The sequence below is a fragment of the Pinus tabuliformis genome, chromosome Q (assembly GCF_031772625.1).
Source record: "Pinus tabuliformis cultivar Carrire ecotype Pingquan chromosome Q, CPIR1, whole genome shotgun sequence".
NCBI classification, from domain to species: Eukaryota; Viridiplantae; Streptophyta; class Pinopsida; order Pinales; family Pinaceae; genus Pinus; species Pinus tabuliformis.
The window spans coordinates 701,141,572-701,213,660 of NC_142296.1; the positions used below are offsets into that span (position 1 = coordinate 701,141,572).

The 72,089-nt window shown below is 38.8% G+C and overlaps 1 non-coding gene across 1 annotated transcript; it reads right to left on the reverse strand.

The window, feature by feature from the left end:
* Window positions 1-21,352: 21,352 nt before the first annotated feature.
* On the reverse strand, window positions 21,353-21,495 carry LOC149221479 (small nucleolar RNA snoR2/U65). The gene has a single exon (XR_016249994.1). It is a non-coding gene; the product is annotated as a small nucleolar RNA snoR2/U65 (small nucleolar RNA).
* Between the last annotated feature and the right edge of the window lie 50,594 nt (window positions 21,496-72,089).

Consider the following 72,089-nt stretch of genomic DNA (forward strand, 5'->3'; position numbering starts at 1 on the left):
AGGTCAAAAAATTGACACGTGGCACTTCATACAAGTTCGCTCTTCTGGAAAGGTCTATAATTAGGTCATCTTGGGAGATTGTGCATAACTCTTTCTTGGAGAATCCAATTTGGATCAGACTGGTGGCATTGGAAAGAGGATTTAGAGGGCTACTATAGGTAGTAGTTTCAGAACTTAAATATCTGAAAGTATAGAGTTATAATCGTTTCAAGTTTGAGGTCCTAAAATCAAGAAAAAGCAAGATGAGGAAGTTTGATGGCAAGGATCTGGTAAATTGGATACTTCAAATGGAGTAATATTTTGATCTACATGGTGTACCACTGTTACAAAAGGTATGTATTGCATCTTCATATTTAGAACCGGATCAGTTTTTATGGTATAAAGGGCTTTGTTCTCGTAAACAACTTGTTATGTGGTCAATTCTCACGGAGGAAATGATAGCACATTATGAGGATACAAAGAGCAACACCTTCTTTAGAGAAACACCACAACAATTGGAAAGAGTAAAAAGGCTTTGTGACATATTGGAAGGAAAAATTATGGCAACAAGGAAGTCTACCCCTCACAACTATAAAGATGGAAGTGTTGTTTCTCCTAGCCTTCCACAACCTACAAGGGTTACACCACAACAATTGGAAGAAAAAAGAGAAAAAGGGCTTTATTACAATTGTGATAGAAAATGCACTAAAGGTCATAAATGTGCTGAGAAGAAATTATTTTACGTAGAGTATGAATAGGTGGAAGAAAATGATCAAGAAACATCAAAAGAAGAGGATATACACCAGGACCCAACCCCAAAGAAAGAAGAAATGAATCAGACCATATCTTGTAAAGCAATAGCAAGAATTACCACTCCTCAAACTCTCAAGATAGAAGGACATATCAAGAAGAAAAAGGTGCAAGAAGTTAAGGATCACATCAAGAAAAAAGAAATGAAGCCAACCATACCTTGTAATTCATTGGTCGGAATTACCACCCCTCAAACTATCAAGATAAAAGGACATATAAAGAAGAAAAATGTTCAAGAAGTGAAAGATCACATCGAGCATCACGAAATTAATCCGACCATATCTTGTAAAGGATTGGAAGAAACTACCACTCCTGAAGCTCTAAAGATAGAAGGACATATCAAGGAGAAAAAGGTTCAAGCAGTGAAAGATCACATCGAGCGTCAACAACAAGTTCTCCAACTTTTAAAGGATAACGCCATTTTGGTGCAAAATCAAACGAAACAATAGGTAGATCAACATCGTAGTGAAAAATGTTTTGATGTAGGTGATTGGGTATTTTTACTACTACATCTCAAGCAAGCTATTTATGAGAAGGAAATGTTGGCAACACTACATGCACTTAAAAAATGGCGACCTTACCGAATGGGAAGACTCTTCAAGGATGAGGATGTGGAAGCATTGTTTTGTGCTATTTCTATTATCCAACTAGATTGGATAAATGAAGCAAGGAATGAATGGAAGAAGGACGAAGAAGTATGGCCACTTATTCAAAAGTTGCAAAAGATCCCAATTCAAACAATATTGCTAGAAATTGAAGAGGAAGGAAAAATCATATTGGAACCTGGAGCAGTCACAAAAACAAGAACCCGACAGCTACGAAATCGACCAATTTCAGAGTATCTCATCAAGTGGAAGAACTTACCCACTGAAGATTCCACATGGGAGGACAAGAATTTTATATAGAAGCATCAAGAACTACTCAAGCGTTGAGGACAACGCTTTTTGAAGGAGAGGGGCATGTTAGGCCCCTATACTACTAGTGTAACCCCTTATTGTTATTAGTACAACCCACTTATTATATCATTGTACCCATGTAGTGCCCATATTGTTACTATTGTGCCCCATAGAAGCCCACTATTGTTATTATTGTGCCCTTACATTATTATTGTTATGTCGGCTTTGATTATGTTATGACCCCTTAGACTCCTATATATAGAAAGGAGGTCTTTTCATTTGTATCATCCAAGAATTGTTCATTTATGTAATGTAAAGGAGGTTGCCCCCTCGAAGAGGCTGAATTCTAAGGCGTTGATCTATCTTTTCTATCTTTTCTTGAGCTGGTTTCATAACAATGTTATTAGTATAATGTATTATTATTCTACCTATGTGTTTGTATTTGTACTATATTTGGGTGATCTATGTTTTTTTTTATTCACCTGAATGATGTTAGTTATAGTGGTTTAAATGCATGCTAATAATATCATAACGAATGTGATCCCCACTAAAATGTTTAACATGTTGCGGCTTATTAATAGGAATTATTGTATGTCTCAAGTGAGACCTTCTTGCCCCTATAAGATGGAATGCATTAGGACATTAGACAACAATAGGCCATATTTAGAAACATTTAATTAAGCTTGAGCCTATCATAGAGCCAACATACAATAATGGGAAATAATTGTCTAAAATATTTGAAATATAGTAGATGAGTTAAATTAGGGTTTAATGACTGAGGGGGTAGGGTTTAACTTACAAAATGCCTTCAAGTGACTTGAATTCTTTTAACCCTCACCCTAAATTTTCCCTAAGCTTGTTTAGGGATGTTAATTATTCTTGGAAATGGGTTGGGAAAGGTAGAAGGTGACATTAGGAAGAGGTGCTTGAGGAAAAAAAGTTATTTTATTGGCTCTTGGGAAAAATGGAAAAGAAATGTTACTTTTAGGAATTTGTTTGGCTATGTTAATGTACAATTTCTACCTCAGGAGAGATGAATTTGTGAGTAAGTCATGATGGTAATTTAAGTAGTTAAAGACTACTCAAATAATGTCTAAGTGGGGTACTAAGCTCCCAATACTAATCTTGACATTTTATTTTGGGATGGAGGTGGTGTTGCAAGCCAAAGACCTTACAATTACAGAAGTACTAGACCAATTTTGATATTAGAACAATTAATGACATTGTTGGGTAGAGTATATTTCTTGAGTGCATCTTCAAGGAGTTAAAAACATATGTTCTAATTGAGATAAATCCTTGCTTGGAGGGCAATGCATATTTAAAGGAGAGAGAAAAATGGTTATAATTTTTTACGGTCAAACTATAGAAAACCATGAAGTCAGCGTTCGTCAAACTACCCATATACCCTCAATTTTTGTGCCCAAAAGTAAGGCCTAAAGAGATAGAAAAGATCCTCCAAAAATCGCAATCAAATCTGGTCAATAACTCCTTGGTCAACATTGGTCAAACTTGGTCTACTTCCTAAACTTTCAGTCCTGCAATTCAGCCCAGAAAACTCATCCTTCTTGCCACACGTGTGAGAAAGACAAGTTGCCCAATAGTTGTATCAACCATTGAGAGAAGTAAAGAGAAGAATGTGTGAGTGATGATGATTTTAAATGAGGTGTGAGGTCACTTGTATTTACACAATTCACTGTGGGTGAAGATACACATCCACTGGGCTTCTTGAGCCTACATGTTGATGTAGTTGACCTGAACAATTTTTACATGTGTGGGCATAAATTCAAAATCACACTTCCACTTGTCTAAATGAGATGATATTTATATCAATTTTGGTCATCTCAAAAAGAGGAATTTAATGAAATTATAAGCTCCATCAAGTGAGCTATCCCAAGGTGGAATTTTGCCCTAGTTGCCAATTTTAACACAATCAAAATTTTGAAATATCCTCTAAAAGGCCAAATAGAAAATGGGGTAACATATCCCATGACATCCAACTTGTGATCTATGGTGGGAAATCCTCAAAATATCTCTGAAGAAAGATGTATCATTAAGGCCTAAGTCAGTAAGAGGTATGATGCCTCACTAATTTGGTATTTGAATAAATTTGAATCTTGGTTTGTCAATTTGGCCCTAAGTAGGAAAGGCAACATCGAAGGAGGTGAACCCCTTGGAAGAGTTTTATAGGGGAACACCACACAAGGCCTTATATAAAGATCTAAATCAAAGGACCTCCCTCATAAAACATCCTAGACGTGTATTTAAAGAATGTAGATAACAACCCATCCAAATGTTAATAAAGACAATAGAACATCCCTTGAATCTCATAATAAATTGGGGCATCTACAGATGAGGTGATCCTTTAATTCTATCTCGTGTATATGGAACAGCTAGCAGATGTTATTAAGAAGAGGAAGGTCATTATGAATAGTTTCAACTCGACGTGAATGTAAACCCACTTTGAATGTACCAAGGGGGATCTGAAGCAAAACATCTAGTGCTCTTGTGCGTATGTGGTCAAACAAAAAGGCCCCCTTTCATTTGCATGAATTATTCCTAGTACAAATCCATGTTAGAGTCGAGGCCCTAAGAAGCTGAATTGTTTGTGGAACTAGTAGAGGATTAGTAGTGAGTTGGTGCATTGGTGTATCCTCAGGTGCTACTCTATCTAACTGAAGATTCCCTCATTAGAACCTCATGCATGTCAGCTCAGAGAAAGACCCAGTTGAGACTAGAGTGCAGGGATAGTGTACTATCAATTGTATTATGATCCGAGTTGTACAAATCATGCATGTAATCAGGAAAAAGACCTAATTTGAATGTTTTGGGGAAGAATTTCCCACATTAAATATGGCCTGTTGATCCTCAAAGGAATTGCGCAAGGAAATAGGGGTTTGGTAGGTAGTAGAATTGGCTAAGTATTAGCTTGAGCAGACTTGTGAGGCAAATAGTTGATAATACTTGTGCAAGAACTGTTATTCTGAGAACAAGCTTTGTAGTATCACTCAGATTTGTGATTAATGCAATAGATAGTCAGGGTTTTGAGAAGTTTCTTTCCCTAGAGAAATTATTGTGTTATGTGCCATCGATTATCTTCCTCTTTTTCATATTGTTTTCATTTATTTTTTGGTTTCTGCAATTTAAAGAGTAGAGTAGATTCTTGTCTTGTGTTTTGGCACATTACATGAGTTGTGAATCTATAGGAAAATCTACATGGTATCAGAGCTGAAGAAAATATGCTAGAGGAGATCTCAAATTTTTTGAGTTCAGGGTTACGGGTGAAAGTCCAATTTGCATTACATACTTCAGGATTGGCAGATGGCCTTCCACAGTTTGCGACTCGAGTATGCCTTGGAAGGTAGCTCTAATTATATAGCTGGGAATGATAGGATGGAGGTTGTGTTGGAGGATAATGGCTTGAAGGAATTCATTGATCAAGACATTCCTAAGCCACCAACATCGGATGCAAAAGATTTGGCCGAATGGAGGAAGTGTGTGGCGAAGGTGAGGCGGATAATCCTTGAGGGAGTTCGTGAACACATTGTCTTGAGTCTCCATGGTAAGGATACACCATATGTTATGTGGAAAGAATTGACAGACCTTTTCCAAAATAATAGTAACCGTAGGAAGTTGGCACTGGAAGATAGACTTAAAAAAATCAAGATGGAGAAAGGCAAGACCATTCCAAAATACTTGACCAAGTTCACAACCTACAAATATGAACTTGGAAGTGTTGGAATAATTTTTTCCGAAGATAATATGGTGAGCCTCGCTCTCCTAGGCCTTCCTAAGAGTTGGAATAACTATCAGGACTCTATGAAGGGAAGGGAAACGCTGCCAGATTGGCAACGACTGTGGTCAGATTTGATGCAGGAGGAGATCAGAAGGAACACCAGATATGGTTCCTCATCTAAGACTAAAGATGAGGAAAATTGTGCCTTAGCAGGTAATGCAAGGAAAGGGAAAGGGAAGGCTTCCCATTCCAAATTGGATTCTTTCCATGTAGGTAAGAGGAAAGACATGCAAAAAGTTAAGTGCTTTCATAGTCATGAGTTGGGACATTTTTCTACAACTTGTTCGCTCAAGAAGTCCAAGAAGAAGTCCTTAGGAGGAGCAATGGGTGAGGCTTTGGCTTTTCAATTTGAATTTGACTTTACTCTCATTGCATGCATGGTGTCATCAATGATGGGTAGTGTATGGTACCTTGATAGTAGAGCTTCATTCCACATAAAGGGTGACAAGGATTTGTTTAGTGACCTTGAGGAGAAGGATCTCGAGATGGATATCGAGATGGGTGACGACGAGAGGTATAGTGCTATAGGATTGGACACGGTTACTTTTCAAAGGGAGCATGGTGCTACTCTCACCTTGAGGGATGTTATGTATGTGCCCAGATTTAAGAAGAACTTAGTATCGGTCGCCATGTTGGAGGATAGAGGCTATGATATGGTTTTTAGAAAAGGAAAGACGTTCCTTAGACACATAGCCATGTGTCAAGTAAATAAGATATGGATTCGAGTTAAGAATCTCTATAAGTTGGAAGTAGAGGATTGTGCTGATTTGAGCACAAAAGTAGAGATGGTACAAATCCAAGACGTTGGTGAGTTGTGGCATAGGTGATTGGACCACTTGCATCATGGGGCTTTGAAGATCATGCAACAAATCTCTATTGAGCTTCCCAAAGGTACACTAGAATGAGTTGATACATGAAAGGGGTGTACATTGGGAAAATGCACCAAGGTTTCCTTTCACGATAGTGGCAGTCGAGCAGCAGCTATTCTAGAGTGATTCCATTCAGATGTGTGTGGATCATTATCGACAACATCCACGACCAAATAGATGTATTATGTTATATTTTTTGTTGACTTTTCTCGTAAATGATGGAAATTTTTTATGCAGAAGAAGGATCAAACTTTCACAAAGTTTTGTGAAGTTAAAGCATTGGTTAAGAAAGAGTCAGGCAGGAAGTTTAAAGCTCTAAGGAGTGATAACGATGGTGAGTATGTCTCAAATGAGTTTAAGAACTTCTGTGTCCCAGAAGGGATTAAACAGGAGTTGAGGACACCCCATAACCCACAACAGAATGAGGTGGATAAGAGGAAGAACATAAGCATTATATGGGCATCACGGGTGATGTTGCATGATCAAGGCCTACCACTACACTTATGGGTTGAGGCATGCAACACATAATTTATTTGCAGAATAGAATCCCACATAAGATACTTGGGATGAAGACACCAGAGGAGGCTTTCTCCGGTAAGAGGCTAGATGTCAATCACTTCAGGATTTTTGGGTCATCAGTATATTTCCATGTGACCAAATATGCATGAAAGAAGATTGAGCTAAAAATAGAGTTGGGGATATTTGTACGGTACACTCATACACCTCACAACTATCGAGTGTACTTGTCGACCAACAGGATGACAGTGGTTCACACAGATGTCAAGTCTGATGAGCAGAAGGCCATGTGAGTTTCCCTTGAGAGGGAGCTATGGCTACATGCGGTTGAGGAACTTTTGGTTCCCAATATTGAGGATCCTGATATTGATGTGGAGCACCCACATGCAGAGGATCTGGGAGTGGAAACATCCACTCAGGCAGAGTTTTCCAGAGATGGGAGAAAGCGGACCAGAGAGGCTGATAGATTTTTGCATGATGTATGGGAGAATGTGGGAGCACCCACATCTCAACGTAGGTAGAGGAGCTCACTTGAGAGGTACACTAGATACATGGCTCTTATGAGCGAATGTGTTGTGACAGATCCATCTTCCTTTGAGGAAGCAGTGCAACAAATGGTTTGGGTTGATGCCATGGTGGAGGAGTATGAATCCATAGTTCGTAACAATGTTTGGGATGTGGTTTCAAGACTGGAAGACAAGTCATTTGTGAGCTTCCAATGGCTTTACAAGGTAAATAAAGCTGCATATGGTAGTGTGGAGAAGCATAAGGCCATATTTGTGGCCCATGGATTTTCATAAGTAGAGGGGATTGACTATGATGAGACCTTTGCTCCTGTTGAAAGGTATTCATTGATTAGATCTATATTGGAACTATCAGCACAAATGGGTTGGAAGATACATTAGATGGATGTAAAGATAGTCTTTCTTAATGGAATGATTGAGGAAGAGGTGTACATAGAGCAGCCTAAGGGTTTTGAGACCTTCGACCATGAGTCGCATATGTGTCAGCTCAAGAGAGCGTTGTATGGGCTGAAGAAATCACCCCTTGCTTGGTACACCAAGATTGATAGCTACTTCACTGGGTTGGGCTTCACTAAGAGTGAAGAAGATGTGAACCTATACCACATATTGGTGGAAGGTAAATTGTTGATCATAGTTTTGTATTTTGACGATTTGATTCTGACAGGTGATGATCAGTTAATCAAGTCTTCAAGGAGGATCTTGCAAGATAGTTTGAGATGAGGGACATGGGGCTCATGCATTACTTTCTGGGCATGGAAGTATGGAAGGGTGATGGGGATTTGCTTGTGTCTTAGCGAAAGTATGCCAATGAGATACTCAGGTGATTCTACATGGAGAGAAGCAAACCCTTGGAGACTCCTTTAGCAGGTAACTAGTGGAAGGAGGATGTTACTTTGGGAGAAGTAGTGGAAGCTACTGTTTACAGGCACCTTTTGGGTTCACTCATGTACTTGGTGAACACACGACCAGATATGTGCTATGGAGTTAACCAACTTAGTCAAGCAATGGTTAGGCCTACCAAGATGTATTGGAAGGCGGCAAAGCATGTGTTGAGGTACCTCAGGGCCACTTCTCAGTATGAATTGTGGTGCAGACAAACAAAGGGAGTGACGATTCAAGGATTCGGCGATGCAGATTGGGTAGGGAGTCCATCCAATAGGAAGATAACATCAGGAGGGATCTTCAGTATTGGGTTAGTGGCATTTTCTTGGTACAACAGGAAACAAAGATCAGTGTACTTAGTTTGCAGAGGCAGAGTATGTGGATGAAAGTCAAGCAGCATGTGAGGCCATATGGATGAGGAAGATCTTGGTTGGTTTGTTTGGTCAGTAGATGGATCCAACTATGATTTATTACGATAATGAGAGTTGTATCAAACACTCTGAAAATCCTGTTTTTCATGATCGATCCAAGCATATTGATATATGATATCATCATCTCATAGATTGTGTATTGACATAGATTATGTTGTTAGAGTACATTCCCACGGAGGAGAAATATGCTGACATTTTGAAAAAGGCATTGTCAAGATGTAAATTCGAGTTTCACAGAGATAGGTTCGGGGTAGCTAATAATCCCTTTCTTGTTGAGAGGGAGTGTTGAGAAATGGCAACAAAGAATTCCAATTTAATTTGTCCTTGAATTAAACTAAGAATTAAAATTGAATTATATTCTCATCGCAACTTGTAAATAGTTAATTAAGTTTAATTAATTTATTTAGCTTAGGATTTTCGAGTTTGAAGTGTTTCTGTAGTCATGTATATGTTCTCCCTAAATTTTAGGGGTCCGAGATGAGTTTATTTGAGTTGTAGTTAGATAAATTAGTTTGACTCAGTTACAGATAGTTAAACTAGTTACAATTGTTTATGGAACTAGTAGAGGATTAGTGGTGAGTTGGTGCACTCGTGCATCCTTAGGTGCTACTCCAGCTAACAGAATATTCCCTCATGAGAAACTCATGCATGTCAGTTTAGAGAAATACCTAGTTGAGACTAGAGTGCAGGGACAATGTACTATCAATTGTATTATGATATGCATTGTAGATATCATGCATACAACTAGGAAAATGAACTAATTTGGATTGTACAGTTTTGAGGAGGGATTTCCCACATTAAATATGGGTTGATCCTAAAATGAATTGTGCAAGGAAATAATGGCTTGTCAGACAGAAAAATTGGCTAAGTATTGGCTTGACTGGGCTTGTGAGGCAAAGAGTTGATCACACTTGTGCATGAATTGTTCCTATGAGAACAAGCTTTTTATTATCACTCAAATTTATGATTAATGCAATAGATAGTTGGGATTTTGAGTAGTGGATTTATCCAGATAAATTATTGTGTTATGTTCCACTAATTATCTTCCTCATGTTCATTATTTTTTTCATCGATCTATTGGTTTTTGGATTTTAAAGAGTAGAGTAGATTCTTGTCTTGTGTTTTAGTACATTACATCAATTGTGAATCTACAAAAAAATCTACATGTGATAGCTGGGAGTGTCAGTGAGTTTCAGGTGTGTTAAGGATGGAGTGACAAGGTTATATGCTCGACAGTGCTAATGCATGCTAGATTTCCAAGGCATGTCACGTAGTGCTAGGGAATGCCAAAGCATGCCAAGAAATGTAGGGGTTGCTAAGACATGCTACATAGTGCCAATGGATTGTTATATGTGTCAGGCATTATGGCATGTCAAGATGTAAACTACGTTGCTCAATTGTTTTATGGCCATGGTTGGGCATGAGCCTTGACATGGTAACTTGTAACTTTTTAAGTTCGATAATTGAAATTATACATGAGTAGCATAAGATGAGTTATAGTCAGTTCTTAGGTGAACAAGGCATAGTCTAGTTGTAATAACTGTAATTTGGTCAAGTTGTTGTAGTTGAGGCAAGACTTGGTTGGGTTTCAAGTTGCAAAAAAAGTAAGGGTAGCTGTGAGGGAGTTATAGCGAAGGAGTGTCAGGGTGTGCAAAGGAATGAAAATGCATGCTAACAATACATGTTGAAAATTGCCAATGCATGTTGAGGAATGTTAGAGAGTGTTAGGGCATCACAAGGGAGAAGTAGGTCAAAATACATGGAAATGAACAAAAAAGTGTGTGTGTCAAGGAGTGTCAATGAATTCTAGGTGTCTCAAGGACAAATAATGTTAGGAGAAGGTCATAACAGGACTTGTAGGAGGAAAGCTGATGGTTACAATTATAAGGGGTTGGTCAAAGCAATTTCAGACAAAGGGAGACTTTGGTTTGGGCACAACACTATTTTTCCAATGACTTGGTTGGGTTACCAGGTTGAAAAATAATAAAGCTCTCTATGAGGGCATGACAATTAGGGAGTGCCAAGGTGTGATAGAGAATGACAGGAAGTACTATCACATGCTAGACAATTCCAAGGCATGTTAGGCATGCTACGTCAAGCCAATTGCTAAGGCATTTTGAGATGTGTAAGGTGCCAAGGTGTGGCATGAACTCATACTAAGGAGTGTTAGGGCCAAGTGCCAAGGAAACAAAAGGGAACACAAGTTTCAAATGCATGGAAATGAAGTGTTAGCGAGTTCCAGGTGTGTTAAGGAGGGAGTGACAAGGTATTCTATGCAGTGCCACAACATGCTAGAGTGCTACGGAAGCATAACAAGATGTGCCAAGTGCCAAGGTGTGGTAATGCATGCTAAGGAGTGTTAGGGAGTGCCAGGAAAAAATAAGGGAGCACTAGGTAAAAATGCATGGAAATGAAAGAATAAGAGTGTGCGACAAGGAGTGTCAGCAAGTTCCAAGTGTGCTAAGGAGAGAGTGACATGGTATGCTAGGTTGCGCTAAGTCATGCTAGAGTGCTAGGGTGACATGCAGCCAAGATGTGACAGGTGCCAGGGTGTGTCAACATGTGCTAGATAGTGTCAAGGAGTTCCTTGAAAACACAAGAGAGCAATAGGTCAAATTAATGCATGCAAATGAAAAAATAACAGTTTTTGATAGGAAGTGTTAGTGAGTTACAGGTGTGCTGAGGGAGTAACAAGGTATGGTAGCCAATGCTAAGGCATGCTAGAGGTAAGGGAGACATGTCAAGATGTACCCGGCTCTAGGGTGTGACAATGCATGCCAGGGAGTGTTATGGAGTGCCAAGGAAAGAAAAGCGATCACTAGTTTCAAATACATGGAAATGAATGAATAAGAGTGTGTTACAGAGAGTGTTAGTGATTTCTAGGTGTGATAAGGAGGGAGTGACAAGATATGCTAGGTAGTTCCAAGGAATGCTAGGGTGCTAGGAAAACATGCCAGGATGTGTCAGGTCGCAGGGTGTGCCAATGCATGCTAGTGAATGCTAGGGAGTGCCATAGAAACTCAAGGGAGAACTAGTTCATAATGCATGGAAATGAATAGATAATAGTGTGTGATGGGGAGTGTCAGTGAGTTCCAAGTGTTTTAAGGAGGTAGTGACAAGGTTATATGCTAGCAAGTGCCAAGGCATGATAGAGTGCCAGGGAATGTTAGGGAGTTCTAGGTTGTGCTAGGGAGTGCAAAGCATGCCAATAAATGTAGGGGATGCTAACACACACCACATAGTGCTAAGCGATTATTAGACATGCCAAGTGTTATGGCATGTCAATATGTAAATTGTGTTGCTTACTTGTTGTATCACCATGGTTGGACATGAGCCTTGACTTCGTAATTTGTTAAGTGGGATGAGTTGACATTGGACATGAGTAGCCTAATATGTGTTATAGGCAGTTCTTAGGTAAACAAGGCATAGTCTAGTTATAGTAACTATAACTTGGTTAACTTGTTGTAGTCGAGGTGGGACTTGGTTGGGTTTCCAAGTTTCAAAAAACGTAAGGGTAGTTGTGAGGGCATGATATCTAAGGAGTGTCAGGGCATGACAAGGAATGAAAAAGGTGTGCTATCACATGGCAGACATTGTCAATGGATTCTGAGGAGTGTTAGGGAGTGTCATGGAACACAAGGGAGAACTAGGTAAAAATTCTTGGAAATGAACGAATAAGAGTGTGTGCCAAGGAGTGTCAGTGAATTCAAGGTGTCCCAAGGATGAAGTGTTTTAGGAGAAGTTCAGAATAGGACTTGCAAGAGGAAATCCTATGGTTGTGATAAGGCATGGACAAAGAAATTTTAGAGAAGACGAGACTTTGAGTTGGGCACAATATTGTTTTTCTAATGAATTGGTTGGGTTCCCAAGTCACAAAAAAAGTAAGGTTATCTATGAGGGCATGACAACTAGGGAGTTCCAAGGCGTTATACAAAATGTAAGGGTCCCATGTCGTGGAAAAATGTAATTCTAGTTGTGATGGCATGACTTCCAAGGTGTTTTAGGTAATTCTATGGCATGCTAACATGTGCCAGATAGTGCAAATGCATGTCAAATGAGCTAAGATGCGCCAAGTGCTAAGGCATGCCAAGTTGTGCAAGGGTGTCACAATGCATGCCAAGGACCGTTAAGGCAACAAAAGGGAGAAACAAGTTAAACTACAAGGAAATGAAAACATAATAGGGTTAATAAGTCATCAATTTACCTTTTCCATGAGGGGCATGCTAGGCACACCAACACTAGGTACCAATAGGTGCCAAGTGCCAAGTGTTAGTGCATTCTAAGTGCCAAATATTCCTTTGTTACTTTTGATCTACTTTCCAATAATTGATCTCAAATAACTTTAATATTAAACCATGCCAAGTCATACCAAGTCATCTCAATGCATGCCAAACATGCTAAGACTTTCCAAGTGCCAACATGTGCTAAGTGCCAATGTGTCTCAGGGAGTGTGATGCCTGCTATGAAGTGGAAAGTCATGTCGAAGAGTGCTAAGGTGTGCTAGAGAGTTCCAATGCATTTTGAGGGCTATTAGGGAGCAATATGACAACACAAGGGAACACTAGGTGAAAATGCATGGAAGCGAATGAATATGAGAGTGTGTTAGGGAGTGTCAATGAGTGTTAAGCACTAGTAAGACATGATAGGGAATATCAGGGCATGTCAAGAAGTGCTAGAGTGTGATAGGTTGTCCTAGGGTGTGCTAACATATGCCAAATAGTGCCAAGGCATGCCAAAACATACCAGGTGCTAATACATGCTAGGATGTGCAGGGTGCTAGAGTATGCCAATATGTGTGAAGGCGTTTCAAGGAAAAAAAAGGAATAACCAAGTTAAAATGCAAGGAAATGAAAAGATAAGAGGGTTAATAAGTCGAGAATTTATTTTTTTCAAAAGGGGCATGCAAGGCACACTAATAATAGGTTCCAGTACATGCCAAGTACCAATGTGTGTTAAGTGCTAATGTATGTCAATGCAATATTAAGCCAAGGTGTTCCAGGGCATGTTAGGGACTATAGGGCATGCCAACACATGCTAGGGGAGTGATATGCTATGCTAGGGCATGCCAACATGTGCTTGTGTGTCCTACTCATGGCAAGATGTTCTAGGTATAAATATGTTCCAGGTACAAAGATGTTCCAAGACATGTGAGGTGCCAAGGAATGTTAGTATTTTCCAAGGCATGTTAAGGTGTACCATAAGTGTTGATGAGTGCTAGGTCTCTATCATTAATAGAATTGATAGAGCTTGATTATCTATTAAATAATATAGTTCCTACACACACTAGTGGAACTTTATCGAAATGGAATTTGCTAGATAATAAACCTAATAGAGATTAATCATGTGTTGACTCATAGGAAAACTATATTCTTCTTGAGGTAAATGATACGCACTAATTACTTCTTAACAAATTGACTCACTCTAACCATTATGGGCTTGGAAATATAGTGAAAAGGACTCCACAACAATGGTCTTAAATCATTATCTTTTGAATAAAAATATAGTAACAGGTACATAACGTCATCAAAAACTCATTGGAATGATCAATGATGATAAACATTTTTTTACCATCACCAAAAGTAACCAAAAGGAGCATTGGTGAGAGTTAATAAAATATCGTCACTAGAAGTGTCACCAAAGATAGAATTAGTGATGGGCCTTTAACAACCCTCATCAAAAGTGTCAGCGAAGAGAGAATTAGTGACGAGCCTTTCACGGCTCTCACCAAATGTGTCATTGAAAATGTCTTTGGTGAAAAACCTTTAAGGACCATCACTATATACACTTACAACAATGCTTTTTTAAGGACTGTCACCATATGCGACATTGGTGATGGACCTTAAAGGTCCATCATAGGCATGACCCTCACCAATGACCTTTTTTTTTTGTAGTGGTGGTCCATTTAAGATTTGCCTTAAATAAATGGTTATTATGAATGGCCTATTAGGAGCTTGAATAAATGGATGCCATTAACGTGAGCTACAGTGGAGTCATCAAACTATACCAGCCAAACTTGATTTAACATCCATCATCAGCGTACACTACTTCCCAGAAAATATGGTCGTCTTCGGCACTTTTGACAGTATCATCCATGCATATTTGATGGAGCATAGGTCACCACCGGGAAATCATTGCCTTAGTGGTTGGTTGTTAAGATTTTCCTTTCGACACTGTCTTTACCCACACAATGATTACTCAAATGCATCAGTCACATCATAGGTTGATACCCACGGGCACAGATTTGTGGTTAAGAGGAAATGCGATGGGAAATGAAAGTACCTTGTGAATCATGTTCTATACGACTCCCTGTGTGCAAGGAGATCTGATGAGGGATCTTGTGTGCCGATAATATTTTCGTCTACCAAATTTCATGTGGATCAGATTCACCAGGCCCATGTGTTCCTACGGTGGTTCGATATGGATTAGTCTATAATGCGATCTTTTGGAGATGTATCAATATGGAGAAGTCTATAATGGGACCTTTTGGAGATGGATGAGACATTTCCATGGATGATGGGTCATGGCAAAGATGATGGGGTATCAATATTTTCCTAAACGTACATTTTCATCTCTGGGAGGTCTGACAATGAACAAAAGCCATCGCCATCGTCTTGTCGGAATGATACTTACAGTGTGCTGCAATCAATTTGATATTTCAAATTTCAAATTTTAGCACACCCAGCAAAGCACTACATGAATGCCCGAAATTGGACACATCTATGCTATTCATGTGTTCTAAAAATAAATTTTTCACGGTTCGAATCCTCTTCGTATATTTTTGGAATTGTTAGGGGAATTGAAATTAAATTTTTTTATGCTATCCATGATTGTCTCTTTTGATTTTCTTAATTTTAGTTCACCGCAAAACGCAAATCCTTGCAAGCATCTAGACTCATATTGGGGATCCATGGGAGTTATGTTTCAATTCTGGCAGACAAAATGAGCATGTTAGTTGGAACTCTGGTGAGTCATTTACCTTATTTGGAGAAAGAAAAAAATCCCATTTTTTTAAGGTAACCATGGATTTTGAGAATTAAAGGAAATGTGCACGGTCTGGTTCTAATTTTTTCAGGTTAACCATTCGATTGTGGAGAGCTATGCATAAGGGGAAGACAATGCATATCTGACACATGCAATAGATGGAGCTGCAAAACCTTTTCTGTTCAGCCATGCCACTACAGTTGTCAAAGCCCAGAGTTTGAAGGTCTAACATATGGATTTTGTGTCCATGCGTCCCTACCAACAACTAGAGTCAATGGATTAATTCTCTCGGACCTTGTGTTTTTTGAAATATGTTGGTTGGTCATGCGATCAAGCGTAGTTTACCACCTGTATATTGATGTAAAATTTGTATTACATATGGAATTTCCTCGCATATGGGGAAGTGCTAAATGAGGAAGGGACAATATTTTATGTGGGAAACATTTATGGTTGGATTTTATCATTTTGTTATTTTTTATTTTTTTAAATAAATGTTTTTAATTAGAAAATTTAATATTTTTGAAATATATATTTATATATATATAGTTGTAAACAAATTTCGCCACTTATGGTGTAACTATATATAGTTGTATTTTTCTAAATTTTTATGAAAGGAAAGAAATCCCAATTATATCAATATGTGTTTTGTTTTAATATTTTTGTTCATTTTATTAATATTACCATTTTACATGTTTAATAAGTTATAAAAAAAATATCAAAATCAATATGGTAATTTAAAATAAAAATAGTTATTGTAATTATATAATTTTTTATTATTAAAGTTTATATTTTAATTTAAGGTAAAGTTTTTTATTATTTTTATATAGAAATTATTAAAAAATTAAAATTTAAAAAAGAAAAATGGTAACATCAAGTTTTTTTAAAACTGTGGTAAGAATGTGATGAAAAATGTAATTATATTCATATAAGTTTACTTTTACTTATTATTTCAATAGAATAATAATGTTTCTATAAGAGAATCTCTATCTATAAAACATTTACTTGGTTTTCTTAGTATAAGTTTTTATTAACTCATTCTTAAATATTTATTTGTTATTTTAGCATAAGTTTTCATTACTTCATTTTTAAAACAATTATATGGAAAAATATAATTAGATGAACATCTATACTTATTTTATAAATATGGAGATATTGATTTCATATATATAATGATCTATTGTTTTTGAAATAAACAAATAATATAAAAGCATTCATTAAATTTAAAGATTTGAATAATTTACAAGCTAGTAAGTTTCGGAAAAAATAATATTATATTAAAAATATTTTAGAATTCTAATAAAAATGAGTATACAACAAATTGAGATATCCTTAAAATGAAGGATATCAACAATCCAAATTTAAATTTTGCGATTCTTAGCCTCAAAGATCTCAGAAGTGTTTTGAAAATATAAATGTATATTTTATTTTTATTTTAGAAAAATAAATCAATCAAAAACCTTAAGAATACCCATACATTTGATTTTGCATTGGGTTTAAGCTCTACCATGATGAACCGTTGCCCATTATTTTTGTGTGTGGGCTTATGATTAAGATTCTCAACTTTAAACATGACTATAGTTGGTGTAGGGAACTTGCCATTTTATTATAGAGGAAATTTGTCATTTTACTTTTGAAAAAATATGATGTCTTTTTCTTGGTTTTTTAGTTCCAACATGAATTTCAATTATATATTTTTAATATAATTAAAGAATATGATATAATTGTTAATTTGCTTGATCATATAAAAAATTCTTAAAATAAGATATTATATAGTAATCTTTTTATGAAAGGTTAAACTCATGTTTACTTTCTTTTTATTTAAAGATAAATTTCTAAATATGTAATGCTCCAATACAATTATAATACTTGACCTTTCATTAAAAAAATTGTAAACCATGATTAGTGTTGGGTACATGTTAGAGAGGCTAAATTATTAGCAAAGGTTCCTTACTCATATACAAGGCATTCCTCCTTAAAACTCTATAATTTGGTACAAATACATTATAGCCATATTAACCTTTTGGACTTGGACAATAATTGACAAATCAAGGTTTAAGGATTTTGATGAAGGCATTATAATAAATAAAAATAACATAAACTTAATCAAATTTTCATTTTTTTATAAGAAAAAAGGCTTTACTTTTATTAAAAAAAAACATTTTAATAAAATGGTATATTGCATTAAATTAGATGATCAAGTGGTATATTTCATTAAATTAGATGATCGGTTAAATATTTTCTTATAATAAGGAATTTTTTAAAGAAACAAGGTTTTGGAGAAATTTTAAATATACCTAATTCATAAGGATTAAACATATTTTTAACTTTTCCCGAGCCAGTCTTTGGAAGATCATAAGAAATGATCTTGGCTTCTATGATTCGGCAAATATTAAATATTTTCACATTTATGATAGGAAACCAAGGGCATAATTTTTGTTACTTATTGGTGCCATTATTGTGATTACATCGTTTTTAAATTTTTTGTATTTTTTTTATGACATTATGACTAACAAGAAAATTAAATAGGATATTGAAGTTAGGGTTGTTGCCATCTCTACTTCCATCTCATATCTCTATCTCTCCTGATTCTTCCAGGGCTTCTGCGAAAGGGGTTGCACCGCCTACGCCCCTCACCATATCCTCTAACGATGCAACCTTTCAAGTCATTGTAGCTTCTCTTTCCAAGCGCCTGCATCAGATGGAGGCCCCATCCAAGTTTGTCAATTGAAACGTTGAAGTAAAAAATCTCACCCTGGAAGACTACCCGGGACCATCGTGTTCCTTGGTATTCGGAGCATCTTCCATCGACTGACTTAGATTCACATTTTCCTCAACACTAGGCTCCTAAATGTTATTCACAGCATCCCCAACTCTCACTGCCATTGGTCCATGTGCATTGTGCAATCCGAACACCTCCTTCAACACTCCCAACATTGTCATTTCGACCTTGACTTCCATATTTTCCACCGAATACCTCAGATTTATCATGCCTACATTCAACGTTTTCATTTCCTTCCACAGGAGTTCCATATCTTTTCCAAACCCATTTAGATGATCCATCAATGTCGTTATCTAGTATTGAATCTCTTTTACTACTAGCTTGGTTGAATTATTGATAAACTGCATTACTTTCCCGCTATGTCTGAAGTTCTCAGCTTCATTTCCACTGCTTGAGTTTGTTAATGCCATTTTCCTTGCAATTATTTCCTACCCCAAGACTATTTTTCTCCTAATCTCCATTGCATGTCTCTTATTTATAACCAAGAGTTTCGGTTGCGATGAGACTCCCATCGCTTCACAATCAAGTGAATTCCCGACCTACAAAAATGTCATGGCACACTCATTCATTTGAAGCACCATCACACTGTAAGTGGTTGATATGCCAAAGTACCGGAAATAAACTCACCTAAAACACCATTTAATAAACGGCTTGGTAAATTCCACTTGTCTCATTTCATTGTTGTTAAACATTGTCACACCCACCTGTTATTAAATACACTGTGTCCCTTGACAACTACCAACATTCCTGTAACCATCCCCGAGGTGATAATTAAGGAGTTATACCTCTGAACCACTCTTAACCCGATGGACCACCTATACTCCACTGTAATTTTAATTAATCCGCTCATTAAGGGACGTGACAAGTTGATACCTTGAGATTAATATGCAGTTTCTGTTGGGGTTAAAGTGCACCCATATTTTCCTGATGGTTCGTCATTTGATTATTCCCTCTTTTTACATGATAAAAATTGAAATTATCAAGCTTATTTAATAAAAAAGTAATCCTTGTTATCAATGGAGAAGGGTTGTCGTCAAAGGGTTGCTCGTTTCTAGATATCCTTATGCAATTTTGTATCACCACCAATGAGTCACCAATAATAATCAATTTTTGTATGCCTTTGGAGATGCTTATCTTTAGACCTTTCCAAAGAGAGAGAGCTTCGGCTTGGTTATTCGAGGCTTTCCCAAGTCCCCATGCATACTTTGTTTCATATTTTTCTTCGAGGTTAAATATCACCCCTCCTACTCCTGCCTCCCTAGGGTTACCTTTCGAAGGACCATCAAAAAATATTTGAACTTTCCCTATATTCATTTGCCATTCTTCAAAATTTTCCCCAGACAGTCTAATACGGAATGGAGGGACTTTATTATTCTTTTTTTTAATTGGAGGTACACTTTGAGTTTTTAGAAATTCTGAGCCAATCCTTTTCTTCTACTGATAGATCCTTTATTTCCTCTTCATCATATGCTCGAGAGGATATCACCTCAAATAGGAGTTGCATTCCTTTGATGGCAACAGATTACGGGGAGCACCATTTATCTTGTAAGATCACTTGATTTCGACAAAGCCAAATCAACCTACAAAGAAATTTTGGAACCGTCATCCAACATCGCATAAAAAGGGAGCTAGATTTCTTAGGAAAGGGATATCAAGATCGACATAGATTAAACATCACATTCCACTCATCAAGAATAGCAGATAGATGAAAAATAATAATGAGAGAAAATTTCCAAGTATCCATTGAGAAGGGGAAATAGAAAAAGAGATGCTTGATGGATTCCTCTACCTTGCCACAAAGCACACAACGAGAAGCCCCATGGATGCTTCTTTTCCTGAGGTTCTTAGCTGTCAGAATTTTCTCATGGACCAGCTCCCAACATAATACGTTGACCTTTGGGGGACCGTCCTCATTCCAAATCATTTCACATATTTGTGCTGGAGATGGAGAGGGAGGTTTTTTCTACTGATATTCCTCCTGAGGAGTTTAGATATCCACCATTTTTTGGCCAACTTTAGAATAGTCTCTTGCAATGTTACCATAGTCGTGATAGTCTATATATTTAAAAGGGATTTGTTCATAATCCAAAATTTGTTTGTGTTTCCATTACCCCAAGTTTACGTTAATCTCCGCTGGTAAGCCTTTTTCCAAATCAACTTCAATGCATATTTTAGAATAGGGAAATTGGGAGCCCTTAGGTTTAGATTTATCCAAGTATTTTCCCAGACCATTTCCAATAGCCCTGAAATAGTCATCGCTCCAACAAGAGATAGGAATCCTAGGGAGGTTGACCCAAACTGAAATAGCATTGGGAATGTCTTCATCCGGATTTAAATCCAATGTCCATTTGTTCAAATACACACCTCTTGATCCAAATAAATAAGGTCTATTTCAAAACAAAAAAATCTTGATCTTCTTTGAATTCAAAACAAGAATATGAAGAATCTGTTTCCCACAGTGGATAAAGAAATCTTTCCTTTTATCATAGATTTCCATGTTTGGCTCATCCAAAATTCCATAGACCCGGGGGGTGGCCACATACCAATGAACTTGGCAATAAGAGCACGTTCTGCATAAGCTAAGGAAGCTTTTTGCACACCATCCAGTAGGGTGACATTTTTTACTTGAACGTTTCACTTGAAAAAATTGGACAGGGCCTTCGTCAGACATAGGGGCTTTGAAAGAGAATCTACCATGACTTGAAAGGAAACATCGTCAGAGGAGATAGTGAGGGGTAGAGGGGGATCACCCCCCTCCAGGGAATCCATTGGAAGAATCAAGAAAAATAGAGATTTGAGACAGAAGCAGAGGCGGCAGCAACCCTACCTCCGATATCCTATTTAATTTTCTTGTTAGTCATAATGTCATAAAAAATACAAAAAAATTAAGAACAATATAATCACAATAATGGCACCAATGAGAAACAAAAACTATTCCCTTGGTTTCCTATTAGAAATGTGAAAATATTTAATATTTTCCCAATCATAGCATCCAAGATCATTGCTTATGAGCTTCCAAAGACGTAGCTTGGGAAAAATTAAAAATATGTTCAATCCTTATGAATAAGGTATATTTAAAATTTCTCCAAAACCTTGTTTCTTTAAAAATTTCCTTATTATAAGAAAATATTTAACCGATCATGTAATTTAATGTAATATACCATTTTCCCGGATGCAGGTGCACAGGGGATATGGTAATGGCACGCGCCATCACGTGGGCAGGTGGCATGCCTACGGTGTCCGATGGTACCATGAGCAACAGGGTATTAACCCACTTGAATGCAGACGGCCGACGGCATTAATGCCTGTCTACTCGGCTCGAGGGAGAAAGATGGTTTTCGATGCAGAGAAAAGTTTAAAACAGAGCAAGCTGGATCGACAGAAGAATATGTGTGCACATTGCAGTGAGACCCTGGTCCGCTCAGACGGAAATGGGAGTGAGAATCTGAGGGGTATTCCGCCGGTTTATGAGCCTGGTAAGCACACCACCTGCAATGGTGTGGAGCTGAGGGCGCTGGTGTTGGTTCTTGCAGCTGTAGGAGCTCAGAGTGCTTGTGTTGGTTTCCAGAGAGGAAGGAGTGCTGTAATGCCGAGGGAAAGGCCGCGAATGGGTAGCCGAAGAGGGGGAATTAGAGGTAGGGCCCTCCCGCAGCATAACGATTATAATTCACCCTCTTCCTCCATTGAGGTAACGTCGTTGCCTCAGAGATTTCAGGGCAGCAATGAGGAGGAGGGAGGGCATAATGGCAGAAGCCCAAATTCTGAAGAAGGGCAGATGGAGCTCCCAATGATCAGGTATCGGCTCCCCTGCCCTCAAGTTAATTCCACTTTGGTTGTTTCTATAATGATAGAGCCTAGCGTCACTCAGAACATGGAGGCCGAGCCTCGGCCGGATGGGCAGCGCTCCAGCAGAGAAGAATCTCCAATTGCGTGCCTTCCGGTTGGAGCTGGAACGGGTTGGTTGGCACCTGGACGTGAACATGGGCCGGATCTTGAGCGCCCAGCAACCAATTTCGACCCAGACGCTGGCCCTTCTACGCATGCTGGTTATTCACTTGCTGGTCCGAGCAGGCCAGCCCAAGAGGGAAGCCCAGACGCGGTCATCCAGCTTTCTGACTCCGAGGACACGCTCCGTTTCGGGTGCCGAATTGAAGAGGCGCCCCAGACTACTGAAGATGATTGAACTCGCCCCGGTAATCTCTGCTATTTTTGTTGGGATTTCGTTGTATAACTCGGCTAAGTGGCGGCATTATCTCTGTCAATGTGTCGGCTATAATGTTCAGGTGTCAATTGTAATTGTTCAGGTGTCGATTGTCTTTGTCCGGGTCAGTCCAAGGCCCTGGTGTCTGTTCAGTTAATACATGTTATGTAATTGTGTCGGCAATGGTCAAGCAACAACTCCAATTTTGAACTTTTCAATTTTAGAACTGATAGCAGGGCAAGGCAAGGGCTGACAGGCAAAATTTCTTAGCCTTGCCCATTGTACTCTATTTTGTATCTTTGTTTTGTACGATAATAGAATTAGTCATATTCAGAAAAAAAAAAAAATGTAATATACCATTTTATTAAAATATTTTTTTTATAAAACTAAATTATTTTTTCTTATAAAGAAAAATGAAATTTTGATTAAGTTTATGTTATTTTGTTTATTATGATGACTTCATAGAAATTCTTAAACCTTCATTTGTCCATTATTGTCCAAGTCTAAAAGGTTAATATGTCTATAACATATTTGTACCAGCTTTTAGAGTTTTAAGGGGGAATGCCATGTAAATGAGAAATGAGTCTTTGCTAATAATTTAGCCTCTTTAACATGTACCCAACACTAATCATGGTTTAAATCTTTTTTAAAATGAAAGGTCAAGTATTATAATTGTATTGGAACATTACATATTTTGAAATTGCTCTTTAAATAAAAATAAAAAGAAAGTAAACATGAGTTTAAACTTCCATAAAAAAAATTACTATATAGTATTTCTTATTTTAGGAATTTTTGATATGATCAAGCAAATGAGTAATTATATCATATTCTTTAATTATATTAAAAATATATATAATTGAAATTCATGTTGGAACTAAAAAAACCAAGAAAAAGACTTCATGTTTTTTTCAAAAGTAAAATGACAAATTTCCTCCATAATAAAATTCCAAGTTTCCTCCAACTACTATAGTAATGTTTAAAGTTGAGAATCTTAATCATAAGCCCAAACACAACAATTATGGGCAAGATTTCATGATTGTAGAGCTTGAACCCATGCAAAATTAAATGTATGGATATTCTTAAGGTTTTTGATTGATTTATTTAAAAAAAAATAAAAATAAAATATACTATTATTTATTGCAAAAGACTTGTAGGATCTTTGAGGCTAAGAATTACAAAATTTAGATTTGCATTCTTGATATCCTTCATTTTAAGGATATCTCAATTTTTTTACTCATTTTTAATAGAACTCTAAAATATTTTTAATATAATATTATTTTTTCCCAAACTTACAAACTATATAAATTATTCAGATCTCTAAATTTAATGAATGTTTTTATATTATTTGTTTATTATAAAAACAATAGATAATTATATATATGAAATTAATATCTCCATATTTATAAAATAAGTATAAAAGTTCATCTCTAATTATATTTTTCCATATAATTGTTTTAAAAATGAGGCAATGAAAACTTCTGCTAAAATAATCAAATAAATATTTAAGGATGAGTTAGTAAAAACTTATACTAAAAAAACCAAGTAAAAGATTCTCTTATAGATACATTATTATTCTATTGAAGTAATAATTAAAATAAAGTTATATTAATATAATTTTAGTTTTTGATCGCATTCTTACCACAGTTTTAAAAACCTGGAATGACGAATAATTGATATTACCAATTTTCTTCTTGTAATTTTCATTTTTTTACTATTTTCTATATAAAATAATAAAAACTTTTATCGTAAATTACAATATAAACTTTAATTAAAAAATTATATAATTCGGGCCTGGAGTATGCCCTAAAACTGCTTCTGCTTGGCTAAGAGCTCGTCTTCCTCGGACGTAAGGAAGCAGGTTAACGGCCCAAGACCCAGAGGCATCTGGCAGGAGTGAAAGTCTGCTCCCTTACGGACCACCAGCGGGTTATTTTAGGTGGCGTGGTTTTCCTTGATAACAGTGATGTGTCAACTGACATTCGCGGATAGCAGCCAGAGATGGCTGTCCTCACTGTTGGTTTGACAAACTGAGTTTGATAGGTTTTTCCACCTTTTGAAAAAAAAAAAAAAAAAATATATATATATATATATAATTACGATGACCATTTTTACTTTAAATTACCATATGGGTTTTAATAAAAGATGTAATAACTTATTAAACATGTAAAATGGTAATATTAATAAAATGAATAAAAATATTAAAACAAAACACATCTTGATATAATGGAAATTTCTTTCATTTCATAAAAATTTAGAAAAATACAACTAAGTTACATGATAAGTGGCGAAATTTGTTCACAACTTTAATTATACATTTTTTAAAATTTAGTCTTTCTACATAAATTTCAAAAATATTAAAATTTGTAATTAAAAAATATTATTTCAAAAAATTAAAGATAACAAAATCATGAAATACATGCCATAACATTTTCCCACAGAAAGTATTGTCCCTTCCCCATTTATCACTTCCCCCATATGCGAGGAAATTCCATATGTCATACAGATTATACATCAATACACAAATGGTAAACTACACGTGGTTGCATGACCAACCAACATATTTCAACAAACACAAGGTCTGATAGAATTAATCCACTGACTTTAGCTGTTGGTAGGGATGCATGGACACAAACTCCATATGCCATACATTCAAACTCTAGACTTTGACAATTGTGGTGGCATTGTCGAAAATAAATAGTTTGGCAACTCCATCTAGTGCATGTGTCGGATATGCACCATCTTCGGCCTTGTGCATAGCTCTCCACAAACAAATGGCCAACCTGAAAAAATTAGAACGAGAATGCACACATTTTCATAAATTCTAAAAATCCATGGTTACTTTTAAAAAATGGGATTTTGTTTTCTCGAAACAAGGTAAATGACTTACCAGAGTTCCAACCAAGATGCTCTTTTCTTCTGCTAGAATTGGGACATAACTCCCATGGATCCCCAATATGAGTACAGATGTTAGTGAGGATCTGCAATTTGCTGTGAACTAAAATTAAGAAAATGAAAAGAGATAATCATGGGCAACACAAATGTTTTCAATTTCAATTCCCCTAACAATTCCAAAAATACAGGAAGAGGATTCGAACCCAACAAATTTATTTTCAAAACATGTGAATTAAGAAAAAAGGAAAAACTAATGAGGCCATAGCATAGATGTGTCCAATTTCAGGCATTCACGTACTGCTTTGCTTGGTGCGCTAAAATTTGAAATTTGAAATATCACATTAAGTGCGACACACCATAAGTATCACTCTCGCAGGGTAGTGGTGGTGGCTCTTGTTCATTTTCATAACTTCCAAAGATGAAAACATACGTCAGGGAAATAGGAGCTACCGGAAAATCTTGAGACCCCATCATCTTTTCCATGAGCCATCATCCATGGCAACATCACATCGATATCCAAAAGTTTTCATTATAGAATACTTTGTTCCATATCTGCAATGGCCTTGATTTCATCCATTAAATGTTTATTATACCCAAACATAGTTAGAGAAATATAATCATGAAGAAAAACGAGATTTATATGCAAATATACCTCTGCCAGAAAAGTGTTAGGCCTTCCAAACTTGTAAATAATTATAATAATGACAATGTCGTCATCCTGTGCTTGGTGCACCATATGGATTTCTAATGGATGCTTCTTTCAATGCAAAACCCTTTTGCAACGCCTAACTAGCAAAAAGTAATTTAGCATATCAGGGATTGAAAACAGGGTTTTGAGATTGTATTGTTTTCCATCTACAATGTGCTCGGCCAGAGTATGCCAAAGGCATAATATATATGTGGGCTTGAGGGGGCCTAACACAGGTTCAATGTTAAGTAGCCAAACAATTCCCTACAATACTGGCCCTTTCAGCATCAGCCTATGGAGCGCGGACTGAAGTCTCACCCGAAGCAGTATGGGGAGATGGTGGAATCAAGCTTTCGCACCCTGAGATGGTTCTGATGTCATTTTATTCCCTCTATCCCTACCTTCGCGCAGGTCGCTTCACTCTAGGGATTGCAATACGAGCCCTTTATTCCATCCTTCAATACCTCCGCAAGAGGGTATGATCGACCTTCGCGCAGCCCTAGCCTGCTGCTTGGGTACTTTCGCGTTACTATGGCAGCGTGCCATGTAGGTTCCCTAATTAATCTAAGTGACCTGATTATCTTATCAAATAATTATAGTTAACACTACGTAAACAGATAATCGTAATTGCGTTCAATTATTCAACATAATTGGATTCATTCGCACATCACATAAGCATAATAAAGGAAGTTCATACATAACATATCAAGATGCATTAACATAACAAAGACATAAGAATTTCTAAATATTTCTCTTTATTGATATCTTCCAAGTGTTTACAAACTCTATCTGCCCTGCACACACAGTTGCAGCGGTCTGTGCACTCAACTGCAGACTTCTACCCTAGGCCTCTGTGCACTCAGTTGCAGAGCCTCTACCTATGCTACAACCCAAGACATAGACTTCTTACTTCGGAGCTACGACTCTCTTACATTCTCTGTCTCTAAAACTGCTTAGAGCTTAGCTCTTTTTATACAATCCCATGGTCTACGAACCATGGGTAGATTTCTTACAGCCAACTTTACTTTACAAAACTAAGGGCAGACTACCCTTTATGACACATGACACTTTCGTACTCTGCGACCACAAAATGTCGAGACTTTACAATTTTATTACAAAATTTTACTCAAACATGGGCTTTTAGCCCCAAAACTGCCCTTGGGGGATCTCGCTCCCAACAGCCTCCTAACACAAACATCGTGACTCGCCCTCGAGTCACTTGGTAGGCACAAATATCTTTGCATGAAGCCCTTCTAGCTTGACCCGTATGACCGCAACCTCGGCCGTGCACTGAGCTGCTGCCTGCTTTGCGTCTTCCATTGTCTTCTCGGTCACTGCTCTTGCACTGTCAGCCTAAAGCTTTTGTTGCGTCACTTACAGAGTCGCAAGATTGCATTCAATATTTCCTGTGACTACGTAAGCTTCCTCCAGTCAGGGCTTTAGTCTCACCTTTAGCACTGCTTCCTTATGCAGCATTGTGTCCACCTGTTCCTTCAGCTGCTTGGCCTCCTGTAGCTTGGCTAGCCTCTATGTCAGTGCGACAGTTCGCGCTATGCCCTTAACTTCATCGTAGCATTTTTGTAGCTTACGCGCTTCCATCTCTAGCCTCTGTATATTTGGGTCCTCCTGTAAGCTTGTCAAGACCTCAAATGACTACTTGAACAGTTGTGCGTAGTCTGGTACTACACTCTCCATTGTTGCTACTGCCTCTGTGATAGTAGTTGCCCGCTATTCCTTTATTTCTGGTGGTGTTGAAGGTTGGGCCCTCAATTGTAGCTCTGTAATTTGTAGATTCAGCTCCAACTGAACCCGTGCCATCTCAATCTGACTGTCGCGCACTCCTATGGCCAACTTGCGGATGCGTACCTCGACTGGCTCCTCCTCTAGAATGGGCAACTCTGGGACCATTCGGTACGCCTCCTCGATGACCTACATAATCCTGTTGCTTTGATTGGTCGCCTCAGTCTCAGCAGCGATGGAAACAGTTCTATGTAGGGCCATATGTTCGTTGTTGACTCACTATTCATTGATCACCTAGAGGGCACGATGCTCTCGAGCACTCTGTTCTGCAATTACTCCATCCTACAATAGGTGGAGTGCCTCACATGGAAGCGCTGCCAGCTTCAACCCAACTCCCTTTAGGGCACTGACAGTGGGCTTGTCAACCTCATTTTCCATGGTTAGTGCTCCATCTGGCAGCACTATCGCACTTGAAGCCTTCGTGCACAGCATATCGACAGCCTCTAAAGTGTCGATATCCAAGCTAGTAGACACCATGCCATCTTTCAATGTGTGGGTCTCCAACTCCTGCAACCCGGTCTCGATTGCCCCTAGCATGATCTGATGTTGTTGTTCAAATTACTGCATGGTTATTTGTGGTGACATCCCTGACTGTGTCACCGATATCATGTAAGTTTCCCTTCGTCAATGTGATAGGGTCCAGCAAGGTCTTAGTCACCTTTGATTTATTCCTGCACCCTCCCCTCTCCATCTCTCTTGGGTGCTTAATGCGGGCAAATGTCTCCTGAGGGTCTGCGTCGTGCTATTCTGTTTCTTCCTCTTCTATCTCAGGCAAAGGCAATCGCGCGCCTTTTTCAGAGCCATGCTCTGTTCCACCTGTCTGCTTTCCTGCCTACTCTGCCTAGGCCTTATCAGTGGCCTCCCTTTTCCTCTTCTCGACCAACTACGCCATCTTTAGCTTGGCTGCCTCCTTCTTCTTCTATTTAGCAGACTTTCTCCCACTCACTGCCAAGTCCATGGTAGTACGCCACTCCACCGGCCTTTGATCAAGAACTGCATCAATGGCGTCATTCATGGCCAGATACGATAAGTCATACCACTTCCATGCAGGGTCCTTCCGCACCCTGATAGATACTCAATGGAAGTCAGCCTTGAATTTGGCGTAGCCCTGCAGATTGGCATACACCATAGGTGAGAATTGCGACTTGTGACTCATCACCATCCTGATATTCATCTCCATCAATATTGAGAAGATATTTCTATCCCGGACTCACTGTGCATCCTTGGTCGTCCACAATGAAGCATACTTCATTGCTTCAGGGAGGTCTGGTGTGACTGAAGGGAATTGGTTGTCCTTTGGTAGCTCCCACGCTACTAGCACAATTGACAGCAAGAGCCACGCATAGTGGAACGTCTTGCTGAGCTCTTGTGCTTGGCGATAGTTTACCAGGAACTCTCTGTGAAGGTATTCAGACTAGTTAAACTAGAATCCTTCAGTGCACTACTATGTGAGTGCGATGACAGGTGCTGGCACCTCATCAGTGCGACACTTCGGCATCACCTTCCATGCGAGGATCTGCATGGCTACCTTCACAGCAGGGTCGCAGATGCTAGAGATAGCATACCCATGCGGCTTCTTCATGATCTTGAATTTTTCCTTCATTAATTCTACGAGAGCTTACTCGCCGCCCTTTTTGCCAAAGATCATGGCTGGATTCTCACTTGTATATGGCATGCGTGTTATTCAGTGAATGAACTTATCTGTGATGGGTATCGGCTCCTCCAGCCATAGACACCCATCATGCACCAAGCACAACAGCTGCTTGATGACCAAAACTATCATCGGGGTGCAGTTATAGTGCGGCACCTAGAGCAGGTTGAGAAACCCTGCCTTTTCTACCCCCTTGAGCCACCTCCGCGACTCCAATGCAGTCATTCCCGTATTCGTGTCAATGATGTGGCACATTAGCTGCTCAGTCACCAGGTGTGGGAACTTCTCATGGTCCGCCAAGTCCCAGTCTTCAAGCTTTAGTATGGGCACTCGTGCCAAGCGCGGACCATCGAAAACAATTTCATCCAGTAGCAGAGGGGTTTGTAGGGGAGTCTTACTCTCATCAATGTCCTCTGGGATCTTGGACTTAGACTTGCACAGAGGGACATACTCTAGCAACTGCGTAATAGGGTCCACACCCTGGGGTTCAACCTCCTCCACTTCTGTTCCCACATCCTCATCGTCCATCAGGATGTCTTTGATATCTTCCTCCTCTAGTTCTAGGTTTATAGCCTTGCCTTTCTCCTGTGTAGTGGGCTTTGGTGGGTTTCTCCTTAGTGATGTGCACACTGGGATGGCAGGTTGCTTGCCCTTCTTGTCCTTCATAGTCTCCTTAGTTGGGGTTGGCTTTGGTCTCAGCATTCTCGATGATTTAGGGACCTCTACCAATACTTCGACCACTTCTGGAGCAACTACTTCTGCTTCTCTTTCCATTTCCTATGTCGACTCCTCTACTACTTTCTCGGTATTTATAATTTCAGGGGGTGCTGACATAACACTTTCTAAGAGTGCCCTCGACGCTTCTGGCAAGTTCACAAATGCGGGAGTCTCTTTGAAAGCTTCAAATAATTCTCGGTCCATACGTGTCTGAGAGTTCAACAACTCAATACTCAAAATGCCAAGTGTTTCTTACTCGACAACCACTTGCAATTTATAGGGCATTTTGAATTCAAAACCGATTGTTCCCCCCAAATTCAGTTAATTAACGCTGATTAGCAGCATATTTTGAAGGATCTGAGCCATAAATTTCGTCTTAAATGCCAGCCGGCCGCTCCATTTGGCCTCACTTTTTTCGTGAAATCATGAATAGTGACTTTAACGGTCACTTTCCAGCTGACCTACATGATTTCTCCCTGGGTAGCGCAGCTTCCTCCACAAAATCGTGGATCTTATGACACTTCCTTGCTTCACACCATCTTCCAATCGCACAGCTGCCCAACTTGGGCAGTGTAGTTTATAGTCTCATGCCTCACACTTTTCTGTCATTCACATCTTAGGCTTCCCGAATCATGTTCTCATCATCCCCCTACATTCGCGCCAATCATCAAAGCTTCCCTTATGCGTACCCCACCATTTTGCGGGCGTAGCGCGCAGTGTCCAGTCCAATGCCTAGAAGCGCTAGTTTTCTGGTACCTCCCTTTCAAGTGCATCCAAAAAGATATCTACCACATTCATACCATCATAAGTAGGCATATTTCTTACCTCTGAGGACACACAGTGTAGCGATCGGGTCATTATGTTGTAGTTCAGTGTAGTCATTTCATGTAACTGGTTCTGCTAACACTCTAACTCTTCATCAGAGTCCGAAGTGCAGGAACTCTCATGATCCCATGTAATTCGTCCATCCATGGTGTGTTGGAAATAATACTGAGAGGGGGGGGTGAATCAGTATTATCACATTAATAAGACTTTTTCATTCCCATAATCAGATTCATACATCCTACTACCACAACTTCTTATGATTAAGTTAATCGATCTTCAATGAGTGCATTAGAGCATTATCAACCATATTATCAGTTAACAGATGCAGTAACATAAAGTAGATCATCACACATAAGGCACACACATGAACACAATGATATAAGGTGGAAACCCAATGCGGGAGAAAACCACCTGCTGCAAGTCATCTCAATCTTCTTCTTAATAAGAAAAATTCTTTTACAATATTTGTACTGGTGCAGCCTTATACCAGTACAAGAGTTACAACCCCCTTTGCTCTTGCACTAGCCGATTCATTTACTAGTACGCAGGCTACTACCTGCTACAATGCTCCAAAGATTTCCTTTAGCTCTTGTACTAGCTTAGATACTAGTACGTAGGCGCCGGCCTACAATCTTCTCTCCTTCAAGTACCACGTTTCATCAATTTTCAGACTGGATACACTGAAGCACAACCCATAAACTGAAAGGCCACATTTCATCCAATTTTCATACTGGACCCAGCAATAACATTGAAGCTCAAACAACCTTCTGAAACACCCAATCAACTGAAATAACCAGATCAACAATAATAGGACCAAACCCAGAATACAACAATGATAAACAAAGATTTTAAGAGAAGGAAGCACCCTGCTCAATTGCTAGCCTGAGTCCGGACTCACCCTGCTCAACTGCTAGCCTGAGTCCCGGACTCACCCTGCTCAACTGCTGGCCTGAGTCCCTGGACGCACCCTGCTAAACTGCTAGCCTGCGTCCCTCGCACTGAGTCTTCTGAACTGCCTGCGTCCCGGCGCACCTGAACCCTTCTGCGCCTGCGTCCGGCGCACCTGAAACTCTTCGCTCCTGCGTCCCGGAAGCACCTGAACCCTTACTGCACCTGCGTCCCTCCGGGCATAGATGATTTCAAGACTTTAGAAGTAACCCAAACAATCAGATCCACAGATCTGAACATGCGCCGAAGAGATCTCGGTCCATCAGTAGATTCGACTTGTTTAGATCTAGACCAGATCTAGCCCTCATAAGATATTCAACCAAAGACAATGCTCAATCCAAATGAACTCCTTTGCTTTATATAGGCAAGCTTCTCCTCAAAACATGGAACAATACCACGAGCCGACACCATAGAAACACAAAACCGTCGGCTAGATACCACACAAGAAACCCCCACGTGCTTTTCTCTACCTTGAAATGTGTGCACTGGGTGGACGCACCCCCTGAACGGCTGACTTGCGTCCCTGGACGCGGGTTCTGCATGGTGTACCTGCGGGTACGCACCTTCTGAACTGACTTCCTGCGTCCTTCATAATTTTTCAATAAAATGAGAGCTGATCATCAACTTCTGCTGCTGACTTGAAGAATAGTGAACTACCACCTGAATGGGTTGCCATCAAGGACAACACTTTAGCCATAATGCCAACATGGTGGGATTCAGCCAATCTTGGTCTCGCGCTATTATCTTATAGATACAATTCAAATCGTCATCACTCTCATAATCGTGGACTGGTTTAGTATAGCATGATCCCTCAGCAGGATCTAGAGGTACTATTACGCGTAGCGATTTCTTCTAAAAGATCATCTTCCGCTTCTTGAGATCGATTATGCCGTTCAAATTAGTGGCCCAGTCAATTCCTAGGATCGTAGGATAGCGATTGTTGTCATCCACTATCTCTATTACTTCAAAATCAGCTAGCGCACGCACTCCCTCAATATCCAGAGTCACCCCATGCAGCCGCCCCATGGGGATGATCTTCTGCTGATTGGCCATCCTTAGCTGAATCGGAGATCATTGCAGTGCAGGTCTCCCCATTCGTTCCCAAGTCTGCTTTGATAAGACATTCATGTCTGACCCTAGGTCCAAAATAACCTGATCCATTTCATACTCTCTTATCTGTGTGGTTAGTCTCATCTCCCGTCTCTTCCTTGTTTTATGCTTGCCAATCTTTCTTACTACGCGCGGCTCACCCAGCATGGTTCTAACACATCTATTGATGAGCTCTTGTAACCCTTTCACAACCTTACTGTCGTGCAGTAACTTCATATAGGTCTCCAAGAAAGTTGTGAGCATAGAGGGGTCCATCTCCTACTCAAGCTTATCCTTGCTTCCTGAGGTGGAGGCCTCAACGAAGCTCTTCTTAGCTTCCATGAAGGTTTCACGTGCGCACTCCAAATCGAACTCAACCTCCTTCACTAGAGCTTTGCAAACCCATGTACTATCTTTTGGCTGTTTCCCCTTGTCATCTCCTGTTGCGATTCCACTTCTGAGAACTATATTTACATTTGGATCCTCTTTGCACAACTCAGACCTCATCATCTGTAGGTTCTGAGTCGGCGGAGGTGGTAGCGCCCCTTTATCACGTATCCTAGCTATTAGCATAGGACAGTCTTTTGTCTCATGATCAAACAACGTGCAATACTTACACGACGGACGTGTTGGGTTAGAAAAATCATGGGCATAGTGTGCTGGTCCTTCGCAATTGTAGCAAATCAACTGTCCCCAACCTCTACCAGGTCCTCCCCCGCCTCGGCCTTGTCCACGCCCCTGACATCCTGTCTGTGCCATCCCTATGCTCTGGTCAGGGGGGCGCGTTTCGGTCTCAACCCTATAGGTGTGTGTTCTATCCATCATCAACTCATAACTACTACAATTATGCTCATCATGTCCTACCAACCTACAAAAATTGCAGAACAGTTTTTGCGGTGTCTACACAAACTTTTGTAACAAGTGACAGTTATCCATGGCATGTTTTCCTGCTACCTGACAAATAGCGCACCATAATGCAGGCCCCGCGCTAGCCCTTCTCGAGCTTCTGGCCTTAAAGGCATCGGTCCTCCTCCTACAATATGGTTTCCAAGGATCAGGCAATGGTCTTTGTCATGCCCTTGGCTCTTGCATTTCAAGCACCAGACCTCCTCGTGCACCTCTGGTCAAACCGTCCTACCCTGCTTCAGACTTTGTATCTCAACGCATAGGTTCTTTAGTTATGCATGGATCTTCTGAACCCCTAGGTTTGGATCTCGCATTGGAGTTTCATGTAGTCTCATTGCAATCTCCAAGGCCTCTGCTTGATTGGTTATCTTCTGCTGTGACAGTGCGACCCTTAAGTGTGGCAGTAGTGAAGCCACAAACCACTCGCGATGTTGTCCGTCTGTCAAATTCATGTTGGCTTCGTGGATTGTACACTTCAACCTCTGATCTAGTTCCCAAGGCATCTCACCTAGTTGCATCATGATTTCTTTGAATCCCACAATCGACTGCGCCTTAGATTTAGGCCTACTGAATTCTCTATTCAGTGTTGTCTAGATGTTTGCCACTCCAACATTTGGGTTGTCATTAGAGTACTTGATATACCAAGTTAGTGCATGATCTTGCAAAGCACTAACCAATGTCACCTTCTTTATATGATCATTTGTAACACCTTGAGCTTCCCATACAACTCTCACAACGAACCAGAATTGGTCTGAGTCCTCATTTCCCAAGCCTTTGAACAAAGGAAGCTTCACTGAATTTGCCATACTGAACTGCGGTGGAGGTGGAGGTGGTATGGGTGAAGTTGGAGGTGATGGTGGTGAAGTCGGAGGTGGTGTGGGTGGAGGTGGTATTTGCAGGAATCCTTGTCTTATTAACTAAATAGCACTTCATGGAGAAACCTTCGCTATCTATTCTTCATCACCTCATAGAGGTGAAATCAATGGACTATACTTCAGACCCTTTTTTCCTTCGTTCCTGTAAGTTTTTCCACTTCGCGTAGTTTCAAACATCAAGGTAGCTTCATAACATATTTTTCGCACAATAGCATTTTAATCCAGGTATTCAAAGATTTCACGTACTTACCTCGCGGTCCTTCAAAAAAACGACGCTCAGCCTCACTATAGTTGACTGAGGTGTCAACCGCGAATTTAGTCACAAATCCTCCTATGACGTGATCGATCCAATGATCGACTAAGCAGGGGATCCTATCCTCAGATGCTTCCAATTTTTGTATTAACTCCGGGGTCCAAACAATAGGACCGTCAAGTTTCCACCTTCCATGGCTATCTGCTAACTTTGCAATCCACTTGTATAGCTCAATTCGAAAGGTGAAGAAAAATATCTCATGGATCTTTGTATACAAGTACCTGTCCAACAATTGTTCCTTTTTTAGTCATGGGTTTTTGTTCTACTGTGCCGCGAATTCATGGACCTTCCTATCCAACCAGTCCCTAATCTCCTTCTTAGTTGGATTCCAATGATATGACATCACACATCTCTTATGTAGATTCTGTTCCTGACAACGGAACCATTTGTTGGTTTGAAGGGGACTAACATAGGATCAACATTAATTAGACAAACAAATCACTACACTACTAGCCCTTTCGGCATCAGCCCATGGAGCGCAGACTGAAGTCTCACCCGAAGTAGTATGAGGGGATGCTAGAACCAAGCTTCTGCACCCTTAGATGGTTGTGATGTCGTTTTATTGTCTCTATCCCTGCCTTCGTGGAGGTCACTTCGCTCTAGGGCTTGCAAGACGAGCCCTTTATTCCATCCTTCAATACCTCCGTGAAAGGGTATGATCAACCTTCGCGCAACCCTAGCCTGCAGCTCAGGTAATTTCGCGCTATTATGGCAGCGTGTCGCGCAGGTTCCCCAATTAATCTAAGTGACTTGCTTATCTTATCAAATAATTATAGTTAACACTGCGTAAATAGATAATCGTAATTGCGTTCAATTATTCAACGTAATTGCATTCATTCGCACATCACATAAGCATAATAAAGGAAGTTCATACCAAAAATATCAATATGCATTAACAGAACAAATACACAAGGATTTGCCAAATATTTCTCTTTATTGATATCTTCCAAGTGTTTACAAACTTTGTCGGTTGTGCACACACAGCTGCAGAGGTCTGCGTACTCAACTGCGGACTTCTACCCTAGGCCTCTGCGCACTCAGCTATAGAGCCTCTACCTACACTACAACCCAAGACTTAGACTTCTTACTTCAGAGCTATGACTCTCTTACATTCTCTGTCTCTAAAACTACTTAGAGCTTAGCTCTTTTTATACAATCCCATGGTCTAAGGACCATGGGTAGATCTCTTACAACTGACTTTACTTTACAAAACTAAAGATGGACTCCACTTTATGACACATGACACGTTCACGCTCCGCGACCGCAAAATGTGTAGACTTTACAATTTTATTACAAAATTTGACTCAAACATGGGCTTTTAGCCCCAAAACTTCCCTTGGGGGATCCCGCTCGCAACAATATAGTGTGAATCCTTTCCCTTCTATCTCAACATCGATGACGCCTTCCAATGAGTTCACCTAATGCAACACAACCATAGGTGTGGGAGAGAATCGAGCTTGGAACCTTTAGATGGTAAACATATTAAAAGAAGCATTAGAGGAAATTTTAGCTTAAAAGTGTCAATGAAATTTTCATGTAATTTCCATGTCATAATATGTAAACCAATCAAAATCATTTTAATTTAAAATGAAGTAATTGTAAATATTTTGGAGGGAAAAGAAGAAAAATTACTTTCTATTTTTAAATTGTATTATTGGCTTATCTCCTTATAGGTTTACTCAAATTTCAAGTGTAGACACTTGTTAGATGTATAATTAAATTCTACATCCAACGAGTACCCATTATGTATACTTTTGAGAAGACCCAACTTAATAAAAATTGAATATACATTAAAAATCAAGTTGGACACGTTCTTTAAATGTAGCTTCAATTTTTATCAATGTGGGTATTCTCAAAAGTATGCATAATGGGTACTCATTGGATGTGGAATTTAATTCCGCATCCAGTGTGTGTATATACTTTAAATTTGAATAAACCTATAAGGAAATAGGCCACAAATACAATTACAAAGGTAGTTTTCTTCTTTTCCGTCCAAAATTCATAACTCTTATTTTATTATTTTAACTATTATTTTAATATTATTCCTTAACATGCCAATTTTAGGTTGAAATTTCATTTAATTGTTCCCTTATTGACCATGATGTCATGGCACCTATTGATGAGGGTTGCTTTTGCAAGATGATAGATTCTACAGAACCTACCCAGGTCTGGATAAATTATGGCATGTGTCTTCACTACATCAATAGGAGATTGATGCATCTCGTTCTCGTAGGACTTCCATTACTCCTTGAGCTTCCCCAAGTGCTCAGGCCCCTTCAAACCCTATTTTTACTCGAACTCACTCTTGTCCTTTGTGTATTCACACCAATAAAATTGAGTTCTAGATTAATCTCTGCAAATTTCTATACGAAAAGTTAGAAAAACACAATTATAAAGGATACGAGATGAATTATCATCTTCCTCAGTTTAGAACCTGGAGATGAAGAGTGTCATAGAAAATGCAATGAATGTTAGTTTTATAGATAGTTCCATGGTAAGGATGCAAAACAAATAATGGGCAGGACAATAAAGTTTGGCTGGAGACAGGCAATATAGAAAATGAAATAACATAAAACTCAGACACTAAAGCTTACTTGGTAGTGAGTTGGCTTCCTTAATCATCGTTCCCGCTATTTATTTCTTCATTTGGGAGAAGAATGGGCTGGCATGGAATGTGTTATGGTGGGAAAACAATAAAAATAATAGAATTTCCTTAAAGGTCGTTACAGTCATAGTTAGCAAATTCGTATTTGAATACGAATTTGAATTAAATTTGATACAGGAAATAAATAAATAAATAAATAAAATAAAATAATAAATAATAAATAAAATAATAAATAATAAATAATAAATAATAAATAAATAAATAAAATAAATAAATAAAAATAAATAAATAAATAAATAAAAATACTTAAAATTCAATACCGAAATAATTATGTACTATACATCTTGTATACTTCACCTCAAATCAGATAATTTGATATATAGCTCCAGGAAATGAAACATAAATCCCTTACCATTTGAAAAATAGCTTATGTCATTCATTGGAAAGATTAAATCTTTATTTAGTTATCATATCAAAGAGAAAATTACACTAATTTGAGCCTGATCCAAACACTTGTTTTAACAGGATTACACCCATTTATCTTCCCAACCAATCAACTTTCTAATTATTATTAGTTATAATTATTAATGTAAAATAATTTTTACCATGTTTTGTCGGTTTAAAAGATATAGATAAAAGAAGTGATTGGGTTTTGAAGAAAATGAAACTCTCATTTTGGTATGATAGGAAAACAACTTTCTCAACATTGGTTCATGATTATGCTCATGAATTAATAACTAAAACCTAAATCTCTCCTTATATATTAGCCTTTCTAGTGGATCCCATATACTAGCAGAGTTTTAAGCAATTGATTATGTTGTCAATTCTCTTGCTCTAATTAAAGTAAGGTTGAACATTCTACTAAATCCAAAACATAGACATGAGTAGGGAAGCACACTTGACCCTTAATTTTAGTACCCACACTCAAGAGCATTGGAGGGAAAATTCCATCCACTTCCTAAGGATGTTGTTCCTTGTTTCTCATGGTGCGCTAGTCAAGTACTCATTCATTGATCAAGTCAGTGGTCTATAATCCCTCTCCCTCCTGCATAATTTGGACTACATAAATGATTTACAAGTCCTCTACCTCCTTCCTAATTCAGACTATATACATCAACATTAATTCTCTCAGAGTGAGTAACAATAGTAGGATGACTTTCTAAACAAACTATTTCACTTGCATGATGCATCGAATCAAATTTAACAGTATTGAAAACCAAATCAAATCGAATTTCCAATTTTTGAACTTTTTAGCTTGATTCAACCGAATTTAGAAAGTATTGTTACAGTGATTATTGTGTTGCAAGGGGCGTGTTTATGCCTTTATTTATAAAATAAATTTTATTTATGTCAATTGGTTGGAAACGATCCTATCAGTATTATAGAAGTGGCTAGGACCATGAAGGAAATGTAATTAATGCATGGGAATAGATCAAATCGTCAATTGTTATTGTTTCATTAATAAATATGTTGTGTTTAAATAATTAAATGATTTAATAAGTAATACATAAATTCTATGTTTAAATTATTAAATATTTTTGTATTGAGGATCTTTCGCAGTGAATTATATTAGATATCATTTTTTGGGATTCAACTACATTAAGAAAGTCATTCATATATCACCATTTCCATGAGAAGTAGTCGTAATTGACTAATTGTGGTGAAGTAAAATTATGAGTGCGGACACAAACAATTCCTCTAGCCTAATATTGGGTCTAGCCACAATTGATACATTCTATGGAAGATTTCCTTAGGCTAGAACCAATTAAGAGGGCCTACCTCTTAGTACACTTATCTCGTTTGGTGATGGCCTTGCTTACTCGCTCCATCTGTCTCCTGTTTCCTTCTTCAAACACTTGAAACAAGTAAACAACATCTAACAACAACCGTGATAATAGACAAATTGTAATTCAACCTACTTAACAAGTCAAGAAACATTAATCTATGAACATGTAAAATGAAACATCATGTAGGAAATCAATCAATAGCTGCATATATATTGAATCAAGAAGATATTACAACCATTGTCTTGACGTTGTCATTCTCCTTCGACAAAACCAGGTTCCCACACACTTCTGCTAGCATTCCATGATGGCTTCAAAAATAATAGTTTTAATGCTCTTCGCTTTAGGCTTCACACTAAACCAAATTAACACTTCTCCCTCACACAACTAGAGAGCTACAACTATGAATAGTTGGTTGTTTACTCCAAACTTAATTAGCACTAGCACACCAACATTAACACTACAACACTAACACTAGCTTGTGCTTGGGAAAAAGGGAGGTTTATATAGCATGAATGGATGGGAGATGGGTCCCCTTCTCATGGGAGAAGGTCTTATATCTTGAGGTAGTTCCATCATTATAGGGGAAAGGAGCGCAAACTGACATCCTCGACCCCATCCAGCCAAACCATTTACCAAACTTTCGTTATGAAGCTTCTAGAGTTGGACGTTTCGGCTCTTTATTTAACAAACTTTCCATAAGAGGACTGACACGACTGGAACAAAGCTCAGTCGCTCAGGTTAGTGCTAGGAATAGTGTTAATCCCTGCATATTAGCATGAGGAGGACAAGGGCCATTAGTGTCGGTCTTGTAAACTGGGAAAAGCAGAAGATTTTGGGGAAATGGTGCAAAAAGGGAATTGTTCTGCTCATGAAGAGGGACACAATGGGAGTTTCTTCATGAAGGGAAAGCATGTAGGGTTCACTGTAGAGGTCCTCCATGATCAAGGAATGGGAAGTACAGGGACAGTGACAAAATGATGTGTAACAGATGCCACCTAATGTGTGAAGCTCGAACTAGAGTGAGGGATGAAAGGCTTTATGAATCAGTGCGAGGAACCGTAGTATGTCGTCAGAAAACCTGCAAGCAAGTACATATACATGAATCAAATGATACATGTACAGAAAACTATGTCAAATGATACATGAATCATGGTATGGACACAACCATCCAGAGAATGATCATGTAAATTGATCCAGGCATGGGTGAAACCATCAGTTAAAGAGTATCATAATGAAACCAAGGTGGTCACAACCATCCAATAATGAGAAGGATCACATATGATAAATCATGGTATGGTTGCAAGCATCCATTTGTAAGAGACATGAATATCAACGTAACCATGTCACATCACTTCCCAGCTTGGACTTTTGTGATCTGAGTCTAGGGTCTTGCACTCCAACACGGCCAGATCAAAGTACAAATCCTAACATGTGAATAAATGAGTTGATGTCGAACATGCTAGAAAGTTGCTCAATTACCAGTCAATGATGTAAACTGTTAACAAGCGTGAGAGAAACCACCAATAATGACAATGGTCCTCAAGGTACTATTAGCACAATCCATGGAATGTGAATAGAGGAACTGAAGTTGAACACCAAGGAAATCACTTTATCGAAAGCCAATGATGTGAACTTGTCATCGAGTGTGAAGAACTTGCCATTAGGGCATGCAAGCTCTAAGGTATTGGAAGGAAGTCTCTCGGTCAACTTCCCAGACAATGAGCTAAAGTCGACAGGAAGCACCCATGTTGAAGGAGGGCCATAATGTATCCCACATCATCGACACAAGACAAAGGGATACAAAATGTTTTTGGATGATACAGAGAATCAGGGGTAAGTGTAACTACAGAAGGACAACTCTTGAACATATCCGAGACACAAATGGAAGTTTGACAGCTTGGATCCATAGGATCGGTGGTCATGATGACATGGTAGAGATCAAATGGAAGGCAAAAATGAATGTCCCAACCAAGGAAGGTCAACGATACAAAGGAGGATATCCCAACTTGACACGAAGCAAAAAGTGTCATGTTCAAGAGTGAGCTGTCTACACAACTTATTAGATTTCCAAATTTCCCCCCACCATTTTTGGCAGGTACCCCAATTATCTTTTAATCGCAAGCTTGAAGGGGATAACATATGCTTTCACTGTAAGTTCATCCTTTGAATGAATCTGACCTAATAACTTTAACGATCCCTAGGAAGGAGAAGCTCATGTTCGTCATGGTGATGAATCTGATGTTGTTATACATTTTAATGAGTCGGACAAAGGTGTAACTCAGTATCTTTTTCATGTTTAGAAAGTTTGAAAAAGACACGGAAAAGAAAAATCCACATGGTCCTTTTTCATACATTTGTATCTCTCGAGCCTACAAAGGTAGAAAACGATACTTGAGAGAACCACTTGACCATTTTAGTCAAGGAGTACCTTTTTCGTAAATAGTGCATCCCAGCCCAAAAAAGGGGTAAATGTATATTGGGTGCATGACGCTTCACATCTGTTAACAAGTTCGAAATGACAAGGGCTCGGCTATACTTTTGCTGTTAAAGGGTTGGAAAAGAGCTTGAAAGCGGACCCCCCATTTTTATTCTCTTTTACGAGTCAAAAAGGGAAAAATACTCGGTGATCTTTTCATTTTTCACGAGACAGAAAAGAGCGTAAAAGTGGCTCATCCTGGAGGAACGAGTGGTATAAAGGGTAGCAAATAGTTCTAGCAATGGTGGAACTGCTCAAAACATGTAATGGTCAAGAGGTTGTCTAATAAAACCACTCATCGTTGCGGTTCCTCGGGAAAGGAAAAATAACCAAGTGAAAGCATATGATCGGCCAAAGAGATGGTGGCGATGGAATGAAACAACCAAGGCTCATCCACCCCTGGCATAACGACTCAATTGAGGTACATGCTCCCCAAGCTTCATTTCATTCAGCTGGGTGAATGGAATGAAGGTTCACTTTCGATATCTAAGAAAGACTCGACTGGGATTTTACGAGAGCTTAATCAAAGACTCAATTTGGAAAAGGGAGGTGCTTCATTTTTTAATAAGGTTGACACAGTAAAAGAACTATCCTCAAGACCCTTGTTTCATTTTTTAACAAGCTTGAAACAAGACAAAGAACTATGCTCACACCCTTTGTTTCATTTTTTTACGAGGTTGACATAAGACAAGGAACTATCCTCATGACTCCTTGTTTCTTTTTTTAACGAGGTTGACACAAGACCAGGAACTATCCTCACACATATGTTCATGAACCATATGAGAACATGTCTCCCAAGAGGTCTTCACTATATGGAAGAACCAGGCTTTGAGAGGAATACACGTCAACTGGTACCAACGATAGATCGGGTTCCAATTCCCCTAGTACATAATGTACTATACCATCTGCATGATCACCAGCACACGTGGAGATGAAACAGGTAGCCACATAATTGACCAGTGGTGAGGAAGGTACTAATTACAAAAAAGAACCAATAGGGGACTATGGTTGTAAAGGAGGCGCCTGGTGACCAATGAATGACAATTGATCAATAGTCGTAGTTCTCCCTTCGTGCAGAAAACAAACCACACTAAAAAGTGAAGAAACAAGAGCTCCCATGACATAAACATAGTTGCATCCAAGGCGAAGATTGAAATCTAAGGGACCTTGGACTACCATCACATCTATATAGACAGCCTTTCCTCCCAAACTAATAGGGAACTTAGGAAGGACCCCCAAGGGTTGACTGGTTCTGTTGTGGGGAAAAATGCCTATGCAAGACGATCCTATCCACCTAAGGTGTGACAGTGCCTTAGCAACAAATGAGTACAGCTATACTGGTTTCTTCCTTTATGAAATGTGAAAGAAGAGATATCAATAGACTTACCGGTGTCTTCCGTTTGTCCCTCGATCCAATCTCCCTTCTCTTTGAGTGTTTACAGCTACTTTCCTTCTTGCTTATCCAGCTACAACTTCCTGCAAGATCACAAGAGAACAGCTACTTGCGACAAGAGAACAGCTACTTGAGACAAGAGAAGAACATTACACAAAGACAGATGTTCACATTCATAACTAGTTTAGGATTAGAAATAAACCAAATACACTAATACATTCATACATCAAAATACATCAGCATATAGGAGAAACCAAGATAGCTTTATTGATGAATAACAAGGTTCAGGAAGAGATACAACCCAGAGGGCTCCAATCCAGCATCTCCTTCCCAGTAAATGGAATTCCTATCTTCAGCCCCTTCAAAGCATTAAGCACCCAATGATTCCAGTCTCAAACCAACAGCAATTCTTTGCAATAACAAAATTCCAGCCTCAAGATCTCATGGAGGAGAGATCCATATATAGATGTTTGGAGAGAGGATGAGTCAGCTTGAGATCTGACTAGTGTCCTCTCCCTCTATCAGTTCTTGAGTCCACTTGGAGGTTCTTGCTTCCACTTGGATATTTGGAACCTCTTACTCATCACCAGTCGAATTCCCTGAGGCAAGTGTCATTTTGGAAGCTTCCTGGGTCTTGACACCTTGAGAAATGAGCCTGCCACTTGTCCACTCTCGTTCAGCGCAGGTAGCCTTTGTTCCAGTTGACATTCAATGCAGGTAGCCAGTGTTGGCTTTGACATTCAGCGCAGACAGCTAGTGTAGCCACTGAAATGATCCTGAATTCACTTGTTTCTAAGCAGTTTCAGGTGGAGAACTTTTGTGAATTGCTGTGGTTTGTTAGCCTTGTTCCTCTAGGGGTAGGAACAACATGTTTAGGGACTTTGGATCCCTTAGATTATGGACATTTCATGCTCAATGTTGTAAGGCACAAAAATGTCTATAACAGTTGCCCCCTAAAGTATGAGGTTGTTTATCGGGCGAAATGCTTTATCAGGGGGATCCGAAATTCATCCAATGCTGGGAGGAGACCTGTAATAAGATACAATACAATACATTATTTTTCATTCTGCTTTCATGATCTAGCTGAGGCGGGCATTCCCATGCTCAACTTTATAAATACATTTTTATGTACATAGAAAAGACAACCGTTTGATGGTAGACTGATAATTTTGATGAAATTATCATCCTTTGAGTAGGATGATTATCTGCTGCAATGATGTACATGTCAATGTCTTTATCTTTCCTGAATATATATCGCAACCTAGATGGATGAAACTAGATCCGGGGTCTTCAAACTCGTTCGTTCTTCACTCTAAGTACAAGTCGATCCATGTGAGAATTGTTCTGAAGTCGAACATGGAAAGACATCGCTTAATTACCGGTCAATGATGTAAACCGTTAACAAGCGCGAGAGGAATCACCGATAATGATAATGACCCTCAAGGTACTGCAGTACAATTCACGTGGTGTGAATAAAGGGCTTGGCGTCGAACACCACGCAAAATCTTTCGGTTGAAGGTCATTGATGTATACCTGCCGCCGGAAGTGAGAAACTTGCCATTGTGGCATGCAAGCTTCAAAGTACTGAAAGGGGGTGTTCCTAGATCAACTTCTTGGATAATGAGTTGATGTCGACATGAAGCGATCCGTCAAAGGAGGGCCTTAATGAATCCCACATCAGTGACATGGAACGGAACTAATGACTTTAATGGAGGTGAAAACGATCTGTGACATATTATTCAGGGTGGCGGTCATGAAAGGATGAAGGATAATGTATGGCAGTGGATGGGACACGGTTGACTCTTTCTGAACGACTTCTCTTGAACATATGGCAACACTGATACGATGGATTGGTAGCATTACCCCAAATATGGATGGTATGGTGAGACCATGGATGAGACCGGTGAATGAAACAACCCAACCCGATTGTGGTACGGAGGAAGAGTGTCATGTTCAAGAGCGACTTGCTACCATCAAAGTTTTCTTTAGCTTCTCCCAATTTTTCCCCAGTGATTGCTGACCAGTACCTCTTTATTTTTGTCAAGATTGAGGAGGATAACATATGCTTGTTCTATAACATGCCCTTCGGGCAAGCCCATCGCTATGTTTTAACGAGCCTAGCGATAGTGAAACTCGTTCTCGTCTAAAGACAAGTTTGTCGCTATTTAATGATTTTAACGAGTCTAACGACAAGGATAACTCGGTCCTTTTCATTTTTAGAGAGTCTGAAAAGGTACATAAAGTTAACTCCAAAAGTCCTTTTTCGTCATCTAATCCCTTAAGTCCAAAAAAGTATAAAACAATACAGAAGGGATGAGTTTTCGATAGTTTTAACGAGCCGAATAAAACAAGCGCTCGATCTTTTTGTGCAATAATCCCTCAGGTCCAAAAAGATTAAAATCTAGAGGAGGGATAGCTCTTCCGGTCTCTTTAACGAGCTGGAAGGCCAAAACTTGGCAATCTTTTCATATTTTACAAGTCAGTTGAAAAGAGCTTAAAGAAGACTTGTATTTTGAGGAACGAGTGATAAACAGGGATAGCAGCTGATTCCAGGTACAGGTTGGAATTTTCCAATCACGGCAGTGTCACAAGGATGGCTAGGTGAAATCACTCTTCGTAGCTGTTCCTCAAAATGGGTAAACAATCATATGGAGGTGAACGATCGGCCAAATGAAAAGTGGAGGTGACGGTGCAAACACGACCAAGGTTTTAATGGCTGATGATATTACATTCATAATGGTTATTTACCGGGATAGTTCATTTTTTAACGAGCTTAAACGCAGGTGGAAACATTTGCTCGATTTTACATTTATTTTTTAACGAGCATGAATTACGTGGTAAAACTGCTCGGATCTTGCGTTTATTTTTTAACGAGCATGAACTGTGTGCTAAAACTGCTCGAATACCCAGTCATATAATAAGAGTGTCTCATCAAGATTCTATTTTTTATGGAGCTTCATCTCACTAAGCTTTGCTCCGCATCCTTTCTTTATGCAAGTTAGGAAATGGCTAACCCAAAAAATAGATAAATAACCGCTCTTTGCTTGCACTCCAAAAGGTTTGCATGCCCCCAGGTATAAAACAGAGTTTCAAGGTTACCTCTACTTCTCTTCCGCCAAAACATTTGTCTTAACGAGAGAGGCTTACCTCTTTCAGGTTACCCAAAGATTGTCTCGTTAATCTTTCAAACAAAACACTTCCTCGACAATGTCTACCGAAATAGACAAAGTTGAGTGACGATTCTTGTCAACTTACATAACTTTGACAAAAGAATCATATTCTAGAATAACCCCTCTTCCTCTACGGACGAGGTACAGACTAGTCATATTCTCCCGCGAAAACCTACTCTATACCCAAAGTTTCCCTGCCGAAGCAGACCAGGACGCATGCCCCCTAGGTTCCAGTCATATCCTCCTGGATTACTCGCGCTCATCAGGAGGACGGGCCGTGGGTTGAGATACTTCTTGCGTGAATAGACCATTTAGGGATGGTAAATGACTATTTGCAATGCGTGATCCGGGAAATGAAAGTTGGTCCACGAGCTTGACCACTCTTCCTTCATGCGGAAAACACATTACTCTAAAGAGTGAGGAGACTATAGCTCCCATGAAATATATATAGTCTCGTCCAAGGAGTAGGTTATAATCCAAGGGTCCTTGAACGACCATCACGTTCATTTGAACAGTCTTCCCTTTCAATGTTATGGGCACATTGGGGAGGATCCCTAAAGGTCGACTGGTTCCTTTATCAAAACCTGATAGATTTCTCATTTCAGGTAAAAGCGCTGGCGAACCAAGTGATTTCCAAGCAATATAGGAAAGGATACTCACAGATGCCCCCTCATCAATGATAGTGCCAGCCATTACCATTCTGTATATTTGAACGATAATTCTGAATGGTATACTTGCTGGTAACCGGGGTCTGCCTAGTTGGTTCCAGTCAACGGACACAACTAGGTTGCTTGGTGGTGGGACCGAATAAACGGCCGGATATTGCTCTGACAAACTTCCTTCCTCCGATAAAGGAATGGGGGCATTGCCCCCTTTTTCATCAGAGTCAGTGTTGATGAAGAGAATTTGGACGGTGTCGTCTTTATTCTCCTCTGTGATGGTATCATTCGAAGATAGAGCCTCTGAAGGCAAAACCGGGTCAACTGCTGTATCAACCTTTTGACTTTCATCAGGCATGGATCCAGACGGTTCATCTTCAATGATAGGTGCTTCGGCTAACCACCTGGGCGGGTCAGCCGGGTTCTCAACTAGTGAAGGACTTGGCAGGAGTTTTTGATATCCAGGAGGAAGTTGCGCTCGTAAAATCGGGCGATCTTCCAGAACTTTTTCGCCTTGTCTAAGAAGGGACAACGGTGGATGGTGTGATCACCTTAACACAGTTTGTAGGGAAATCTGGATTTCCCTCTCTGTCCTGTGACTTCACTTTCACTAGTTGACGGTGAGCAGTCAACATGGCTATCAGAGGTTGATGCTACTGAATTGTGCAAACGGGGAGACCAGTCCCTTAGTATTCGAGGGATACAGGGACAATCTCTATGGAAGTGGTCTCCCTTGCATATGACACATGGCGATTTAGGCCTTGTCAGTGTTGTGTGTGGATTTTTGTCAGACGACACTTGTTTGCCCCCAGTCGCCTTTGGCTCCTTCTTCTTCTTCTCTTTCTTCTTCTTTTCCTTCTTCTCCTTAGGAACCTGGTTTTTTGTTTTACCAGTTTCGTCAAGTGAAGAGGAGGGAGGAGAGGAAGATGAAGTAGAAGGTTGGTGGGCAACTCTGGTCTGGTCCAACTGTTGACTCGACTGTTCAGGAATGGTGGTGTTCTGGACGACATTGGTTGAAAAGAGCCAAACTGGCAGGCCAATTGTCAGTCCTGGAAGCGACAATGTGGCCATGTGGGGCGCACCAACATCTCCCCAAGAGGAGAAAGGACTAGGATTTCCACCAAGGGGAATTCCTTGGTTGGTGTGCTCCATTTTTCAACCTAAAGATCAACGCAGGAATAAAGGGTGATTGTTCCGTTTAAAATAAATTTTAACGACGCTTTAGACACAACTTGCTTTTTCAATTTTAAAGAGTCGAGAAAAAGCTAAAGATGACTCTAGTCTCCTTTGATGTTTTAACGAGCCCGAAGTGACAAATGCTCGGATGGACTTTTTCTGTTATAGAGTCTGAAAAAGGCCAAAAGGAACTGCTCTGGAGTTCTAGGCAGAGGGTGTGCCAAACTTTTCGCAAAACCGCAGAATACTTTTTAGGGTACGGGCGGTTGATCTTCCTGAATGCTGTGTTCAGTGCATTGTGATCAGTAGGGCGGACGACACGGCTTCCTAAGGATAAAGGTTTTATGCCTATAGGGGTCTCCCAATATATACGCGACGGTACGTGGGAGCACAATCCGTACTGGCGCTATCGTCCCTCAGGAGGAATCACCCACCTTCTACGAGATCGAAAGTCACCAGGCTTAACGACGCCGGAACACGTCTCTAGCCTAGACCTCTATGTTGTGCGTTATGTTACAAAGCGTTGTTAAGTTCATTCAATTTATTTTAGGTTGATCTTTTTAAAGTTTGCCTTTCAAGGTTCACCACGAGATGTATGATACAAATTCCTAAATGCAGTCTAAAGATGATAAGCAAGCTTTATATATTTTCAACTTTGAAAATCCTAGCTACTAAGGGAAAAGAAAGACACCATCTTTTCTCAAAGAGAAATCAGCACACTCTAATGCACTTTTCCTAAATCCAACATGCAAACTATCAAATGCTAATGCACAATGCAGGTGTTTGTTTTCCGCTTTCTTAGTATTGATGGCTACAAAGAAAGCTTTTTGTACAACTTTGAACTTGCTTTTAAATGATCAATACAAACAAGTTTACTTTTTCGAAATCAGAGAAGATAGAAGAGATTACAACACTTAACGATTTTCGAAATGAATACTTGTTTTAACACTTAAAAGAGACAAATTCAAACCAATAAGCAAAAGTAAATGTATAATCAATCTGCAAACAGCCAATGAACTCTCTTCTAAGATCACAATCAATAGATCTGAATCAAGGGCTACAGGATGACTATTTCACTCATGCAAAGGAAGACTGTAAATGACGCCACAAACACATAAAAACACTCACAGTCTTTTTGTACAAAAGGAGGCGGAATGTAAGAAGAAAAAAGGAGTTTTCAGACTGGTACCTATGCTGGTTACAGGCCACAAAAATCAGAGATCAAAACAAGGAAAAACAGAGCAGAGAACCCCAGCTGCACAAGGAAAAACTGGTTCAGCGCAACCTCAACACAGGGGTTTTGACATTCAGCGCAGGTAACCTTCGCGGGACCTGCGTTGAAATGCAGAATCCCTTCACTGGGTCTGCGTTGAAGGAGAAACTCTCGTTTCCCTCAGATTCTGGGTCACAGTTTGCTACTTAATCAACTGTTTCAGGCCAAATAAAAGCAACAAGCAAGGTGTAATCAAAGGGATGCTTTGAAGGCTACTAGGATCTATCACAAGGATCATCAAATCATTTGTGAATCCATTGTTTAGATCATAGACAAGTCCAACAATTGGATCAAAGCAGCAACTTTCTACTCTGCATCCGGGAAAGATGCAGTTCGAATGTTGCTGTCAAGTCTATGAAAGAAATAATGATAGAAACACAAATAAAATGACTTAAACAGATCTCCCCAGCGGAGTCGCCAATTTGTTGTGGGGAAAAATGCCTATGCAGGACGATCCTATCCACCTAAGGTGTGACAGTGCCTTAGCAACAAACGAGTACAACTATACTGGTTTCTTCCTTTATGAAATGTGAAAGAAGAGAGATCAATAGACTTACCGGTGTCTTCCGTTTGTCCCTCGATCCAATCTCCCTTCTCTTTGAGTGTTCACAGCTACTTGCCTTCTTGCTTATCCAGCTACAACTTCCTGCAAGATCACAAGAGAACAGCTACTTGAGACAAGAGAAGAACATTACACAAAGACAGATGTTCACATTAATAACTAGTTTAGGATTAGAAATAAACCAAATACACTAATACATTCATACATCAAAATACATCAGCATATAGGAGAAACCAAGATAGCTTTATTGATGAATAACAAGGTTCAGGAAGAGATACAACCCAGAGGGCTCTAATCCAGCATCTCCTTCCCAGCAAATGGAATTCCTATCTTCAACCCCTTCAAAGCATTAAGCACCCAATGATTCCAGTCTCAAACCAACAACAATTCTTTGCAATAACAAAATTCCAGCCTCAAGATCTCATGGAGGAGAGATCCATATATAGATGTTTGGAGAGAGGATGAGTCAGCTTGAGATCTGACTAGTGTCCTCTCCCTCTATCAGTTCTTGAGTCCACTTGGAGATTTGGAACCTCTTACTCATCACCAGTCGAATTCCCTGAGGCAAGTGTCATTTTGGAAGCTTCCTGGGTCTTGACACCTTGAGAAATGAGCCTGCCACTTGTCCACTCTCGTTCAGCGCATGTAGCCTTTGTTCCAGTTGACATTCAACGCAGGTAGCCAGTGTTGGCTTTGACATTCAGCGCAGACAGCTAGTGTAGCCACTGAAATGATCCTGAATTGACTTGTTTCTGAGCAGTTTCAGGTGGAGAACTTTTGTGAATTGTTGTGGTTTGTTAGCCTTGTTCCTCTAGGGGTAGGAACAACATGTTTAGGGACTTTGGATCCCTTAGATTATGGACATTTCATGCTCAATGCTGTAAGGCACAAAAATGTCTATAACAGGTTCCCCTATTTAAATCCAATAGATTCTAGGTGACAGGCACAAGTTGTGGGGAACCCAAAGCTTGCCATGTAGTATAAGACATGATGCTAATAGACACACCTTCATCTAATATAGTGCCCTGTACTACCATATTATAGGCTTGTACTTTGATCTGGAAAGGCACATAAGACGGGAGGCAAAAAGCAGTGAATTGAATCCAATCAAAAGGAACGATAGAACTATTTTGTGGGGGTATCATATTATTGTCCCCATGCCCTATAGAAGAAGGAGAAGGACTCTTATGAACAACTGGGATGGGAGGGTCAATCTGCGATTCATGAGAATCTGAGGAGATGAGAAGAACATGAGCAGTATGATCACCACTCTCTTCAGGAACAGAGTGATAAATTGGTGGTGGAACCAAGTCGACACTCTTTTCGACCAATGGTTGGTCGGAAATGGACATAAAAGAGTATCTCTCAGGAAGAGCAGGACGAGAAAGAGATGAATCCGAGTCAATCTCTTTACCAACCGGAAGAGGGTCAGAAGAAATCCTATGATAACCAACAGGAAGTTGGAGTTGAGAAGCTGTAAGGTTTTCCAAAACTTTGGAAGCTTTGTCCATAAGAGGAAAAAGGTGAAGAAGATGCTCTCCTTGACATAATCTAGAGGGGAATATAAGTTTTCCCTCCTTCTTACCATCATTAGCTGAAGGCGTAACATCGACATAATCTCCAGAGGTTGACAGGAATGGTCGGTTCAGGTTTTGAGACCATACCTTTAAGACTCTGGGAATGCCAGGATAGTCTCAAAGGAGATGGTCACCCTTACATAGCTTGCAAGGGAATCTGAACTTTCGTGGAGGATACGAAGGTCTGTCTATGGGAGGTGCATTTGGAGTAACAGCCGTACGGTTGGCCTCTAGCTTATGTGACTTCTTCTTCTTCGTCTGCTTCTTCTTCTTCTTAGCCTCCCGGTTACTAGATTTCAAACTTTCACCAGGTGAAGTAAAAGAGGAAAAGGAAGAAACAGGGGAAGAAGGGGAGAGGTAAACCTTAGAATCAACGTGATTTGATTCAAATGAAGGAGATGGTGGGATAGGAGTTGGGACACTCGGGATCATCGAGGTCAAAAGTACCTAGATAGGTAAACCAATGGTTAACCCAAGAAGGGACAACGTCACCATATAAGGAGCACCAACGTTTCCAAAAGAAGGAAAAGGACCATGATTCCCATGCAACAAGAGAGCTTGACTAGTAGATTTTGAAAACGTCACCATTGGAATTGACGCTAAAGAATTACTAAGGAATATAACTTTAACTAGGAATATTTTGTGGGGAGTTAATTTTAGAACATTGAAACAAAACTTTACCTTTTCATGTTTTAAGAGTCGAGAAAAGGATGAAATATGACTCTAGTCGCTTTTTCGGTTAACGAGCTTGAAAGGACAAGTGCTCGATGATATTTTCAAATTTAAAGAGTCAGTAAAGATAAAAAATGACTACTCATGGTATACTAGGAAAAAGGATTACTAGGTAACCGTGAACTACAGAATACCTCCCGGAGAACCGAGAAGTACAGGCAGACAATCTCCTTGAAAGCTGTGTTTAGTGTATCACGTTTACAAGGTGACAAACTCAGCTTCCTACGGATAAAGGATTGCAGACCTAGTGGGGTCTCCCTTTATATACACGATGGTATAGGGAACACAATTTTGTACTAGCGTTGTCTAGTGTCAATGTGAACAACAACTGTTAGGTTTTAAGACGCCGGAACACATCTCTAGCCTAGACCACTAAATGTGAGCATTAAGTTTCAATGCTTCCTTAGGTTAATTCAATAAATTTTAACGATTGATCTTGAATTAGATTTCAATTACAAGGCCCTACCATTGTCATCTGAAAAAAAACTCCTACATGCAACTATATGAGAAAATAGATCTTTGTCTGCGATGAAAGTTATCACTAATTGAGAGATAGAGAGCACACAACCAATGAAACAATCAAAGAATGAAAGCTTTCACTTATGCATGTCCTAAATGCACTTAATCTTCCCTTCAAAACAAAATAAGTTTCATTTCATTTCTCATGCCTATGTTGATGCAATTATAGCTTCTTAATGACACTACTATTGTAATATTTTCTCTTAAGTAAACTAGAATGATGTTCTTCTTTTCATCAAATGCAAAATGAATCTTTCACATAAAGCACTTTAATGAAAATTTTCACAATTCCAAACAAACAAGCATCGATCAAAGCCAAATCATGATAAATGAAACTAAAAACGACTTCTTCACTGAATTGAACCAACCAAACACATAAATGCTTCAATCGAGAAACCAAGCAATGTAATCTATGCTTGGAAGGAGAGAAGAGATACTCGAAATAGGAGAACAAACAAGACTCTTTACCTCATTCAATTGAAAATGAAGCAATGAAGATGGGAGTCTGAAGAAGGTAATCTGAGGATCAAGACACACTAGCACGGGGATGTGAAAATTTCATATTTTTTCTTAATTCAGAGACTGGAGCAATTGCCTAACTGAAAAAAAGTGCCGATAGGCACGAATGACCGGTACTACAACTAGCGTTGATGGCCTGATTGGCATGAATGCCTAACTGACAACTATCATTGATCGATGGATTCAAAGAAAAAATAAAAAAGAACTTCACATAGAGCCAGACTTAACACATCAAAGGGTGGGCTAAACCAACCAAGTACACAAACCAAGCTAATGAAGCTTTCTAGTCATTGAGAACACAACTTAAACAAGCTACAAGGTAGAAATCAAGAGAGCAAGACACACTGGTCAAGATCTGGGGTGAACCCTAATCTTCACCTACATGCATCGGCGTGACTGCCGAACTGACAACAAGCACCAGAAGGGGGTCGACATGATTATTTCTGAGTATATCACGCTGATTGGCGTGACTGTTAGCAAAATAAGCATGCTGGCTGAGGATGCAAGGAAAAAATAAAAAAATTTCAAAGGCTGAGACTAGACTTGCTACTGTAAATTTCAGACCCAAACTAGTAAGCAAAGGAAAACAAATAGAACCAAAGGGAAATGGTGAAACTAGAAAAGTTCACACAAAACCATGAAATTCCAAGAAAACAAGGAGAAGGATTGGGTCCCCATCAAGGTCACCAATTTGTGGTGAAGTAAAATTATGAGTGCGGACACAAACAATTCCTCTAGCCCGATAATGGGTCTAGCCACAACTGATACATTCTATCGAATATTTCCTTGGGCTAGAACCAATTAGGAGGGCCTACATCTTAGTATGCTTATCCCGATTGGTGATTTCCTTGCTTGCTCACTCCATCTATCTCCCATTTCCTTCTTCGAACACCTGAAACAAGTAAACAACAACAAACAACAACTGTGATAATAGACAAATTTTAATTCAACCTACTTAAGAAGTCAAGAAACATTAAGCCATGAACATGTAAGATGACACATCATGTAGGAAATCAATCGATAGTTGCATATATATATTGAATAACGAAGAGATTACAACCATTGTCTTAACGTAGCCGTTCTCCTCCAATGAAACCAGGTTCCCACACACTTTTGCTAGCATTCCATGATGGCCTCAACAATAATAGTTTTAAGGCTCTTCAATTTAGGCTTCACACTAAACCAAATTCACACTTCTTCCTCAGACATCTAGAGAGCTAACACTCTGAATAACGGGTTGTTTACTCCAAACTTAATTAGCACTAGCACACTAACATTAACACTACAACACTAACAGTAGCTTGTGCTTGGGAAAAAGGGAGGTTTATATAGCATGAATGGATGGGAGATGGATCCCCTTCTCATGGGAGAAGGTCTTATCTCTTGAGGTAGTTCCATCACTATAGGGGAAAGGAGCCCAAATTGACATCCTTGACCCCATCCCACCAAACCATTTACCAGACTTCCATTACAAAGCTTCTAGAGCTGGAAGCTTCAGCTCTTTATTTAAAAAACTTTCCATTAGAGGACCAATGTGATTGGAACAAAGCTCAGTCAGTCCGGTCAACACTAGGGACAGTGTTAATCACTGCATATCAGCGCAAGGAGGACAAGGGCCATTAGCGTTGGTCTTGTAAACTGGGAAAAATAGAAGATTTTGGGGAAATGGTGCAAAAGGGAATTGTTTTGTTCATGAAGAGGGACACAATGGGAGTTTCTTAATTAAGGGAAAGAATTTAGGGTTCACTGTAGAGGTCTTCCACGATCAAGGAACGGGGAGTATAGGGACAGTGACAAAATGCTGTGTAACACTAATTTCTCATGATTTTTGAATAGTCCACTTAGCACTCATTACATCGTGTGATGTTCATAGAGGTGAAGAAGTGGGATTGAAACTAGTGAAATGAATCACATAGCATCAATCATCACTTTCGGGGCTTGCACCCAGTAACCATCACTTCTTGGGAGGTCACCCTTCCCAGATTTCCTCTGGCTCAAACATGCTTAATTGTGGAGTTTTCCCACAATCAAGCCCACTTAGATTGCTACCCCAATTGCAAAACCTTAACAAGTATTGTGCCTCATGGACCATTCAAGTAGAGGGTCTTCCATAGTGCATTTGATTAGATATCATTTTTTGGGATTTAAGTGAGCTAAGAAAGTCATTCATCTATGACCATTTCCATGAGAGGTAGTCGTAACTGAATAATTTCTCATGATTTTTGAATAGTCCACTTAGCACTCATTGCATTGGGTGATGCTCACATGGGTGAAGAAGTGGTATTGAAGCTAGTGAAATGAACCACATAGCATCATTCATCACTTCCGAGGCTTGCACCTGGTAACCAAGACTTCCCGGAAGGTCACCCATCCTAGATCACCTCTAGATCAAGCGCGCTTAACTATGGAGTTTTCTCCACAATCAAGCCCACTTAGCTTGCTACCCATTTCCAAAACCTTAGCAAGTATTGTGCCTTATGAACCATTAAAGTAGAGCTCCCTTCACTCTTATGTATTTAGGTATTGAGGGTTTTCTGCAGTGCATTATATTAGATATCATTTTTTGGGATTCAACTACATTAAGAAAGTCATTCATCTATGACCTTTACATGAGAGGTAGTTGTAACTGACTAGTTTCTCATGATTTTTGAATAGTCCACTTAGCACTCATTGCATCGGGTGATGCTCATAGGGGTGAAGAAGTGGGATTGTAACTAGTGAAATGAATCACATAGCATTAATCATCACTTCCGGGGCTTGCACCCGTAACCAAGACTTCCTGGGAGGTCACCCATCCCAGATCGCCTCTAGCTCAAGCGTGCTTAACTGTGGAGTTTTCCCCACAATCAAGCCACTTAGCTTGCTACCCCATTTGCAAAACCTTAGCAGGTATTGTGCATCATGAACCATTCAAGTAGAGCTCCCTTCACTTTTATGTATTTAAGTATTGAGGGTCTTCCGCAGTGCATTATATTAGATATTTGGGATTCAACTGCGTTAAGAAAGTCATTCATCTATGAGCATTTTCATGAGAGGTATTCGTGACTGACTAATTTCTCATGATATTTGAATAGTCCACTTACCACTCATTGCATCGAGTGATGCTCATAGGGGTGAAGAAGTGGGATTGAAACTAGTGACATGAATCACATAGCATCAATCATCACTTCCGAGGCTTGCACCCAGTAACTAGGACTTCCCAGGAGGTCCATCTCAGATCACCTCTAGCCTCTGGTGCAAGCCCCAGAAGTGATGATTGATGCTATGTGATTCATTTCACTAGTTTCAATCCCACTTCTTCACCGCTGTGAGCATCACCCGATGCAATGACTGTTAAGTGGACTATTCAAAAATCAAGAGAAATTAGTTAGTTATGACTACCTCTCATGGAAATGCTCATAGAAGAATGACTTTCTTAACATAGTTGAATCCCAAAAAATGATATCTAATATAATGCACTGCGGAAGACACTCACTACTTAAATAAATAAGAGTGAAGGGAGCTCTACTTGAATGATTCACAAGGCACAATACTTGCTAAGGTTTTGCAAATGGGGTAGCAAGCTAAGTGGGCTTGATTATGGGGAAAACTCCACAGTTAAGTGCACTTGATCCAAAGGTGATCTGGGATGGGTGACCTCTCGAGAAGTTCTGGTTATCGGGTGCAAGCCTCGGAAGTGATCATTGATGCTATGTTATTCATTTCACTAGTTTCAATCCCACTTCTTCACCCCTGTGAGCATCACCCGATGCAATGAGTGCTAAGTGGACTATTCAAAAATCATGAGAAATTAGTTAGTTAGGATATGTCTTATGGAAATGGTCGTAGATGAATGACTCTTTTAACATAGTTGAATCCCAAAAAATGATATCTAATATGATGCACTGTGGAAGACCCTCAATACTTAAATACATAAGAGTGAAGGGAGCTCTACTTGAACGGTTCATGAGGCACAATACTTGCTAAGGTTTTGCAAACGGGGTAGCAAGCTAAGTGGGATCGACTGTGGGGAAAACTCCACAGTTAAGCGCACTTGAGCTAGAGGCGATCTGGGATGATTGACCTCTCAGGAAGTCCTGGATACCGGGTACAATCCCCGGAAGTGATGATTGATGCTATGTGATTTGTTTCACTAGTTTCAATACCACTTCTTCACCCCTCTAAGCATCACCCGATGAAATGAGTGCTAAGTGGGCTATTCAAGATCATTAGAAATTAGAAAGTTACGACTACCTCTCATGGAAATGCTCATAGATGACTGACTTTCTTGACGCAATTGAGTCCCAAAAAATGATATCTAATATAATGCACTGCGGAAGACCCTCAATACTTAAATACATAAGAGTAAAGGGAGCTCTTCTTGAATGGTTCATGAGGGACAATAATTTCTAAGGTTTTTCAAATGGGGTAGCAAGCTAAGTGGGCTTGATTGTGGGGAAAACTCCACAGTTAAGTGCACTTGAACCAGAGGTGAACTGGGATGGGTGACCTCCCAGGAAGTCCTCGTTACTGGGTGCAAGCCCTAGAAGTGATGATTGATGCTGTGTGATTCATTTCACTAGTTTCAATCCCACTTCTTCACCCCTGTGAGCATCACCTGATGGAATAAGTGCTAATTGTACTATTCAAAAATCATGAGAAATTAGTCAGTTACGACTATGTCTTATGGAAATGCTCATCGATGAATGACTCTCTTAATGGAGTTGAATCCCAAAATATGATATCTAATATAATGCACTGCGGAAGACCCTCAATACTTAAATACATAACAGTGAAGGGAGCTCTACTTGAATGGCTCATGATACACAATACTTGCTAAGGTTTTGCAAATGGGTTAGCAAGCTAAGTGAGCTTGATTATGGGGAAAATGCCACAGTTAAGCGCGCTTGAGCAAGAGGCAATCTGGGATGGGTGACCTCCAGGCAAGTCCAGATTATCGAGTGCAAGCCTCGGAAGTCATGATTGATGCTATGTGATTCATTTCACTAGTTTCAATCCCACTTATTCTCCCCTGTGAGCATCACCCGATGCAATGAGTGCTAAGTGGACTATTCAAAATCATTAGAAATTAGTTAGTTATGATTACCTCTCATGGAAATTCTCATAGATGTATGACTTTCTTAATGTAGTTGAATCCCAAAAAATGATATATAATATAATGCACTGCAGAAGACGCGTAATACTTAAATACATAAGAGTGAAGGGAGCTCTACTTGAATGGTTCATGAGGCACAATACTTGCTAAGGTTTTGCAAATGTGGTAGAAAGCTAAGTGGGCTTAATTGTGGGGAAAACTCCAGAGTTAAGCACGCTTGAGCCAGAGGTGATTTGGTATGGGTGACCTCCCAGGAAGTCTTGGTTACTGGGTGCAAGCCCTGGAAGTGATGATAAATGCTATGTGATTCATTTTACTAGTTTCAATCCCACTTCTTCACCCCTCTGAGAATCACCCGATGTAATGAGTGCTAAGTGGACTATTCAAAAATCATGAGAAATTAGTGAGTTATGACTACCTCTCCTGGAAATGGTCATAGATGAATGGCTTTCTTAACACACTTGAATCCCAAAAAATTATATCTAATATAATGCACTGCGCAAGACCCTCAATACTGAAATACGTAAGAGTGAAGGGCGCTCTACTTGAATGGTTCATGAGGCGAAATACTTGCTATGGTTTTACAAATGGGGTAGCAAGCTAAGTGGACTTGATTGTGGGGAAAACTCCACAGTTAATCACGCTTGAGCCAGAGGCGATCTGGTATGGGTGATCTCCGGGGAAGTTCTGGTTACCAGGTGCAAGCCTCGGAAGTGATGATTGATGCTATGTGATTCATTTCACTAGTTTCAATCCCACTTATTTACCCTTGTGAGCATCACCCGATGCAATGAGTGCTAAGTGGACTATTCAAAAATCATGATAAATTTGTCAGTTATGACTACCTCTCATGGAAATGCTCATATATGAATGACTTTCTTAACGCATTTGAATCCAAAAAAATGATAGCTAATATAATGCACTATGGAGGACCCTCAATACTAAAATACATAAGAGTGAAGGGAGCTCTACTTGAATGGTTCATGAGGCGCAATACTTATTAAGGTTTTGCAAATGGGCTATCAAGCTAAGTGGTCTTGATTGTGGGGAAAACTCCACAGTTAAGTGCACTTTAGCCAAAGGCGATATGGGATGGGTGACCTCCTGGGAAGTCTTGGTTACTAGATGCAAGCCCTGAAAGTGACGATTGATGTTATGTGATTCATTTCACTAGTTTCAATCCCTCTTCTTCATCCCTGTGAGCATCACCTGATGCAATGAGTGCTAAGTGGACTATTCAAAAATCATGAGAAATTAGTGAGTTATGACTACCTCTCATGGAAATTCTCATAGATGAATGACTATCTTAATGTAGTTGAATCCCAAAACATGATATCTAATATAATGCACTATAGAAGACCCTCAATACTTGAATACATAAGAGTGGAGGGAGCTCTACTTGAATGATTCATGAGGCACAAGACTTGCTAAAGTTTTGCAAATGGGGTCGCAAGCTAAGTGGGCTTGATTGTGGGGAAAACTCCACAATTAAGCGCACTTGAGCTAGAGGCGATCTAGGGATGGGTGACCTTTTGGGAAGTCCTAGTTACTGGGTGCAAGCCCCGGAAGTGATGATTGATGCTATGTGATTTATTTCACTAGTTTCAATCCCACTTCTTCGCCCCTGTGAGCATCACCCGATGCAATGAGTGCTAAGTGGACTATACAAAAATCATGAGAAATTAGTCAATTACGACTACCTCTCATAGAAATTCTCATAGATGAGCGACTTTCTTAGCGCAGTTGAATCCCAAAAAATGATATCTAATATTAAATATTTATATAGATAACAAATAATATTTCTTGTAGCACCCTCAGATATGAAAGTAAATTTTATACTTACTATTATTTACTTTTAAAGTGTTGTTACGAGAAAAAATAGTTTATAAAGGAAACGAAGGTTGATAACAAATATTGTTATTGTTTAATAAAAAATGAAAACAAAGGTTCTTGAGAGTATGGATATGGATGTAGACTTGGTAACTAATTCAGAGCCTCCATACAGTGAGGGAAGGCAATTAAATCTTTTTATTGTCTTGACCCCATAGATAAAAAGATCTCATGAAGGACAAGAGGAGCTTAGCCACTAGGAGGAGGAACGACCTACAAAAAGAAGAAGAGATAGAATTGCTAGGAGAGGTTATCATGAGCTAGTCTTGAACCAATGGAAACCCTACATTTAGATATAATCTAGTGTTCTAGAATGGACTAGGAGGGTCTTGAGGTATGAGGACTGACTAAACCTGTGATGGTTGCAAAATACCAACTGTATTGGAAGTGGAAGCTACGGGGGAACCTGGATGTAATTACTAGTTCCATTAGACGAGAGGATTAGACTCATATGTAATCTATTTTTCTTGACTGTTGCGAAATCCACAGATAATTTCCATTACCCTATTAAGAATTTATTTCATGATAGATGTGTTAACTATCGAAGTAATATTATTGATGGACTAGTTATATGTGGTATATTCTAAATACTTTTTATTATGAATTCTGAACTGACTGTTGTGCGAGACTTTTAATATTTATAAATAGAAGTAACTTACTGTAAGAATTTGTAATACTTTCATGCAGAAATAATGTATGGTAAGGATGCTAATATACATAAACATAAATATTTTACTTGCAAGACTTGTAATATTTATAACATAAATACATTCACCACCGTTAATCATTGCCTGGAAATACCTGACATATAGGCGAGAAATAAGTGAATACAGTAATTAAATAGCAAGGTTATAGAGTGTTAGTTTCCTTGTACATTATATCTATAACATTTGTTAAAAATGAATTACTTCAAACAATACTGGAAAAGATGCAGTAATTAGATTATGAGGATCATTAATAGAAACATTGTAGTTAGTTACCCTAACCCTAACTCGACGAATTGTGACTGTTAGATAAGCATCATGTACCTCCTTGGTAGGATTGTAGCCAAGTGGCGGTTTCAAATTGTGTATATTGGGATGTATGCCTCGGTGAATTGAGAGCCATCCAAATTAACATTACATTATGCTAGAAATAAAGTATTGAATAGACTGTTTACCAAATACATTTAATCAATTTATTACAAACCATAACCATATTGATTACTATCAATTTCAAAGTACATTAATACAATTATGTCCTTGTTGCATGTATTGAACTACCTTGGGTTGCAGAATTTATATAACATTAGTCAAGCAAGTAGAACGTAAATACTTTTTTTTACAAGGTCGTGATGTAAAATTTATGTGTTACAAGTGGTATCAAAGCTCTAGTTTGCAACACTGTGACCTGAATTGGGCACTCAGGAATAACAAATTGTAAATGTTACACAAAGAAAGGAAAAGACCGACAACTAAGGAAATGAGGAGAGGAGCTAGAATACATCCTCCGAGAAGAGCCTCAGTGGGTTCAGGATTTGTACTCTTTTCCGATGCTAACCCAATGATGTGGGTCCAACTGGGAGGGTAGACCAACAATTCCAATGTCGTGTTGTTAGAGATAATGTAGCAGTTGTGGAAAAAAATGGAAAATTTGTGTGCAGACAATGAGTGATTAAGGGTGGAACAGGAAAGGATATTAAAAAGTCTTTCTAATAGGAAAAAACCAAAGAAAATCCCACACCTAGTCCTAATGGACGAAACATAATTGAATTCCATGCATAGGTAGAAAATCTCCATGAGATTGAGGGAGACCAAATTGAGCATGAGGAGGGGTCTGAGAATGTTTTAGGCATAAAAGGGGCCAAGAGACAAAAACTAGAATTACAGGGAGAATTTAAGAAAATCAAACCACCCCTATTTGATGGAGAAATGGAAGAGGTTGTTGAAGCCTGGTTGATAAACATGAACAAGTACTTTCAAATTTACGAGTATGATGATAATTTAAAAGCTAGATTGGCCATATACCAATTGCAAGGCAAAGCCACCTTATGGTGGGAAGAGGTGAAAACTGTGAGGAATATTGATGAACAAGATGTAACTTGGGATAAATTTTAGAAACATTTCAAAGATAAGTACCTGATAGAAATATTTTATGATGAAAAGGCAAAATAATTCCATGACTTGAAATTGGGACAACAAACTATAGATGAGTACATAACTAAATTCACATCTTTGTTAAGGTACATTCCATATGTTCGTAAGGAGAAGGCCAAGGTACAAAGGTTTTTTAGTAGCCTACCAGCCATTATGAAAGAAAAATTGGAATTTGATAATCCAAAAATGATGGACGGAGCTATTCACAAAGGCTGACTCTGTTATCAACAATTGAAGACAAGACAGGATAAAAAGGAATTGAAAGGATTCTCGAACAGAAATATAAAAATGACCGCGGGGTGGAAACACTTTTCGGAGGAAGAAAATTGGTCGCCAAGGTAAAAATCAATAGAAGCTGAAGATACAAGGTGAAAGAAGACAAGGTGAAGCATCCACTAAACTTGAATTTGTACAGTTAAAGAAGCCACCACTACAATGTTGGGGTTGTGGAGAATGCCGCTACTATAAAAATTGTCCCCACCGCACTCGTGAAAAGATAACAACTCACATTGAAGAGGCTTCCATAGTGGGTGATGTGGTGAGGAGCGTACCAAAAATTAATTCCACCTTGGATGATCAACAGGGTGAATATCAACCTACAATGGTGGAATTCGAAGGTAAGATTGTTGATCATCTTATTTCTATTTTGATAGACCTAGGACCAAGTTTGAGCTATATTAGTCCCAAAATTGTTGAGTTAAATTGGTTACTAGCTATTAAATTAAGGAGTCCATGGTTGGTGTAGCTAGCCATAGGAGCCAAAAGAAGACTCACTGCAAAAGTAAATGACTATCCTATAGAGATCACGGGACAACGAGTTAAAGTGAACTTAAATATATTTCCCCTAGGATCATATGATGTATTAATTGGGATGGATTGGTTGGAGAGCCATTGGTCTTTAGTAAACTGTAGAGATAAAACTATCAGTTTCCTTACCAAGGAAGGCATCAGACAAGAGATGCAGGGTATTAAAAGTGATATTAAATTACGACCCATTATAGGGAACCAATTAGGAAAACACACATGATAAGGTTGTCAAATTTATGCATTGCAAGTTGGGTACAGTAATTCTAAGGATAAATTGCACACATTGGAAGGACTACCAATAATTCAGGTATTTGTTGATGTCTTTCTAGAAGAAATTCCTGGTTTTCCTCCAAAAAGGGATATTGATTTTACAATAGAGTTACTTCCCGGAGTTGTTCCACTTTCTAAAACTCCCTACCAAATGAGCATATCGTAATTAACCAAACTCAAAATGTAGTCAGAGGAGTTACTAGAAAATGGGTACATCCACCCAAGTGTGTCGCCTTGGGGGGCTCTGGTGTTGTTTGTAAAGAAAAAATATGGTTCCTTGAGATTATGTAATTATTACTAGCAGCTGAATAAATTAATTGCTAAGAATAGGTACCCACTACCTAGAATCGATGATATGTTTGATCAAGTGAAGGGTGCCACTGTATTTTCTAAAATCAACTTGTGATCAAGATATCATCAAATAAGGATTAAGGATGAGGATATCCATAAAACATCATTCAAAACACGCTATGGTTATTACGAGTTTGTCATTTTACCATTCGGGCTCACTAATGCCCCCACAACTTTTATGAGTTTGATGCATGGAATCTTCCACCCTTATCTAGATAAATTTGTGTTAATTTTCATTGATGATATATTAATTTACTCAAAAAATATGGAAGAACATAAGGAGAACTTATGGATGGTGCTACAAGTGTTGAGGGAAAATAAACTTTATGAAAAATATAGCAAATGTGAATTCTTCAAAGATCAGATCCAATATCTAGGACATGTTATTTCTACAGAGGGCATAACAATCGATCCTAAAAGATCAACAGTATTATGCAGTGGCCTGTTCCCAAGAACATAGCAGATATTTGGTCATTTATTAGACTAGAAGGTTACTATAGATGATTTATTGAAGGTTTTTCCCAAATTTCCTATCCCATAAATTATTCACAAAATAAGGGGAAGGAATTTAAATGGACAACAGATTGTCAAGCGAGCTTTGAGCAGTTAAAGAAATTGTTAACAACTGCCCGAGTGCTGAATGTTTCTGATCCTGAAGGGGAGTTCATAGTATGCATAGATGCATGTAAAGAGGGAGTTGGGGGAGTGGTGATGTAAGAGGGTAAGGTGATAGTCTATGAGTCTCCTAAGTTAAAGGATTATGAAAAAAAAATCTCTTATGACATGGAGTTAATAGCAGTGGTCCATGCTCTTAAAGTATCACAAACTTATCTGTTAGGAAAAATATTTTTGTTGTTGGCTGCCCATAGCAGCTTAACTAGTTTATTCCAACAACCTAACCTGAGCACATGCTAAGCCAGGTGAACAACCCTTCTAAGTGAGATTGATTTTGATATCAAACACCTAAATGGTAAATCAAATCATGTTGTTGATGCCTTGAGTAGGAAGCTACACTATGTATATGAAATTTTTATAGTAAACTGCAAATTATTTTATCAGATTGAATTAGAGAAGCCGATGATAAGGATCTAGAATACCAGTTCTTATGAAAAGAAGCAGAGCAGTTACAAAAAGCTAGAGAAGTAGGTGACTACAACATAAACAACAATAACCTACCAATCTATCGGGAGAATATTTATGTACATAATCATATGGAAATAAAACAATTATTTTTGGATGAGTTCCACGAAAACCTTTATGTAGCTCATCCTGGTTACCAGAAGCTATTTTTTGCATTAAATAAAGAGTATTTTTGGTCAAGTACGAGAAAGGATATTGTTGAATATTTATATAAATGTCTTGAGTGCCAGCAGGTAAAAGTTGAACATCAACATCTGGCAGGCCTACTACATCCATTATCCATTCTAGAATGGAAATGAGATACTATTACTATGGACTTTATAGTTGGCTTACCTAAGTCTAAGAAACAAAATGACTCCATTATGGTAGTAGTGGATAAATTGAGTAAGACAACAAATTTTATTCTAGTAAAATATACCTATCAAACTATTCAAATTGCTGACATTTTTATGAGGGAGATATTTCGGTTGCATGGCAGGCCAAGGGTAATAATCTTTGATCAAGACATAAATTTTTCTTCTCCTTTTTGGAGAGCTTTATTCACGGGCCTGGGTACTCAAATCCAGTTTAGTACTGCATACCATCAACAAACAAATGGGAAAATAGAACATGTGAATCAGGTACTGGAGGATATGTTATGAATGAATGTGATGTAGCAACCCACCAAGTTGGAAGAATACCTCCAACTAGTTGAGTTTTTTTACAATAATAGTTAACATGAATCCTTGATGATGAGTCCCTCCGAAAAGGTGTAGAACACCTACTAATTGGAGCAACCTTGAGGATAAATTAATAATAGGACTAGACATGCTAGTGGAAATGGTGCAGACTGTAAGAAAGGTTCGTCAAAATCTAAAGGTTGCTCAAGATTGACATAAATTTTATGTAGATAAAAAAGAACTTTCAGAGAGTTCCAAGTTGGGGATCATGTTTACGTGCAAATTAAACCAAAGAAAAGCACCTTGAGATGGGGAAATTGTGCAAAATAGGCACCCCAGTTTTTTGGACCCTTTCAAATTTTAGAAAGGGTAGGACCAATTACATACCAACTGGCACTGCACGTCCATATGAAAGTCCACAATGTATTTCATGTCTTTTTATTAAAAAATACATATATGACCCCAAGAATATTATTAATTGGCAGGACATAGAGGTAACTCATAAAATTATTTTCTTTTGTTGATATGGCGTTAGTTTTATTGTAAATATAAACTAACAATGAATCTTGTTATGAACAGGTTGAACCGGACTGAGAATTTCTGGTAGAACCCCTATGTATTCTCGAGAAGAGAGAAATAATGTTGCGGAAGTGATTCATTACCCATGTTAAAGTGCAATGCAAGCACTTTAGCTGAGAGGAGGCCTCCCGAGAGGACAAGGATTTCATGTGACAGCATATCCAATTCTGTTTCAAGGACCGGAAAAAGCATCGCGATGGTGTTCCACACTAGGATGGGCAAATGTAGCACCCTCAAATATGATAGTGAATTTTATAGTTAATTCTATTTACTTTTAAAGTGTTGTTATGAGAAAAAAAAGAAGGAAACAAAGGTTGATAGCAAATATTGTTATTGTTTAATAAATAAATAAAAATGATTGTTGAGAAGATGGATACAGATGTAGACTCAGTAACTAATTCAGAACTTCTATACTCTTAGGGAAAGTAGTTATCTCTTTTTATTGTCTTGACCCCAGAGATAAAAAGATCTCAAGAGGGACAAGAGGAGGTTGGCCACCAAGAGGAGGAACGACCTACAGAAAGAAGAAGAGAGAAATTCTAGGAAAGGTTGTCTTGAGTTGGTCTTGAACCAGTGGAAATCCTCCATTCAAATATAATATGGTGTTCTATACTGAACAAGGAGGGTATTGAGGTCTGAGGACAGACTAAAACTGTGATGTTTGCAAAATACCAGCTCTATTGGAAGTGGAAGATAAGGGGGGAACCTAGACGTAACTACCAGTTCCATTGGATGGGAGGATTAGTCTCATCAGTAATCTATTTTTCTTGACTGTTGTGAAATCCACATATAAGTGTCATTCCCTTATTAAGAATTTATTTCTTGATAGATGTGTTAACTATCGAAGGAACATTATTGATGGACTAGTTATATGTGGTATATTATAAATAATTTTTATTAGGAATTCTGAACTAGATGTGGTGCCATATTTTAATATTTATAAACATAAACAGTTTATTGCAAGAATTTGTAATACTTTCATAAAAAAATAATGTATGGAAATGATGTTAATGTACATAAATAGAAATAGTTTACTGCTAGGACTTGTAATATTTATAACATAAATATGTTCACCATCATTAATCGCTTCCTAGCCATACCTGGTATATAGGTGAGAAATAAGTGAATACATTAATTAAATAACAGGGTTATAGACTGTTAGTTTTGTCGTACATTAGAACTATAAATTTCGTTAAAAGTGAATTACTTCAAACAATACAGAAAAATTTCGATATACAGGCTTCTTTGATCCATAATGAATTAAGCAAAGTCTTTCAATAGAAATCACATAAGAGAATTTTTTGGCCGATGCGTTTCGAACCAACAAGTGTGGTTCATCATCAGGCCCAGAAATGATGAACCACACTTGTTGGTTCGAAACACCTCGGCCAAAATTTTTTCTTATGTGATTTCTACGAAAAGACTTTGCTTAATATTGGACAAGTTTCAGTGCTTAAACTGATACGATGCTTAAGGCATAAGTTATCTTAATACCTGAATCAAACCCGAAGGTTGATTTAGATCTTAAATACCTTGGTAGTATTAAATAACAGCTAGTTGGTAAATGACCTAGGGAAATATCTCGAACCTGGGTGGAAATTCACCCTTTGTATCTGAGACAAATTAGAGTCTCGAATTAAATGTCCTTAGAGGAGGTTGGAAGAGATTGAGAACTTCACAGAATGGTCAACACTGTAAACATACTATTTTATAAGTGTAGAAACCATGACTCAATAGTTAAATTAATAGAGAGACTAAATAGTTAAAGAAATTAATGAGTTACATGGACCCTCGACGGGGGTAGTGACCAGATACAAGTAAAATTTGTAAATTGAAAATAACAGTCAAGTAGTATTCTAACAATTTACGAAAAAACAAACTCATATTTGTTATAACACAGTTCACAGGAGTTACCCTGTAAAACCCAAAATAGTCAAGTCAGAGCCTAAATTTTCTTAAAATGAGAAAACATGCATACACATAAATCTGACATTGATATAATTTTAGAGGGCCTTTACAATTTAAAAAAAAGTAACACTGTCATAATTCAAACCAGGTCGTGGGCCTTAGAACTTCAAAAGAATAACACATTTACAATATAAAATTGGGTCGAGGGTCTAGCTTAAAGGAAAGGTATGGTCATAATTAGATAGGTAGGGGGCCTCAACCTTTCAGTTTTACTCAATATATCCACATATAACATATAATTACAGTTGAATAGGCAAGTCATGCTAGACCCAATAGAAAACAAGGGTTTGTGCAAACTCCAACCTGGAGGTGAGAGGCAAACCAAGATGAGTAACTCCTCAAAAAGCATCCCGTTGGAAAAATTATCTTGCAAACGTGTTATTCCACCCGCAATAAGAAAAACCATTCTATTACTCTATAATCATTACGGAGAATTGAAAATAATATATTCTCAACTACTTAAACTAGCCAGTAAGGCTCACCTGAGACTGTCGAGAAGATCTTAGGTTTTCCCTAACTGGGAATATTCAGAGGAATAGGGAACCCGAGGGTTTTCTCCATAAACAACAAGAAATTCCTTGCACAATCGACATAAGGAGTGACTGAATTTTGCACCACAACAGGGATATGGTGAAATGACGCTGCAAAGTCTAAGAGAACCAATGATATCATTAAGAATTTGTAGAGCTGCATACTGTTCCAAGATAGAGAAAAAATGAGAGCCAATGACAGCAACACTGTCGTTGGTTACTTTAACACTAACTCAATGAATTATGACCGTCAGATCAACATCATGTACATTGTTCGTAGGATTACAGTCAAGTGGCGGTTTGAAATTGTGTATATCTGGATGTGTGTCTCAGTGAATTGAGAGCCATCCATATTAACATTACATTATGCTAGAAATAAAGTATTGAATAGACCGATTACAAAATACATTTAATGAATTTATTACAAACCATAACCATATTGGTTACTGTGAAATTGAAAGTACACTATTACAATTATGTCATTGTTGTATGTCTTAAAATGCCTTGGGTTGCAGAATTTATATAACGTTAGTCAAGCAGGTAGAAGGTAAAGATTTTTTTTTTTACAAGGTCTTGATATAATGTTTGTGTGTTACAAATGGTATTAGAGCTCTATGTTGCCACACTTCAACTTGAATTAGGCACTCGAGAATAACAAATTGTAAATGTTCCACAGAGATAGAGAGTGAAAGAGACCAATAGCTAAGGAAATGAGGAGACGAGCTAGAATTCCTGTGCTTCGAAGACCCTTAGTGGGTTCAGGATTTTTATCCTTTTCTGAAGCTAACTCAGAGATGTGGGTCCAACTGGTAGGGGTGACCAACAATTCCAATGTGGTGTTATTAGAGACAGTGCAACTATTGTGTGAAGAAATGGAAAATTTGTGCATGGAAAATGAGCAATTAAGGGTGGAACAAGAAAGGATATTGAAAAGTCTTTCTGATATACAAAATAAGAGAAATCCCACACCTAGTCCTAATGGGGGAAACATAACTAAAGGGCATGCCTAGGAAGAAAATTTCCATGAGATTGAGGGAGAGTGAATTGAGTATGAGGAGTGGTCGAAGAATATTTCAAGCATAAAAGGGACCAGGAGACAAAAAGTAGAATTGTAAGGAGAATTTAAGAAAATCAAGCCACACTTGTTTGATGGAGAAATGGAAGAGGTTGTTGAAGCCTTGTTGACAAACATGAACACGTACTTTTAAATTTATGAGTGCCTTGATAATTTAAAAGTCAGATTGGTCATATACCAACTGCAAGTCAAAGCCACCTTATGGTGGGAAGAGGTGAAAACTGTGAGGAGTATTGATGAGCAAGATGTAACTTGGGATAAATTTCAAAAGCATTTCAAATATAAGTACCTAACATAAAGATTTTATGATGAAAAGGTTAAAGAATTCCATGACTTGAAATTAAGACAACAAACTATAGATCAGTACATAACTAAATTCACATCTTTGTTAAGGTATGTTCCATACATTCATGAGGAGAAGGCCAAGGTACAGATGTTTTTCAGTAGGCTCCCAACCTTTATGAAAGAAAAATTGGAATTTGATAGTCCAAAAATGATGGACGAAGCTATTCACAAAACTTGACTTTGTTGTAAACAATTGAAGACAAGAGGGGATTAAAAGGAAGAGAAAGGATTATCGAACATAAATATAAAAAGGACGAGGGGAAAACACTTTTCAGTGGCAGCAAAATGGCCACCCAAGGAAAAATAAATAGAATATGAAGATACAAGGCAAAAGAAGACAAGGTGAAGCATCCAGTAAACCTGAATTTGTACCGATACAGAAGCCACCATTACAATGTTGTGGTCGTTGTGCAGAACCCCACTACTATAAAAATTCTCCCCACCACACTCATGCATAAACAACAACTCACATTCAAGTGGCTTCCACGGTGGGTGATTTTGCGAGGAGCGTACCAAAAATTAATGTCTCCTTAGGTGATCATCAAGCCAAATATCAACCTGAGATGCTGGAATTCGAAGGTAAGATTGCTGATTATCCTATTTCTATTTTGATAGACCCAAGAGAAAGTTTGAGCTATATTAGTCCTAAAATTGTTGAGTTAAATCGGCTACCAACTATTAAATTTAGCATTCCATGGCTCATGCAACTAGCTATAGGAATGAAAAGAAGATTCACTGGAAAAGTAAGTGACTGTCCTATAGAGATCATGGGATAGTGAGTTAGAGTGAACTTAAATATATTTCCTCTAGGATCATATGATGTATTAATTAGGATGGATTGGTTGGAGAGTCATTGGTCTTCAATAAAATTTAGGGATAAAACTGTCAAGAGATCTAGGGTATTAAAGTGGTATTAAATTATGACTCATTACTGTGAACCAATTAGGAAAATGCATACGAAAGGGCTGTCAAATTTATGAAGTGTAGGTTGGGTATAGTAATTCTAAGGATAAATTGTGCATGTTGGAAGGACTACCAATAATTCAGGAATTTAGTGATGTCTTTCTAGAAGAAATTTTTAGTTTGCCTCCAAAAAGGGATATTAATTTTACAATAGAGCTAATTCTCGATGTTGTTCCAGTTTCTAAAAATCCCTACCGAATGAGCATACCAGAATTAACTGAACTCAAAATGCAGTTAAAGGAATTACTGGAAAATGGGTACATCCACCCAAGGGTGTCACCTTGGGGGGCTTTGGTGTTGTTTCTAAACAAAAAGGATGTTACCTTGAGATTATGTATAGATTACCAGTAGTTGAGTAAATTAACTGTTAAGAATAGGTACCCGCTACCCAAAATTGATGATTTGTTCGATCAAGTGAAGGGGGGCACTGTATTTTCTAAAATCAATTTGTGATTAGGATATCACCAAA